The 63,918-nt window shown below is 41.2% G+C and overlaps 3 protein-coding genes and 1 non-coding gene across 4 annotated transcripts; 1 reads left to right on the forward strand and 3 right to left on the reverse strand.

Annotated features, from left to right (window-relative positions):
• Window positions 1-8,122: 8,122 nt before the first annotated feature.
• On the forward strand, window positions 8,123-8,204 carry trnas-gcu (transfer RNA serine (anticodon GCU)). The gene has a single exon. It is a non-coding gene; the product is annotated as a tRNA-Ser (tRNA).
• Window positions 8,205-12,486: 4,282 nt separating this feature from the next.
• On the reverse strand, window positions 12,487-13,715 carry LOC146616742 (uncharacterized). Its single transcript, XM_085372773.1, has 5 exons — window positions 13,567-13,715; window positions 13,214-13,375; window positions 13,072-13,126; window positions 12,864-12,958; window positions 12,487-12,768 (listed from the first exon to the last, which is right to left on the reverse strand). The coding sequence occupies exons 1-5, from the start codon at window positions 13,579-13,581 to the stop codon at window positions 12,559-12,561; spliced, it is 537 nt and encodes a 178-aa protein (XP_085228899.1). The 5' UTR covers window positions 13,582-13,715; the 3' UTR covers window positions 12,487-12,558.
• Window positions 13,716-16,692: 2,977 nt separating this feature from the next.
• On the reverse strand, window positions 16,693-30,336 carry brox (BRO1 domain and CAAX motif containing). The gene is made up of 13 exons (XM_085372767.1): window positions 30,258-30,336; window positions 29,661-29,780; window positions 28,265-28,371; window positions 26,002-26,098; window positions 24,864-24,959; window positions 24,409-24,481; window positions 23,688-23,793; window positions 23,332-23,421; window positions 22,518-22,603; window positions 22,327-22,408; window positions 20,989-21,139; window positions 18,828-18,987; window positions 16,693-18,739 (listed from the first exon to the last, which is right to left on the reverse strand). Exons 2-13 carry the CDS (start codon window positions 29,759-29,761, stop codon window positions 18,656-18,658), a joined length of 1,233 nt encoding a protein of 410 aa, XP_085228893.1. The 5' UTR covers window positions 29,762-29,780; window positions 30,258-30,336; the 3' UTR covers window positions 16,693-18,655.
• An 844-nt stretch (window positions 30,337-31,180) lies between these two features.
• LOC146616744 (alpha-1,6-mannosyl-glycoprotein 2-beta-N-acetylglucosaminyltransferase) lies at window positions 31,181-34,613 on the reverse strand. Its single transcript, XM_085372766.1, has 2 exons — window positions 34,553-34,613; window positions 31,181-34,437 (listed from the first exon to the last, which is right to left on the reverse strand). The coding sequence occupies exon 2, from the start codon at window positions 34,177-34,179 to the stop codon at window positions 32,923-32,925; it is 1,257 nt and encodes a 418-aa protein (XP_085228892.1). The 5' UTR covers window positions 34,180-34,437; window positions 34,553-34,613; the 3' UTR covers window positions 31,181-32,922.
• Window positions 34,614-63,918: the final 29,305 nt, after the last annotated feature.

Here is a 63,918-nt window from a genome sequence, read left to right on the forward strand (position 1 = left end):
TTGCAATTTTACATTGATAAACATTATCCTTAACATATTTGACCCACATAAAGTACCATGGCCATCACACTGCCATTTATAATTGTTTAAATAACTCGTGTCTTAAGTCATCCCATCACACAGAAAATAAAAAAGCCACATGGTTCACTTTTATATCACAAAATGTTAGAAATATAACTCGTTCATAACAAACTGAAAGGTTGGGAGTTTAAAATGCAAACCGGTGGAAGCAGAAGTAGAAGACTATAATGTCACAGAGCACACGGTGTCTATTATTGTGTAGACATGTATAAATATGTCACGGCGAGTGCGATGAGCCGTGTGGGAAATAAAGGAGGATCCAAAAGCAGGCACTTGTAAAGGGGTGAGGGTGGTTTATTAAATACAAAATAAATATAGACAAACAGCAAATGGAGCACGAACTAAACTAGACTGGAAACAACTAAACTACAGAGCACAAACCTGGACAAGAATGAGAACGAGCAGAGGAGAATGACGATGGACACAGTGGTTGAGCACAAGCTGCTCCCAGTGGCGTGTCTAGAAAATGTTTGTTAGGGGGGCCAGGTAGGGGCACAGATTTGGAGAAGGGTGGCAGATGTAATTGGCAGATAATGTTAAAAACAATTCTACCAACCGTTAACCATAATTCAATAACCCTGTAAACCTAACAACCGAATGCGCTTTTAACTCTTATTAGAATGAGATTTTAACCACTACGGTGCAAAGTTTTTAGATACTGCGTTGATAAAGTACAAGAGATACAATCAGTCAGTGTTTATTCAGCAGTCAAGGACATCAATATTTGCATAGTATTTTTACTGACATGTAGTGCATATGTTTTGGGCAAAAACATTTTTGAATATTAAAATACGAACATTTTTAACATACAATTGGCAAATTAGCCAATGCCAATGCAAAACCAATGCCTGTTAAAAAAAAGAAGATAATCTTCTCACAAACTGGTGTTTGATTTTGAAACAGGAAAAAAGTGGGGAAACAAATGAAAAGACTAACATTTGAATAAAACCTGAAAGCAAGTAAATACTTTCTATGCTGCCTTATGGTAAACTTTGGTAATGTTCATGTATAAAGAACAACACTGGCTGATGATGAAATACAGTCAGCTGGCATGGTGACACTGCCAGTATTAACCTGCAGGGCTGGACTGGGACAAAAAATTGGGCATTTTCACTACAGACCGGCCCACCAGGTATTAAAGCCATAAAGACTTTGAATGAAAACAAATGCTGTTGTGACAGTGATGTACAGTCTTGTTGGTATATGTATGATTTCTATACATTTTACGTCAGATAAAAACTTTGTTCGCAAGATTCAGATAATTATTTAATAAAAGCTAAATATTTTAAATGAGAATAAAAAAGAAAAGTATTTCTTTGTGCCCCCCTCTCCCTGTTAATGCCCTACCTGGCCCCCTGGCAACACTTTGCTAGACCCGCCCCTGCATAGTTACCAGCTGTCAGCTACATAGAAAAGGATCCTGGTGTTATTTGTCTCTCAGAAACAGTTCATAACTTCAACTCATTCATGTCACCTAAAAGGTAAACCTTTTTCTCCATCACAGCTCTGATGATTCAGTAAGGACATCTCCTGGTTTCATCTTCATGTTTCCCTCTCACCACATATCCAAACCGACATCATGACCAGCAGCTTTACAGCTGTGGCTCCAGCAAACATCAGCTGATACTAGAAACTAATATTAAATAAATTCTAACAACAGCTGATCAAGCTTAAACGTGCTGCTGTTGTTTAGCGTGACATCCGCTGGTTTCCTCTTTCTGGCGCAAAGTGGGCGATAAACAAGAGAGACAATCAGCTGATCATTGATCAGTTTCATGATTGAAGTAGCAATAGAAGAGGGAGGGGAGATAAGAGAAGAGGCAGCTGTAAAGACAGAATAACTCCAGCTTTGTGTCTTTTCCATTCTAGCTAAAGTCCGGGACAAACTGCGTCTCTTCTCAGCTCAATACGAAACGCGTAATATTTTCTCTGAATGGGGGGATGATTCCATTTTTTAAGGAGCTGTTGGCAACTCTACTAACTAACCTTATGAATAAAATAAAGTTCACTATCAGTAACATCATCAAAGTCAAAGTCAAAGTCAGCTTTATTGTCAATTCTGCCACATGTACAGGACATACAGAGAATAGAAACTACGTTACTCTCAATCCCTAGATAAAATAGCAAATGAACATTTAAATATAAGAGTGATTAAAAATGCAAGTAAAATAATTAAAAAGTAAAATTTAAATAAATAAATACAATACAATTTTTACATATAACAAGAAAGCTATACAATATACAATATAATGAGTAAATGACATTGAGTGCAAACCAGGCAGAGTAGTGCAAATGGGCAAATAGTGCAAATGGAGATTTGGTAATGTACGGTAAGAGATAGTGTAACAACAAAGTCTTATGAGGTAGTGGCAGTCCAATGCTCCACAAAGTGACTGGTAACTGGTGCAGGCCAGTGAGTGAGTTAGAGAGTGTGTGTGTGTGTGTGTGTGTGTGTGTGTGTGTGTGTGTGTGTGTGTGTGTGTGTGTGTGTGTGTGTGTGTGTGTGACAGAGTTCAGTAGGACCGTGGAGGAGAGAGGGGAGAGGGGGCAGAATCGGGAGGGAGTTAAGCTTCCTGACAGCCTGATGGATGAAGCTGTCCTTCAGTCTGCTGGTCCTGGCCCGGAGACTCCGCAGTCTCCTCCCCGACGGCAGCAGCTTGAAGAAGCTTTGCATTGGGTGCGTGGGATCAGCCGCTATGCAAAGGGCTTTTTTAGTGAGACGGGTGCTGTAAATGTCCTGGAGGGAGGGGAGAGAGACACCAATGATCCTCTCTGCAGCTCTCACTATGCGTTGGAGGGTTCTATGACAGGACGCATTGCAGGCTCCAAACCACACAGTGATGCAGCTCGACAGGATGCTCTCGATGGTGCCTCTGTAGAAAGTGTACATGATGGGGGCTGGTGCTCCTGCTCTTCTTAGTTTGCGGAGAAAGAAGAGACGCTGCTGTGATTTCTTGGCCAGTGCTGTGGTGTTGTACGTCCAGGAGAGATCCTCTGTGATGTGCACACCCAAGAACTTGGTGCTGCTCACTCTCTCCACAGACGCTCCGTCAATGGTCAGAGGAGCATGTTGGGTGTGCATTCTCCTGAAGTCCACAACAATCTCCTTCGTCTTCTCCACATTCAGAGAGAGATTGTTGTCAGCACACCACGTGGCCAGGCGTCTCACCTCACTTCTGTAGTCGGTCTCATCCCTGTTGCTAATGAGACCCACCACCGTTGTGTCGTCCGCAAACTTGATGAAGAGGTTGGAGCTGTATGATGGAGTGCAGTCATGGGTCAGCAGAGTGAAGAGGAGGGGGCTCAGCACACATCCCTGCGGGGCCCCCGTGTTTAAAATGATGGTGCTGGATGTATTACTGCCGACCCGTACTGCTTGAGGTCTTCCGGTGAGGAAATCCAACAGCCAGTTGCACAGTGAGGTGTTGAGCCCCAGCTGGACCAGTTTTTGAATGAGCTGTTGGGGGATTATGGTGTTGAATGCTGAACTGAAATCTATGAACAGCATTCGAACATATGAGTCTTTTTTGTCCAGGTGTGTGAGTGCCGAGTGGAGTGCAGTGGAGATGGCATCATCGGTTGAGCGGTTGGGCCGATACGCAAACTGGAAGGGATCCAGGGAGGGGGGCAGGACAGTCTTGATGTGTTGCATGACTAGTCGTTCGAAGCACTTCATCAGGATGGGAGTAAGTGCAACAGGACGGTAGTCATTAAAGCAGGAGGGAGATGACTTTTTTGGAACCGGAATGATTGTGGTGGCTTTAAAACATGTGGGGACGACAGCCTGGATGAGTGATATGTTGAAGATGTCTGTGAAGACATCAGTGAGTTCCACTGCACAGTCTCTCAGTACACGACCAGGAATGTTGTCAGGACCCGGAGCTTTACGTGCATTGATCCTGCTGAGGGATCTCCTCACGCTGTCCGGGGACAGAGTCATCACCTGGTCACCAGGAGGGGGTGGGGTCTTCTGTGCAGTGGTGCTGTTTTGGACTTCAAAGCGAGCAAAGAAAGTGTTCAGCTCGTTCAGCAGGGGGATAGTGCTATCACAGGTCTGTGGTGGGGGCTTGTAATCTGTGATGGTCTGAATGCCTCGCCACAGGCTCCGTGAGTCTCTGCTGTCTTTGAAGTGATGAGATATTTTCCTGGAGTACTGTCTCTTAGCCTCTCTGATGCCACGGGAAAGGTTGGCCCTAGCTGTCCTCAGGCTCGCCTCGTCTCCATCTCTGAAGGCAACATTCCGAGCTTTCAGCAGCCTGTAGACCTCTCCTGTCATCCATGGTTTTTCCATAGCAACAGAACAGCTGTATAGAAACTCGTCATGCTAGCTCACGCAGTATGATGTATTGTAACTGACTGTAAAAAGTCAGCACAACGAAAATAAACTCCACCTAAACTTGGTTTATATCTGACCCAGATAGACTGCAGGTCATAACTTCTTACCTGAAGTTGAATTCACCTGACACTTGGACCGGCGGCCACCTCGGGTCTCTCCTCCTGCCTCACCTTCCCTCATCCACCTGTTGCCTCTGTGGAAGCTCCGCCATAGCCACCACCGTACAACACTTGTGTCAAGCCAGCCTCCAATTCGAGACTTGCAGTCAAGCCAGCCTCCAGTTTGTTTTACGTTCCCTGTGTATTCAAAGTATTACGGGAATGGATGTGGAAACCGGATTTCAAAATAAAAGTCAACTTCGAGTGAATTAACAGATATGTTAAGAACATAATAACATATAATTTAGGCTTTTTTTTTTTTTTACAAACTCTAATGTTAGATCTATATGACACAGCCTTGTACCCTAATTGTGCCCTGTCACTATCAAGGCCATCTTATTTTGGATTTCAAAGTAAAAGCCCTGTGAATCTTCATTTTTGAACTACTCTTTCAATGACTTAATAATGCTCTTAAAAGCAAAAGTCGTATTTCCAAATACCATTTGGACTTTATATCAACACTTTCCAACCACAGTCTTTTTCACAGTGATTCCATATCAATATCAAGTCAGTCTGATTTTGCCTTTCATAGTAATGGCCCTTTGAAATTGCCAATATTTGACTTAATCCTCTAGATCAACAGTATACAGACCCACAGTGATACCATATCAATATCAAATCATTCTGATTTTGCTCTCAAAAATAAAAGCCTTTTAAAATTGTCCATAATTGACCTACCTTTCAGTGATTTCAAAATGCTCTAAAAAGGAAAATTCCTGTTTCCACAGGGTAATTCCACTTTAGATCAACAGTATACAGCCCCACAGTGATACCATATCAATATCAAGTCATTCTGATTATGCCTTCCAAAATAAAAGCCCTTTCAAATTGAGCATATACGACCTACTGTTTTAACGATTTCAAAATGTTCTTAAACAGAATTTTGCTATTTCCACAGGATGAATCCATATTAGATCAACAGTATACAGACCCACAGTGATACCATATCAATATCAAGTCATTCTGATTATGCCTTCCAAACTAAAAGCCTTTTCAAATTGTCCACAATTGACCTACCTTTCAGTGATTTCAAAATGCTCTAAAATGGCAAATTCCTGTTTCCACAGCATAATTCCACTTTAGATCAACAGTATACAGACCCACAGTGATACCATATCAATATCAAATCAGTCTGATGTTGCCTTCCAAAATAAAAGACTTTTCAAATTGCCGATATACGACCTACTCTTTTAAAGAATTCAGAACACTCTAAAAATGAAAATTGCTCTTTCCACAGGATGAATCCATGTTAGATCAAAAGTGTACAACCACACCATGGTACTATGTCAATTTCAAGTCATTCTGATTTTGCCTTCCAAAATAATGGCCTGTTGAAAATGCCCATAACTTACCTAACTTTCAGTGATTTCAGAATGCTCTAAAAAGGAAGATTTCAGTTTCCACAGGGTAATTCCACTTTAGATCAACAGTATACAACCTCACGATGTTACCATGTCAATTTCAAGTCAGTCTGATTTTGCTTTCCCGTAGACGACCTACTCTTTTAACGATTTCAAAATGCTCTTAAATTGAAAGATGCTGTTTCCACAGGATAATTCCACTTTAGATCAACAGTATTCAACCCGACAGTTGTACGGTGGTGGCTATGGCGGAGCTTCCACAGAGGCAACAGGTGGATGAGGGAAGGTGAGGCAGGAGGAGAGACCCGAGGTGGCCGCCGGTCCAAGTGTCAGGTGAATTCAACTTCAGGTAAGAAGTTATGACCTGCAGTCTATCTGGGTCAGATATAAACCAAGTTTAGGTGGAGTTTATTTTCGTTGTGCTGACTTTTTACAGTCAGTTACAATACATCATACTGCGTGAGCTAGCATGACGAGTTTCTATACAGCTGTTCTGTTGCTATGATGTTACTAATAGTGAACTTTATTTTATTCATAAGGTTAGTTAGTAGAGTTGCCAACAGCTCCTTAAAAAATGGAATCATCCCCCCATTCAGAGAAAATATTACGCGTTTCGTATTGAGCTGAGAAGAGACGCAGTTTGTCCCGGACTTTAGCTAGAATGGAAAAGACACAAAGCTGGAGTTATTCTGTCTTTACAGCTGCCTCTTCTCTTATCTCCCCTCCCTCTTCTATTGCTACTTCAATCATGAAACTGATCATCTCTCTCTAAAGATTAAGAGCCTTTCAAGTATCATCTTTGCACATACCGTGTACTTCAGGGGAAACTGGTATCTGCAAAACACACACACACACCAAGACGTGCGGGTAAACATTCAGTCTCTTCTTTTAAGTCTCCCTAGAAATGCTGAATGGATACTTACAGTGTATGAAGTGTGAAGAACCACTAATCCCAACAATAACAGCACTCTCTCCATCATGATGCAGCATGTCTCCAAGTAAATGCTGCTTCTTTGGTTTACATATAATACGACCTTTGGAAGTGGAGTAGTTTTATGCCAGCTGTAAACAGTAACTGAGGGACTTTGACTCAAATTGTTACTGATTTGTGGGTGTTTTCACATGTGCATCAGCCTGAGGTGGCGTGAATATCTCCACACTTCCTGTCTTAGGCTATTTCCTGGGTATTATTAGATTCTCTGATGGCAACCCAGAATTCAGCGCAGCAATCGTTCAGGAGCACAAATGCTGATTTTTTTTTTTTATGTGATATATTCAAAGCATAAGACCCACTCTCCCTATGCTTTTTTCTTCAGGTGTTTTCAAACGTGTAGGCAATTTGATAAAGTTGTGGGTTTTAAGTTAAAGTCTCGATTGTCTATATTTTCCTGTGGGTATTTAAAGTCAGACGTTTATTTTTTATGACCAAATCTAATCGCTAGATGGGGACAGATACCCACTTTTTACCAGTACGGCGCTCGACACTACGGCATATGCTACGTAAAGCTATACGTAACCCCGGTGGTAGAGTGGACACTTTTTATGCTAAATCCACACAAAGAGGTGAAGGAGCTAGTTAAAACCTACAGTTCAATCCAACCCTGAAAACAGTCACGCTCTTATCTTTGCTGTTGGCGATGTTACACAGAATTTTCCATTGATCATATGGTCCTCATTTCCCTACGTTTGCACAGATGGACAGATAAAAGCAGCAGTGCTGCAACTTTTACGATGTTATCTGTGTCGTATTACAGAAACGCCCCTAAACGCAGCACAGACAACGGCATGTATCAACACTCGGTACGTCACTGATTTAAACGCAGCTTTTAAAAAAGTGGCATATATCAAGGTTTATCTAAAGGGTGGGCTTTTGCTATTCTCGCCTAATCCGCTCAGATGCCAAAAACAGTCTTGGACTTGGTTGAAATACAACGAGGAGACGGAGACGATACCGACATGTGTCCACACTACGCATTTTCCGTGTTTAGGTAGTTGTAGCCACTGTCTTTTGTGTTGTCATATTGCTAATGTCAGCAAGGTGGCTAACGGCAGTGTCACATTTAGCCTAACATGCTAAAACACGATGGTGTGAAACCTTAGAAAAATAGTCTTGCCCACTGTCGGTATTTTAACTGGCAGCCATTGAATATTGATATTACTATGCGCATGTCCCGATTGTGTATTCAGACGAGGTGGCCGAGTGGTTAAGGCGATGGACTGCTAATCCATTGTGCTCTGCACGCGTGGGTTCGAATCCCATCCTCGTCGGAAACTTCTTATATTTAATGCGCGTATTAAATTTTGATATCACTTTTCATAATGTTTAAAAAGCAACAACGCTTAGTTTATGAGGATTCAACCATGCTTTAGCATCTATAATTTATAATTTAAAATTCACTTTATTCTGACAATTATATAAACAGTAATATTATTTAGTTGCTAAGCACTTTTTAAAAACAGTTACAAATTGCTTCACAGTTTGTTCTTCTAATATGTGTGTGGTTGACTCTGTTTGCATTTATAAATAGGTCCACGTATTTCTAGTGTCTTTTTTTATCCAAAGGGCCACAAATAATGGGGCAAAAGATAAGGTAAAGCCAACCTATAGAGAGAGCACCCCATAAGAACAAATCCGAAAACCAGCTGACCTGATAGGCTGAGGATACAGGTCATGGATACATACACACACATACATACACACACATCCCCCCCCCCCCCACACACACACACGCACATGTGGGACTCATGTAATGGGTGGGCACAGATGGAAAGATGGAAGTATTGTAATAGATATTGCCCCCCCTCTCCATAATTTCATGCATTCTTATCATTGTTATGTTATGCGTTCAGTTCTTTATTACTATTTCTGACACATACTGTGATAACTGGCAATCCAGCTAGGATATTCTGATCAATGATGATTGTGGGAATCATCATTGATGGCGCTCACGCAGGCATTGAATCGGGCAGCTTTGGGGTCCTGTGTGTTCTACTGCACAGATAGCCTGCAGAGTGCAGCTACGCTGAACTGAATTGCTTGTGTTTTGTATTTGCAGTTGCAAATGAGCAAGTAAAGAGAACGATTCTGAACTCATGCACGCCTGGAAGTGTCATTTGTCCAAGTGTGCAACACACACACACTTGAGAAGTAAAATTGAGCTGGGCACACATGAGCCAGGTGAGGGAACACTATCACACGGAGCCGTCTGTACCGGGAGTTGGTCACAGACCGCAGCCTCCAGGCCGGGCACACAGCTAGAGGGATGCAAAGAAGCCCCCCAGCCAGCCTGAGAAGACCCACAGAGCCACAGCAGCCATGGTCGATCACAACCCCGGTGCAGAGAGCCCCCTCCGAGATATGCCAGCCTCCTCCGGCAGGCTGTTCCACAGACGAGGACCATACCACTGAAAAGCTGCCTCTCCGTGAGTATGTGTCCTGACTTTAGGAACAATCAAAAGGCCAGTACCAGAGGACCTCAGAGTCCACGAGGGTTCATATGGTAGAAGCAGATTTGAAAGATAAGAAGGCCCGAGACCATTAAGACATTTAAAGACCAATAAAAGAACTTTAAAATCGATCCTGAAACACACGGGGAGCCAGTGCAGCGATTCTAAAACCGGTGTAATGTGGGCCCGCCCTCTGGTCTTTGTCAGCACACGGGCTGCAGAGTTTTGTAAAAGTTGTAAAGGTGAAATATTCTTTTTGGGGAGACCAGAGAGCAGGGCAGTAATCAATGCGACTGGTAATAAAAGCATGCATCAGCATCTCCGTGTTGGCCCGAGAGAGAATAGGGCGGACTCTGGCTATATTTTTTAGATGATAAAATCCAATTTTGGTTACATGTTTAATATGTGGGATAAAACCAAGCTCAGAGTCAAAAATAACACCCAGGTTTTTCACTTGTAGCGAAGGACATAGTGAAAATGCCTCTAATTTAGACAAGAGTTTCTCTCTCTGAGCCTCGGGACCGACGATTAAAACTTCAGTTTTGTCCTGGTTAAGCTGTAAAAAGTTTTCTGCCATCCAAGATCTTATATCTAAAATACAGTTAAAAAGGGCATCCATTGGTCTGGTGTCATCAGGAGACACGGAGATGTACAGCTGAGTGTCATCAGCGTAACTGTGGAAGTTCACTCCATGCCTCCTGATGACACCACCGAGAGGGAGCATATACAAATTAAAAAGTACAGGGCCTAGAACCGACCCTTGAGGCACACCACATGTCATTTTATGGATCTTAGAGAAGCATGTATCCATACTCACCATAAAAGATCTGTCAGAGAGATAGGAAGTGAACCAGTTGTGTACAGCACCAGAGAGGCCCACCATGTGTTTCAGTCTGTTTAAAAGAATAGCGTGGTCTACTGTATCAAAGGCTGCGCTTAGATCCAGCAGCACCAGGACTGAGAGCTTTTGGGCGTCCCAGTTACATCTAAGATCATTTAAAACCTTTAGGAGAGCCGTCTCTGTGCTGTGGTTCACCCTAAATCCAGACTGGAATATCTCCAGGATCTGTCTATCATTTAGAAAATCATTAATCTGAGTAAAAACAAGTTTTTCTAAGATTTTACTTAAAAATGGTAAGTTGGATACAGGTCTGTAGTTATTAAAATCATTACAGTCCAAATTGCTCTTCTTCAGAAGGGGTCTCACCACCGCCGTTTTAAAGGCAGCAGGGAAGACACCCAACTGAAGAGAGCAATTCATCATGTATAAAAGCTCAGCCTCAAAAAATCCATAAAGTGTTTTAAAAAGTGAAGAAGGGATTGGATCTAAAGGACATGTGGTGGGTCTCACTGTGGAGAAAACTTTCTGAAGGTTCTCAGCATTAACCAGGACAAAGCTGTCCAGTGTCTCCTCAGGTACAATCGAGCCATCAGATGTGTTTACAAACATATCGCGATTAGATAAAATATCAGATCTGATGGCGCTGATTTTTCCCCTGAAGTGGTCTGCAAACTGCCCACAGAGCGAGTCTGTGGGGTTCTTTGGGAGCTGTTAAAATCAGGGTTAAATAAATGATCTATGGTGGAAAAGAGGACCTTGGGAATATTTTTGTTATTACTGATTATTTTGGCGAAGTATGAATTTCTTGAGTTCCTTAGTGTATTATTGTACACTTTAAGTTGCTCGCAAAGTACTTGATGGTTGATAGTATTTTTATTTTTCCTCCATCTCCTTTCTGCTGCCCTGCAATTTCTTTTGAGTTTTTTGTCTTCTTCGTTTCTCCAGGGTGATGCATGTTTTACGTTAATCTTTTTGGTGGTGAGTGGAGCAACGGAGTCAAGGCTTTTCTTCAGTTTGCTGTTAAAATGATTAAAAATAAAATCACAGGGTGCAGGTAAAACCCTGGTAAAATTTGCAGCCACTTCAGAGGTTAGATAGCGCCTCCTCACAGTTCGCACCGAGGTCTCCCGCTGAATAAAACCGGTGATGTTAAAAAACACACAGTAGTGGTCAGAGACAGCCAAGTCAACAACAGAGGACACGCTGGTGGACAGCCCACGGGTGATGACCAGGTCCAGAGTGTGTCCTCTGTTGTGAGTCGGCTGTGTGACGTGCTGGGTAAAATCCAAACAGTGAAGAATGTTTAAGAATTCTTTTGATGCAGAGTCAGAAGGATTATCTGTGTGCAAGTTAAAATCACCGGTTAAAATTATCATGTTATATTTTGAATGTATGTTTGTTAAAAATTCAGAGAATTCCTTGATAAAAGCAGCGCTGTCTTTAGGTGGTCTATAAACTGTGACAGATAAAACTGGAGGGCTGCTGAAAACAATAGCATGGAATTCAAAAGTGGTAAAATGATTAAATAAAATGTGTTTGGTGGTGACTGTGTTGTTGGTTAAAGATGCAGTCTCACCACCTCTCTCACCACTTCTAATAGAAAAAGAGAAATTAAAATTTGGTGGGGAGGCCTCAGTGAGAACAACTGGTGCATCCGAACCCAGCCATGTTTCAGTTAAAAATAAACAATCAAGTTTATTATCTAAAATTAAATCATTAATAATAAAAGACTTGTTCAGCAGAGAGCGAACATTTAGAAGTGCCATACTGATCAAGACTGGTGGATATTTGACAGTAGAGTTCAATGGATGTTGACATTTTTGAAGAGGCCGGAGGTTATTAATGTTTTTGGAGTTATATGCTGTTAATAACATTTTTTTTAATTAAATCAAATCACATGCAGGCTAGTTCTTGATAGCAGTCTAGCTGTTGCTTTGTTGACCAACTGAAGATGGATTAAGGAGGAATAAGATGTAGAGAGTTACAATAATCAAGACAGGAGAAAATGAAAGTGTTTACTAGAGATTCCACCTTACTGGGAATCAAAGAAGGTCTGATTTTTGCATTATTTCTTAAGTAAAGGTAATAAGACTGGATGAGCTCAATCTCATCTTAATTTTTGGTCAGAAATAAGACAGTGATATTGTTGGCAAAGGGGCTGAAGTAAGAATCTCAGTTTTGCCAGGATTGGGAAGAATAAACGGTGAAAAAAGCTTGCACTGGTAGTTAGACACAGAAAATGTTTTAGTTTGTTTTGTTAGCTTTTTATTCTTCACGTTGTTGTAACATTCCATCCTGGGGACTTCACATTCTTTTGCTTTTCTTCTCTGAGATTCATTTCAAGTGCTCCTCGTCCGCTTGATAGCCCTTGTTGTGACATCCTTCTTTTCCAGCCATTTGTTTCTCATCAGAGCTCTCCTGGGGATTGGGAGGACAGCTTACATCTCCTGTGGCCCCATAATGACTCCAATCAGACCTGGGAGAGAGTGTCACGGTCTCTGCCTGTCCCTTCTTGAGGTCATCTGAAGCTCGACTGTTTGTTGTCTGAAGAGGGTTAAACAGTGAACTTATTTTCCTTTTATAAGATAGACGATAGAGTAAGTTCTATTTTTTTGCTTGAATGTTTGTGAACACATTACCTTGTGATCATGTTGATAACGATCTATCGCGTACTGGTATTTGGCTGCACTGAGTCCAAGAGCACCAGCCAATCTTTCCCCAAGGAAGTCACAGGCTGAATTTGGAAACAGAAAATGTGGAGACTCAGTGAAGCCTGCACAAAAAGCTAAAGTCAGGGCCTTCTCTACAGTCACTTGGCTTCTGTATTGATTATGTAACATGGCATACCCAGCAGTGAAAACCTCCCAACTAGAATGGCCACATTCTTGAACGATAGCCGAGTCTGAGAAGAAAAAAGACAGAAGCAATCACATGAACTGACTGTTGCTAAATATTCACCACAAGTCTCCCCCCCCAAACAGATACCCACCTTCTGTTTAGGTTCTTCAAAGGGAGTTTTGTTTGACGTCTCCACCTCTTCCTCCTCGCTGTCTTCAACTACAAGAGTTTCACCGCTGGAGAAGTGGATCACCTTCCTCTCTTTGGCCGAAGCAGGACCCTCAAAGTTTGTTTCAGTGGTGTTTGCTGATGTCTGACGCATCAGAAAACTTTTATTTATTCACAGCATATCATCTAAGTACTGTGTGTTATACTCACTGCATTTACAATACTATTACAAATTGCACCGGAGCGACAGAGTCATGGCAGACAACTGGATAAAGTTCATTTTGTGAATACAAACTAAGCTAACAGCTATGTTTGCTTCATTATCACAGCACTTACTTCCTGGTTGTTCATTCTTCGGGTTACATTAGTGTTTCTGTATTGCTCCAAAGGACAAGTATCCAGTCATTGTTCTGTGTCACTGCTGTCCCAGACATCCATCCATGCTGACTCTGCGTTGTGGAGAAAAACAACTACAGGATACAGGATCTGACTTGAAACCTGAGACGCCAAATACAGAAGTGCACAAACCTTATCAGAGGCAAGTCGCTCCAACACAATCAGTTTCACTCTTGAATTCAAGGGGCTGGGCTTGGGAGGCAGGTTTGGTGGCGTGTTGAATATCACAGCTTAGCCATGCTAAGCCACTCTGCTGTTAAAGTTAGATTTTCTTTCAGTAAAGTCTGACTGCACATACTGGCAATCACGCCATTCTTAGATAACCAGGTTAGCCTTACTAGCTCAGACAAGCAGCAGAGAAATGACAGAGCACAAATTCTATACCAGATTATCTGGTAGCACCAGACTGTAGGGTTATTAGAGTATAGGGCAGTGGTGTCAAACTCAAATACACAGTGGGCCAAAATTCCAAACTGGAACAAAGTCGTGGGCTAACATTAATATTTATTGAAAAAAATCTTCCTCCAGATATATAATAAGGAACCTTTTCTTATAGACTCAAACAAGTTTTGCTGAAAAACTGAATATGGGACAAGCTTTGCTTAAACGATATATAACTTATATAAAAGTATATATAACTTAATATTGCACACATGCAAAATTGAAATTCCAATTAAATAACATATCAGTGGAATTTATTTCTTAAATAAAAATTGTATTTTCAGCCTTCTGAATTAAATTTTAACAGTAAACCTTTTCCCCAGGCTAATAATAAATAGAAAAATAACAATAATAAACCACTTATCTAATAAAAATATCATTGAACGTGAAACCATTCAAGCCCATGTCTGGGAGTAGCAAGAAAAAGTGCACAAAGAAAATGCTAATTATAGCTCAGTTTGCTACACACTGATCTGATGTGTCCAAGCCAGATACCTGGCATCTCTTCTTGGATGCTAGTTCCTCAATGTCTAGGCTCAGGCTCTGAGCTGAGGAAATCCTCAGGATTGAGTGAAGGTGTTCATCGGTTAGACGTCTCCCGTGAGATGTTTTGGCCATCTTCATTGAGGAGAATAGTTGGTCACATAGGTAAGTGCTGTCGAACATGGAGAGCATCTGAGCAGCGTGGGTGCGGAGCCCAGGCATTGTGTCAGGGATGAAATGTGGAAATTGTGAAGTGCCCACAGCATCATACTTTGACTTCAGCGTGTCACTACACTGGAGTTCAATCAGCTCCATTTGGAGGTTTGTTGGTGCGTTTGCAACGTCAACTGCAAAAGGATTACTGAGCAGTTCAAATCGACATTTCTGGGCATCAAAGTTGGCAAATCGCCGGGTAAACTCAGCACTGAGTACACAGAGTTTTTCAGCAAACTGTGCACATGGGAACACAGCAGTAGAGATCTGTTCATTGGTTGGCAGCAGGGAAAATGGCCCAGGTTTCCTTGTAGCATCTGATTCTGCCACAGGCACAATTTAGTTTTAAAAGCCCTCACTGCAGCATACATGTCTGTGATGATACGCCCCCACCCCTGAAGCTTCGAGATCGCTCATGATCTCACACATAAAGGCATTGCCACAAAGTGATTCTTGATGTATGATGCAGTCAGTTGGACATTTGGAAACCTCATCAAATATTTCCTTCCCTGTGGTTGTGCCATGCATTGATTTTAATCCTAAAAGTTCCTCCGTAACACAGAGATTTGAGTCCACACCACGGATGAAGACTGAAAGCTGGGCAGTATCAGAGGCATCACTGCTCTTATCAACAGAGATGGAGAATGCAACACAATTGTTTTCCTTCTCCATCAGCTGGTTATATAGATTGGTGGCAACTTCAGGTGTGTGATCAGCTACTGTGTTTCTGCTCAGGCTGACATTTGAAAATGCTTGCTTTTTCTCTGGGCACACAACGTCGCAAACTTTCATCATACACCTTTTTTAAAGATCCAAACGGGACAGGCAAAAAAAAAAAAAAAAGAAAGGACACACCCGACCCATCCTTCAAATTCGGGGAAAAGGAGGACACATTTGTCGGCTGCATTCGGAGGAGTCTACGACAGCCTTCGGCGCGTCGCTGTGACGTAATCGGCCTACAAATGCATCCTCAGGAGGATGCAGCCCATGAATTTGGACACGACCAGGGTGTTAATGGGTCCTGTCGTGACTGATGCGCCAGAACACCAACAGAGTATTCTGGGATTTGTAGTATTAGCAGGAAATGCACTGTATAATACCAGCAGGCCAGCTCTAATAGTAATTTGGTATGGCTTTGCGGTCCAAATGTAATTAGGCTGCAGGCTAAATTTGGCCCGGGGGCCAGAGTTTGACACCTATGGTACAGGGTATTATAGGTTTGTATTATTGTAGGGTCTTTACCTTACATTATAAAAATTATGCCTTCCAAACCTTAGCGCCAAAACAGTTTCTCTCTCTCGCTCCGCACCCGTAGGTCTATGGCGTCTTTTTTTTAAAAAACAGTTGAAAACTGGACAGCTTACATCTATTCAGCCAGTCATTTGGATAATCTTTTGTTTATTATGTTGCTTTTGTGTAATTAAGATTTTTTTCTTCATTCTGTACTTTTGTTATCTTTACAATATTATAATGTTCCTATCTTACATAAATAAATTTTACTTACCAACTTTGAGGGAATAGAACTGAACTGTAGTAACAATCTGTTTACCACTGAGGTAGCTTAGTCTGGTTTACACATTGGAGGCAGATGCTGTGCAGGTAAGCTATGCTAACTGTTTAGCTTTAGCTGTTGCGTTTATAAACCGAGTCTTCTTGGCTACACAGGCATGGCCGATGACAAACCTTGTCTTTGCTGTCCGCCACCTAGATAATGGCTCTCGCCAGACTTGCATGCAACACCAGCCTCGCCATTTATGTTTATCAATCTGACTATATCGGCCACCAAGTATAAATTTTTACTTTGTTGATTTCGTGTGCTAGGGTGAGGAAGGAGAAATAGAAAAATTCTCACAGTTTGCCTGCCACAGTTTTTCAAATCCATTCAGTTCAGTTTTATTTATATGGCAAAAAACTTCAAAATAATAGTCACTACAATGAGCTTTGTATTGCAAGGACCTTACAATGACAGAGAGGAAACCTCAATCAGACAACGCCGATGAGCTAGCACTTGGCAACAGTGGGAAGGAAAAACTCCCTTTCAATAGGAAGGAACCTCTGGCAGATTGGTGTGTAGATTTGTTGTAGAGATAAAATTACAAGTCGTATGTTGTTCAAACACACATGGACCTAAGAGGAAAAGCTTTGTGTTTTGCATGTACCTGATGGTTCTTGTCCCATTTGCTATGCAGATAAAACAACTTGTTCTGTACATCGTAACCAAATTATTTGGGTATGAAAATAATGACTCTTCTTTCACAAAACATTTCTGTGTTGAAAAAATTTTTATCATAGTCTTTAGACCAGTTGTGTCAGTTTGACCTCTTGCGGACATGATGTGACAGTCTTGTTTTTACATCTACAAAAAGCCAAGAAGAAAAAAGTGAGTTTTAAGGGAATATTTAATACCATTTGAAATACCTTTTACATGAAAGACACCATCAGAGGAGGGGAGAGCTGCAAGAGTGCACAATGTAAAACCGGTGATGTGGCACACCCTAATGACAAACAGCTGTCTTAAAAAAGGATGTGGAACATATCAGAGTCCTGCCACACCTCCTGGATAAATTCACTGCTTTAAGTGTAATGACATCCAGTCTAATCAAAGCAAAGAAAAGCACAAGGATGAAAACAGGTGCACAACTCAATAAAAAGTCCAATGGTGAGATCAGGGAAGCAAATATACACCAAGGTTAAATGAGTTGGAGAATATTACAGTTTTGTTTCTCCAGTAATTAGTAACTTAACTTTTGTTTTTTATTAGACCTTTTATTTTGAAGTTGTTAGAGTCTGATGGATATAAGAAACTTCCTTGAAGCAGCTCTTCAAAAGCAAGTCACACACAAAGGTACAAATGTCGATGATAGGGCCTGCTTTCTGCACACTGTCAACTATTGACAACAGCACGTGAACATCTAACGAAAGTAAGCTGTTCGTGCATCAGTTCACACACTGAAACAGTACGATTGACTCCAACACCAGCAAAAACGTGATTGGACTTTATACCCTCTGAAGTGTTTTGGATTGTCTTGATAAATTACCACAAACACAAATAAATTAAAATTTTAGTTTTAAGGGATAACAGACACAAATTCACAACCTGATAAAGAATGATTCAGCCACAGGTAATAATAATAATAATAATATAGTTCCTTTAAATGAACAGTCAAAGTAGAAAACAGCTATGTCATGTACAAAAACTATAATACATAAGTCGTGATGTAAATATTGATTGTAAACTGCTACTACAGCTAAAAGAAAACCAAACTCAACGGCAAAATCATGTGCCGTCCTTTCTGTCTGTCCAGTATTGATTGGGATTCCTATTGATCAGTGTAAATATTTAAATGACGATGTTCTGGACACGTAAAATGCAATTTAAAAACTTACAGTTTCAATTATCTTATTCCCAGATATACAGGCAGAGTGACGGAGTGCAGTTTCCCACATTTACTCTTTTGGATTAATTACATTGCATTTATATGTAGTGCTAACTATTCAATATCAAAGTTTAAATATCTACTGCATTTTTATGTTTTAGGCCACTTTAAGCCTCTTTAATAAGTCAGTTTCCATTATCTGAGTTATCTATAATCAGTGCGACCAGTTTACAATGCAGCTGAAGGCACCACTGACACAACCATGGGACCCATAAGGCTTGTTTATTTTCATGTCCTAATTAAAAGTGATTCTCACAGAGTGAGACATTTTGAGTATCTGGTCACATAACTGGCTCTGACTTAGACAGTTATAACTGCTAAATGTAATATACATGTCTAGGATGAATGTACAACATGAGGACTAAATATTGCAAGAAAAGAAAGCATCTCTGGAGTTATGTGAGGAAAGTAAATGGATGTCGTGAAACAGGCTGAAAATGTACTGAATGGAAAGTTTAGGAGAGGATGCAGCCTGTGTCCTTCTGAGGCTTCAAGTCAGGTTCCTTCACTGGCTTCACCTCCTCCTCCTTGGGTTTGGCCTGCACATCAAGTAATATTTATAATACCACCAACAACTATAACATTGTTATGAAATAATCTAGAATAAATAACTGATTTGGTGTGTACCTTGTCGTTTTTGGCTCCCTTTGTCAGATCGAAGGTGGCGTAGACCTCAGGAGTGCACTGCTCACTGAGAGGTGGCAGCTCAAATGGGACGGGCTCAGCCAGGCCGTAGCTCGCCTTCATGTCCAGCTGCGGCGGCTCAGCCGGGACTTTATGGAAGTATCTGTCCAAAGAAACAAGTAGAAGGAAGAATTTCAGGTTTTCATGTTTGAATGCTTTCCCTGTTGTTACAAAGACCCTTTCTAAGGGTAACTTAAATATGTACAAGACTTAACCGTGCAAATGGGAATCCTCTGTTGTGGTTCTCACTTAATCATTGTCAGCTGGGTCTTTAAATGGTTTGTGATCAACTTAACTCACAACTCAAAAGTTTTTTGCAAAACTGCCAGATGTTATTGTCACACTGTTATCAGCCTGTGTCAGTTAAGGGTCATAGTCTGTGAAGGTTCTCAGTCATCCAGGTCATCGTAGTCAAAGGAGCTTGCAAAGAAAAACATCTGGACTTCTTTAAGTTGCTTGAAGACGTTTCACCTCTCATCCGAGAAGCTTCTTCAGTTCTAAGGTCAAATGGTGGAGAGTCCCAGATATAAACCTAGTGGGAGTGACCCCCCACAGAGGGACAAAAGGACCCCCTGATGATCCTCTAATCGCCTGAGCCAAGGTGTGAAACTGGGTGTGGGTCCCAAACAGCCAGAGTTTCGGGTGTGTTCATTGTGAACATAGATGGCAAGAGGAGTGAAAGAAGCCATCTATGTCCACTGTGAGCGACCATCTTTGAACAGAGGCGGGGCTTACGACACCAACTCTCTGCCATCTATAATCCAGTTTTGAGATCCCTTCCCAGACGCCTTAACGCCCACTCACATCCCGGGCCATCTGACCTCAGGAATTCGCATGATAAGGTGGGGCCAGGTTTCACAATGAACACACCCGAAACTCTGGCTGTTTGGGACCCACACCCAGTTTCACACCTTGGCTCAGGCGATTAGAGGATCATCAGGGGGTCCTTTTGTCCCTCTGTGGGGGGTCACTCCCACTAGGTTTATATCTGGGACTCTCCACCATTTGACCTTAGAACTGAAGAAGCTTCTCGGATGAGAGGTGAAACGTCTTCAAGCAACTTAAAGAAGTCCAGACGTTTTTCTTTGCAAGCTCCTTTGACTAAGGGTCATAGTAATTTACACATAGACTTGGTTCTAGTATCTCTTGTCTTAAATTCAATGTTTTCCCTGCTTTTACCTGTGCCTGACACAGGAAAGGTACCTCTAGCCACCAGCACGTGGCATTTATGCATCTACAGAGTGACTGGCATTAAAGCGCAAAGTAGAAGAAGAAAACAACAATCACCAAACTGCTGACCAATGAAATGTGTGCTATACTGAAATTAGATGCTACTGTACAAACAGGAACAGGCATCAACAACTGTTTACATAAGGATGGCTATAAACTAGGAGGTAGAGTGGGCTGTCCAGTTTTATTTACATAGCTCGAAATCACACCAACGCTTTAAACTGTAAAAGACCCTACATTAATCCTCATGTTGAGGTGTTTCTATGTGATAAGAGTAAAAGCATGAATGTGTGTGAATGGGACAAATGTAGCTTGTAGTGTAAAAATGCTCTTTGGTTTATTCGATTCATTTGCAGTTAGAAGCAGGCGGGTTTTGTGGCGATACAGCAGGCAGGGCCAGTGCTGTGGAAAAATGAACAATACTCCGCTCACCTCCAACATGCAAATATATTTAACTTTTCAGGCGACAGCTGGGCACTATAGTGAGGTCACGCGTTAGTTTCAGGTGAAAAAAAATGAGAGAAAATAATATTTTGACAATGACGCCCAACAGAGCTATCTCTATGATGAACACATGCAAATTCACAGGAACATAAACCCGAAGCTGAGCGTTTGTGCAGGTGAAGCTCAGGGCAGCCAGCTGACTGTTTAATCTGACGACACACAAATGTGCCTTTGTGTGAGTGGAAAATGTGTTGTTAATGATTGAAAACATGTCCTCAGAGTTTGACTCCTGAGCGCCACGGGAACCACGACGTAAACATTGCATCATCTCGTCACATGTGTGACGGGGAAAGTGTAGAATCTGAGCCACAACTCTGTGTGTGTGTGTGTGTGTGTGTGTGTGTGTGTGTTTGGGGTCTGGCTGACTCACATGAAGCCATTTTCTCTCTGGCACTTCTCCAGCGTCATTTTAATGAGGCCACCCAGCTTGAGGAAGAACAGCTGCTCCGATGGTTTGGCCGTTGTACCCGGGCCTTTGGTCTGACGGTACTCTTTACATAGTGACTCAGCGCGGGAGTAACCTACACGCAGATGTTGTTGTGTTAACACAAAATATATCCAGGGAACAAAGAAGGGGAAACAATTCAAACACAACTCTAAGATCTGCTGCAGCAATCACACAGGAAGCTCCTGTTTGGTAACCTACATCAGCGGTCCCCAACCGTTTGTGCGCCACGGACCGGTTTATGCCCGACAATATTTTCACGGACCGGCCTTTAAGGTGTCGCGGATAAATACAACAAAATAAAACTAGTACCGGTACCGAAAAAAAGAAGATTTATTCATAACACACGTGAAAAGACCCAGGAAAACAGAGTTAACGATAAAAACGATGACAAAATAACGCTGAAAACCGATAAAACCCCTGAAAAACATACATTTCAGACCTGAGCCTCAACTCTCGCGGCCCGGTACCAAACGGCTCACGGACCGGTACCGGTCGGAGGCCCGGGGGTTGGGGACCGCTGACCTACATGACTGAAGCCAAGTGAGCAGGTAACACTGAGTAAGCACTGCAGTCTGCAAAGAACAGAAGTAACAGTCTTCTGTAAGGCATGGACTTCCGTTTTCTGATTAACACAATTAATGAAGTACTTTATTACAAAATTTAGTAATTACAAAATTACTAAATTTACAAAAGAATAACGCAAAAAAAAAAGTTTTTAAAACGCACACAACACTAAACGACGGACGGTTCTTTTAGAAGCAAAGACGGAAGAAATAGGAGCTTTACAAATTTATCAGACCACAGCCTAACATAAGACTTGTGCTGTAATGAGCAAAGTCACATTTACCTCTGCAGAGGAGGGAATGTGTTTGTGTGCGTGTGTGTTGTTTTGTCTGAATTCTAATCAAACTTAGGAGTGCAGAGTTGGTTAGCAATTCATTCAAGCTTGCCTTACAGTCTTCAAGGTCAAATCAATGATTTATTAGTGCAAAAGTCTTATACCTTATAAACTGTGATTTGTGTATTTTCAACATAGAAACATACAGAGCTATTTAAGACTGTTTTAACAGGTTTAAGGCACGTAGGGAATGATATATGGGGATTCTTAGTATGACGTTGCTCGTATATATTAAATACAATAGTATTCCCTTTAAAGTAAATACTGCACAGAGAGTGAGCTGCCTGGGTGAAAGTTTGCGCTCTCGACGTGCTTGTTTACGTCTCTGTAATTGCTTTACACATTACAACATGCATACATACATTTCTCTGCTTCCTGGAGAGATCTGATAGCTTCTCCACATTTGTCACTTGCCAGCAGTGTCTGTCCATGATAGCAGTACGCCTGCAAACACAAACTCAATGACAACAATCTTAACACTTTGTTTGTTTGAATTCTGTAAACAGAATAGTTGTTTTATTAACCTATAGCTGTGCTGCAAACTTTAGCTTACATAAGCCATGTAGAAGAGCTGCTTCAGTTGGAGATACTTCCTCCACTTGCTGCTGCACTCTGGCTCCAAGGTGTTCAGTGTGTGGTCTGCAGAGACAGAAAACTGACCTTCATATCTTTTCAGTAACCATCATTTTATTTTCTAGGCTCTTGGTCAACAAACCAGAAAGCTTCCCATTGTGCCTGGTCATCCAGAAAGCACAGTTGCCTCAGTGACTTCATTTGTTGGAAGGCATACATTATAACTTGATACCTCAAAGTCAGAAATGCTGACTGAGAGTTCTCCTGAGTTTCAGCTCTTAGCTTTGAACAGTTCATTTCATTCAATTCAATTTTATTTACATAGTCCCAAATCACCAAAACAGTTGCCTCAAGGTGCTGTATTTATAAAGCGAAGACCCTCCGACAAGATGTCCAGTCTTGCTTCTTTCAACCATCTTGAAAATAAAACCACTACATTTCATTTATTTTCTCAAGCCTCGACTGCTACATCTTCCTCCTCTATGGCTCAAACAAAAAGTCACTTTCTCATTTCCAGCCGGTTCAGAAAGCAGCAGCTCAGCTTCCTGTTGGTTTCATTCGTTGCCAGCATGTAAAAGCAAGTCCGACTGGCATTACACCTTGTCTAATTTTATTCATAGTTGTTTTTCTTTTCTTTTTAATGTTTCCCACCTAAATGTAAAGACTGGTGCTCTGTTTAAATCGTCGATCCTGCTTCTCCCTGTCTGTCAAAATACTTAATAAACTGTTTCTAAAGGTGCCATACCAATAAGGTTGATAAAAAGCTTTATTTTACTTGTGTCAAAAGTACAGACCAGCTTTTTGATAGAAGTTTGCAGTCTCAAATGCCAAAGCTGCGATGATTGTCGCATTGTGTTTCAGTTCAATTGCTCTGGCAATGGTCACTGTAAAAACAAACGAGAGGAAAGAACCAAACGTTGGCACACTGTGTCAGTGATGATTGATGATTAATGATTATCAGTGTAACATGGATTCTGACTCAGGCCATTAACTGTCAGATTATTTGCAGAGTAAGCCTTTTTATTTTTATAATATATAACATATATTTTATAATATAACAGATTTTAATGACCATCTTAAACATCAGAGATGAGAGGAACAATATCATCAGCGATCTGCACGATCACTGCACAGTGATCACTGTCGTTACCTTCCTGTGCTTCTGCCTGACACTGGATGATGTATGCATCAATGACTCGGGGCTCCAGGTCTCTGCCCTTTTCAGCTGGAGTGATGAGGCGAGGGATGTGGACATCCTGTAAAGAAGATATCAGAATAAATAAATAAATAAATAAATAAATAAATAAAACCTATAGCTTATATGTCTTAAATCCCTCAATCTATTTGCTTGTAGCTAAAAATAAGAAGAAGAAAAAAAAGAAAGAAAAACTGTAGTACCGTATTTTCCGCACTATAAGGCGCGGGTAAATCCTTTAATTTCCTCAAAAATCGACAATGCGCCTTATGTATGAATTCTGGTTGTGCTTAATGACCTCAAACCGATTTTATGTGGTGCACGGCGCTCAAAAATCTGTCAAAAATGTTTTAGTATGACTTTGGTAAGCTACGAAGCCACACCGCCAGATGGATTGTCAGAGCAATACGGCTACGGTAGTCAGGAGCCTCGGGGAGTAATCCGGGTCCTAAACTCCGTCCGTTTCAGGTCCCAAAGTCAAACGAACACTGCGGCATCAATGAGAGTTAAAAACTGTCTAAATTATTTCATCTGTAATAAAAGGAGGTAAAGTGTGTCATTAATGTTTTCTGCAGGGGAACTGCACTGATCGGCATCCACTTTTTGTCCTAAGCGTCAGTTTGTATAATAAAACCTTTCCAGTTTCCACTGAGGAAAGAATTGACATCTCCCTCACCTTAAGATTTTTGAAGATTCCAGCAGCAACCTTTAAGCTTCGGTGAACGTCTTTCGCTTCTGTCTCTGATACACTGTGTAACAGGTAAACATGAGCAGAAATAAAGTAACAACAACAAATAATAGCAATGATTTCAAGGTCATTTAAACCAATTAAAACCTTTCAATGAGCATTAGTGGCATTAGGTTAAGTGGTGATTCTCTATGTGTTAGACCTGTGATAGAGAATGTATGCATGTATAGATGGACCAATTAAATAGTGTCAGATATTGCACCTTAAAAATCTAACATTGTTTTTGTAATACTTTATGTTCAAAAGTCATGATATTCTGTGCATATTCACATTAGTCACAGCGTCCTTTGTTTTTGATGAGGTATTAAAGTATGAAACTAAAGTAATTTGTAAAATGCATTTATGCAGAATAGTTTCACAGAAGAAGCCAAAAAGGCTCTTACTTTTCCTTTCCTGCCATTCTTGAGGCAAACTTTGTGTACCAGATGGCAACATTAAAGGCCATGGAGATCAGTTCAAAGACTGCATCCTGCTGGGCACTGGAAGGAGAGTAGGGAGAGACGGTGAGTTAAGAGAGAAGAAAAAAAAAAAAAAAAAAAGCCAGCGAGCTGCTAATCCACTTTTCTATGCAAGCAACCTTTACGTGGTCATTTGAGATAATATTTTATGTTGCTGGACAGACCATAACACAGGATTAGACTCAGCAAGACACCGCCTAGATTAGATGGGTACATTCAGTTCATTCAGTTTGATTATTGTTATGAAATTTAATTTATTTGTATTTACTTAGCTAAGGAGGAAGGGTTTTTTTGTTTTGTTTTACTCTTTTGCTTTGAGCCCCATGTACATGAGCTGCATGCTAAATGATCTTTTGTTAAAAGGGTTGGCATAATAAGCATGTGCTTCAGCCAGTACCTTTTGATTAGCCTTGTCTCGTGCTTTCTTGCAGATCTTTATTCTGTATTCATTGAGATATTTGAATGCTAATCAATAAATAAATAAATTCTTCCACTCATGACAACAAATACTGAAAATAACTCAATTGGGTATTATAATGTATTTTTCCCAATTTAAGAAGTCATCAGCTCTGCCCAGAGGTCTTCATATCAGAAGTCTTTCTGTAATGTTTCATTTATGGTAAATGGCCTGTATTTATATAGCGCTTTACTAGTCCCCAAGGACCCCAAAGCGCTTTACATATCCAGTCATCCACCCATTCACACACACATTCACACACTGGTGATGGCAAGCTACATTGTAGCCACAGCCACCCTGGGGCGCACTGACAGAGGCGAGGCTGCCGGACAGTGGCGCCACCGGGCCCTCTGACCACCACCAGTAGGCAACGGGTGAAGTGTCTTGCCCAAGGACACGACGACCGAGACTGTCCAAGCCGGGGCTCGAACTGGCAACCTTCCGATTACAAGGCAAACTCCCAACTCTTGAGCCACGATCGCCCCATATGTTTAAAAAAATGTTTAAAGCTGCTAGCTCTTAGATAATTCATCACTGTATCATTAAACATGAACGAGATTTCTTCCACTTACTCTTAGACTAGAAGTACTCCCTCTGTGTCCTTACCTTGGCGTGTTTCCTTGTAAGGTATCGGTCCACTTAAAGTTCTGGATGAACCTCATCTTGTTCTCCTGTGTAGTTCCATCCAAGGGCATGATAAAGCCTAATGCATCATAAAGATTTTTTAAAGACGGGCAAAGAGACTGCTGGTTAGATGCAGAGCAAAATAAGTGAGACACAATTCACAACCATTGAACTGGGTAATAGAAAACAAAACATTCTCATTTACAATTTATTTATTACATTATTTAACCTCCTAGGACCTGACGTCCACATGTGGACAGCACATTTTGGGTTGACTAAAATACCAAATTTTGCTCTACAAGGGTCTGATATCCACTTACGAGGACGTTATACTGCCACTGTTCTATCGAAATTCAAAACCAATGTCCTCATATGTCGATCTCATTTTTCTCAGAAACAAAAATCAGGTTAAAATAATAATAATAATAATAATAAAAATCAGGTAATTCTTTGTTTTTACATTCATCAGGTCCCAATCAGCTTAAATGTCAAAGAGAAATTAAAAATGCATGCCATGAAAGAGTTTGGATCTTAGGAGGTTAAATACAGGCAATTACTAGACAAGAGCAGGATCTGTGTATATGCAAGTGATGATGAGAAGGGAACTCTTAGAAATACACAGTTGCGACTGAAGCAGCAGCCTCGATTGCATAAATTCCCAAGTCTTACACACAATCTTGTCACTGGGTCCTTTTTTTTAATTTTTTTTTATTAACACCAGTTTACGCTGATGCAGTTCATAAATCTGGTCCATCATCTCCATGTTGCACTTGTTACATTTGCTACATTACCAGTTGGTGACAGCGTGACAGGTTTGTGCTATGGTGTCAAAATAACCACACACGGAGACTTTTCTAAAACATTACAGTAACGTAACAGAACAACATAAAATACAAATATAAAAAATATGATATTCTATTAAAGTCACTGTAATGTTGGTATAGTTTTAAACATAGTGGTTCTCAGACTTTAATGTATTTTAAACACTGCATTGTAGTATTGATGCGGTGGAAACCCAGTCTTACATTTTTATGTTAGTATTAGATCATGTGAAACATTAAGCAGATATAGGATTAGTAGATTAATACAGGATGTTAACCACTACGCGGTCAGACCCAAATTTTATCAATAGGGTTCTGCACGTTTGTGGAAGATCAGTGTCGTTTTTACAGGGAGTAAAATGCTGAAAACCTGTTGTTATGGCCACACTAGTCCATCAACATACAACAGTATTTATACATTTTGTGCATTCTCCTATTCATTCCTCAGTTGGTAGAAACCAAAGAGCCACTCCATAAACACAGAAGAGTCGCTTCAACAGGACAAGACTCAGCTGTACATCTGCTCCTAAAGGATAGCAGTCACTCTTTTGAGGATGCCAGCGTTCACATTTTGGACAGAGAAGACAGATTATTTGAAAGAGGAGTGAAAGGAGGTCATCTACGTCCAGAACAGGAGGCTTATGACACCAACTGTCAGCCACCTAGAATGTAGTTTTCAGATCCCTTCCGAGCCCCCCCCCCCTACATCCCAATAAGTCACATGGTGAGGCAATGGTTTCACCTGAAACCTCTGCTGGTAATGATGCACACCTTTTTTCACACCTTGGCTCATGATGACAACACACGATATTAACAGTGCGTCAATGACTCTCCAAAGGAAAATCCCCCACTAGGTTTTAAATATCAGGGAGCTGAAGAAGCCTCTTGAATGAGAGGTAAGAATATCTTGAAAAATCTTATAGAAGTCCAGTCGCCTTCTGTTCAAGCTCCTTACATTAGCCATCTTCTCTGGATATAAAAAGTGAGTTCTGTCTCAGTTTGTCCTCACTACTGACAAACAGGGATGTCCAAATTCAGAGATGACACCAGTTTCAAAGGGCCACACTCAGTTAGATGCAAATACAATGTTGTTTTTGAAGTCTTTGAAAATCAAGACTGTTTCATGGCAAACATTAAGATGGGAAGGAAGGAGTTATTTCTCTCTTGAATCTGTCTTCCTTTATCGACTTTGCTGTCTACACCAAAAAGTTGCAGGTGCGATCTGGGTATGCATTTCTGTACAGACTACAGATGAAGCTAAGCAGGCAAGAATGTATAGAGAACCTAAACTGTTATGGAGACCAAATTAAAATTTGTTTATAGCCAGAGCTGTGGCCCCTAGGCCATAACTTTGATATCCTATCTGTATCTAAAGTTATCTTGGAAAAAGATAAAAAGATACCCTGAAATGCTGGTGAACAAACCTTGAAGAAGGGAGAAGTATGCATCTGTGGCATTCTTCATGATCTCAGGATTGCAGGTGATATCAGTGAACATCTCCAGCAGCCTCGCTCTGGTTGTCCTCAGGTCACTGAACATATCACAAATAGTACTGTTGCTTTGTGGACAGCCATATTCAGTGAGACTAAATTTGAACAAAACTCCACCATTGCCTGGTCCCAAGTCCAGGATGAGAAAGGAGGAGGGTTGAGCATGGGCTAGCAACCCCACCCTCTAAAAAAATAAATAAAACAATCATGCTACAGAAACGGCCCTATGCTCCACCAGGAGTCTACAGGAAAATTGATTGACATTTGAACAAATCATTGCCATTGTTGTTTAGCAGTGAGGCGACTGAGATTAGGTGATCAAATAATGGTACCAGTAGCATAGTAATGGTCAAATGCTATCCGATTGTTCAGTGATGACGCGACGAATCCTACTTCCGGGCCTAAAGTAGTCTGAGTTTAATATGGCTTGTGTGTTGTTAACATGTTTAATGTTTTGTATTTTCTTCTATTTAATCTCAAAAAGCTCCTAAAACAGTCAGTGATCCCTGTTGACCTCCCTCGGCTTTTATTACCACTAATCATTTATTTAAGCTCAGTTTTTAAAACCTTAGGATGTAACTACAGCCCAGCCCATGCTGCAGTATATGAATGACTAACCTCGTATTGTGGATGGATTATCTCAGTTGTTCTCCTGACTGAAGTTTGGTCCTTTTACAGCATCCTGCCATGCGATTACATTTGTTCCTGACCACCGAGAACACTCACGTAACTTTTATCGAGTGGAAAAAAAGTTAGCTTGTTTATATTATGCTAACATAGCTGTGTCGCTAGCGGTCACGTAGCACATCATTATATACCAGCTAGCCCAACTTCAGTAACCCTACAAACGTCACTGCTGTTTAGTTTTCTGTCTTCATTTATGCTGGAAGTGATAACAGAGCTGTACGTTTTAATTTGTTTCCAAAACCCCGCAGTCAGGACAAGCTATATTGTATTTAGATAGAAGCTAGCGAGCTAACTCCCTGCTAACTTCTAACTCCGTTAAATGTCATAAATTCCGTTTTCATGGATGCCTGGATGTTAAACTCAATTGTTACACCTGGTAGAGCAGAACGCTGATCATTTTATTAAAGATGAAAGACTTAAGACAGTTTTTCAACTCTCAGTAATGCCATAGTGATCGTTTGATATATGGACCTGCAGCGGACTTTAGGTCCAGACACGGCTAGTGACGTCAGACTGAACAACCGGATTGATAGAGGGTAAGAAACTATACATAGCAGTTTATTAACCAACTGTGGTCATGGTGACGAACACAGTCCATTGTGATATCCCTGCTCACGGTGTATCAGGTGGAGATAAGACATACTTGCATATCTTATTGGCTGCTGGGCTCCCTGCCACCCCATAGAAGTTAAAGGACACAGGAGCTGTCGCCTTCAGTGGGTTTCTGTGAAACCAGTGTGCCATCCTGTGAATGAATACACACCTACAAGACAGAGGAACAGTGTGACAAACAGTTAACAATTGAGATAAAGGCGATTTAGATGACTGACACGCTAAAATGCCACAAGTTACGTGGATGACAACCTTAGTTGTTTAAATATCAAGCAGCGCTAGCTAACAAATCTGTGACGTTGGCTAGCGTTATTTCACCATCACGGTGGCTACAAGTATCCGTGTCAGCACTCCAAAAAAAGCGCTTTTAAGTACTAACCAAACTTACTGTGAGAAACCAATAAATCGTTAACATTACTTTAAGATGCCGTGTACACCGTTTCGTTTAGTATTTTTCTTGTCTGTTCTTGACTAAAGTGCATTACGTAAGCTTCTAACAACAGCCGCTAACGGCTAACACTATGTACAGTTCCAAACGTACGGGATTCGTTAAAAAGACATTACGGCTGCCTTCTAAACAGACAAGTGAACTGAACATATTCAAATACAATAGAAACTGTTCTGTTACCTGTCGGAGCTTGTTATAGAGCTGACGTTTAATAGCCTTATTGGAAAGTCTCTCAGACTACAAAACTTACTTCCGGAAATAAATACGGCATAGTAAATAGCCAATGACAAAGCCCGATTCAGTCACCTGACATGCATCCCAGACAACGAGCTTCTGTTTTGTCGAGGGTTCCGAGTGGCCGGTGTCGTCCCAAAAAAGCCATCATAAGCCAAAATAGTGACTGCCGATGTTTCTGTGCGGATTTAATGTGTATGCTGGTAAATAAGCTGCAGGCACCTGGATTTACAAGTGGGTTATATTTAAAACTAAGAAAACCTGCTTTGCAAGTATCCGAATGACTCTGCAGTTTGGACCCCTGTGCTGTACACCGTAATTAATCAAGTCTTTTTTTGGCCACTTAACATATCTGTTATATTTGTCGAATTTCTGATGTCCTTTTGACCAGATCTCTCTTGAAAAATCTATTTTATATCAATGCCGCTTTTAATTTATTGCCAAAATGAAGTTATTTGGCAATAGCAGACTAGCCACAAATAACCTTGTGACAAGAATATACTTTCTGGCTCAAAACGATGTATATAATGCAAATTATAGAGGAATCTGTGAATTACAATAGTTTAAATAACAGCAATCCGTTGTTTGGCAAATCCCCAAAATCACTTTTTAGCATGACACTACAAAGGCTATAAAGATGCAACAATAAGCTTCTTTTTAAGATGTGACCTTCCACCTGGGGTTATTTCATCTGCCGAGGTGCCTTGTTAATGGTTTCAAGGTGTTACATTATATTCCAACAATTTCCTGGAAATACCTTTCCAGTATATGCAAAGCATCACTTTCCCAAGAATAACCTTTAAAAAAACAAAAACAAAAACAGACACCCATGGCATACACACTGATCTTTGATTGTCTGAAACGCTGCCATTTTTATTTGATGACCAGTACAAAAACACATTCAATATGTATAAATGCCCACTGACCAGTAGGACATACTTCTATGTAGCGCTAAATTCTTAGGAATGTTTCCCGGAAGAACCAATTACAATAACTGGTTGTAACTGAAGCATTATTTAGTGAATACATTAATGGCAGTATGTTTAGAAGTGTAAAAGAAAAGTGTCACAAGGGATAACATTTATTTTATTTTCCCATCATCCTTCAAAAGTGAGCAATGAGCTAGATCATTAATATCAACATAATAAAAACAATGACAAAAAAAATAGTTTGTCTCATTCTCAGCAAGTCAGGAATCAGCAAAACAACAGGTACACACACATACACCAGATAAAGTGTTGTGTATAAAGTACTTGTGTGTACTGTAGGAATCATTTCATTATCACATTCATTTCAGTTGTTAGAGAGCACACAGAGGTGCACCAAAACCAGATCACACCAGGTATTACACCTATAGTATACACAATGCCAGTGTAAAAATATTCTTTACAAACTACAGACTGAACATTTTGGTAAAAAGCAACATTCACATTTCACTTTCCCTAAATATCGAATGGACAAAGACCATAAACTATCAAAACAAATGTTATTCTGCATTACTGGAATTTCTGGTCAAAAACAATGTTAACAATACAGCTTTAAAATCTATTCTAAAAGAAGGCCAGGCAGAAAAGGCATATTAGGTCAGCTTAAAGGCACTAAATGTATCATTACACCTAGTTTTATTCACCCAACATTTGCACTTGAAAAAGATTTTTTCTATAGAACCATAACAGATAATTACATTATCATTTAGTCCATTTTGTCAACAATAAAAAAGTGCTAATGTAGAAATGCAGCATTACAAGACCCTGATCCTGCTTCCAAATAGTTCACTTTTGCATATCAGAAAGAGAATAAGCCACCTCCTGCTTTTACAACTGGGAATCAATAAGTCAGGGAGTTGGAAACTGATTAAATTGTCATTTTCACCCCAAAAGAGAGATCCCCATTTATATCAGACAGACACTGAATGTTACAAAGAAAATTCCATTTACAAAGTCATTCATTCCAACAGCTAGCTTACAAACATCTGCTGTAAGATGATGCTGCAACGTTCCTCATGTACTGTCTTTCACACTTTGATTAAAGCTGTAAGTCTGAATTATACGCGTCTTTACTTTAAAACGTACCAAAGACGCACATGAGTAAAAACATTTAATTTCAAACGTTTGATAATAACAGTGTAAAAATCATGTTGCAACAAACTGAAATGTAAATGTAAATAAATGAGTGCAGTGCTCCAAGTTACAGAATTCGCAAATAAATTCAGAAATGACAGTGCGTATGTGCACACTCTGGATATGGTTTACTCTCAGTTTACAACAAAGTGCAATATATATATAGTCTAATTTTGTGGCTTGTAGGAAACCCAGAGAGCTGCTGACATTCAGTTGAACTGAGCTTGCAGGCAGCATACAGAACAAATTTCAACAAAAGGTGTTGGCACCCATACATCTTTGGTAATTTAAGAAAAAAAATATTGTCTTTACTGTGCTGAACAATGCAGTATGTTTAGATGTGATTTGGTCCAATTTTGGGGGGTGATCATTTAAAAAGAAAACAAACAAAAACAAAACACTGAAAGCGAAGACAACCCAATGCAGCCCCTAAAAAGCCTGAAAAAGTCTTTTTCAGATGGCACACCTGTAGAATGTTAAAAAGTCGCAGTTCAGAGTCGTTTGGCGTAGTTATTACATAGGATGTGATCGCGAATGTCTCCCCATCCTCCGTTCTTCATGTGCGCTTTGTGCGCCACCGGTTCTGCACCATCGAGGACAAGTGATGGAGGAAAGAGGCCGGCCTTAGCTTTCTGAAGTCCTTCGTCAACCTTCTGCGCGGCCCACTCTGGTCTGCAGTTCTCCTTCTGGTGAAGTCCACAGTCTCCTGTGTGAAGAACCCTGGAGCCCAGTGCTGCCGCCACTTTGAGGGGCTTCGATATGCAGGTTCCAGAGATGTGCTGCAAAGTCCAGTCCCAGTTGTAGTCGTCGTACGTGCAGAATTCATTGTTGCACCCCATCAGCTTGTAGTACACCTCCCTGGAGATGGCCATGCCTATGTTGTGTTTGGTGGACATCCAGCCTGTGGTCAACACCTTGTTGGATAGTGCGGTGAAACCATCCAGGCCATTATGGTTACCCAAAGCCAGCAAGTCACAGTCTGGGCAGTTGTTTTTTCTGAACTCGATCATTGATTTATAAAAATGGAAAAAGTCTGGTAAGATGTAGTTGTCTTCCTCTAGAAATACTGCATAGCCACTGTAGCCCTGCATCGCCTGCACTCGCTCCCACACGAAGTGCAGCTTCCACCACCAGTGGTGTTTGGTTTGAGTGATGAAGGCTTCTCTGTAATGACCGTAGGAGTCAGGGTGTTCTGCATTGAGGCATTCTGTTTCCAGAGCCCTGTCCTTGGATATGTCTCGGGGGCAGTCTCGTGGATCCTGCCCAGGAAACTCTCTGGGATACAGCTGAGTGCTGAAGGGGAAATAAATCTGCAGTACCTTGCAGAAAGTTATCCCTTGAACAATTGTGTTGATTTCCTCTGAAAAATAGTCATGGCTAAAGATGAGGAGGAAACTGTGGACCTCAGCAGCTTTGGCCAAAGATTTGATAAGCAGGCTGAGGTATTCTGGTCTGTTGTGGACTTGCACAACCAGCACCAGCCGAGGGTCCCCTGGAAATCTGTCTGCATTGTAAACAGACTGCTTTAAGTTGGCACTGTAAACGGACTGAGTTAGCTCTGACAGCGACCTGAAGTTCAACTTTACCGGGTCACTAGAGCTCACGCCCGGGTTCTTTTTTACGGTGTTACCGGGTCCGCTTGTGTCATCAGAAACTAATAACACGCGTGTTGAAAACAAAAGAGTAACAACTACGAATGAAATGCCGAGAAGCGCGAGCAGATTCCTCTTGAGCAGCCGAAACCTCATTTTCTTTAAGTAAAAACACACTCCGGAGTTAAATAGCAGTGGCGTTCATTCACCTTGTCGCGCGCCTCTTCGCCACAAACTTCCGTGCAACATTGCGTCCTCGCGCTCCTCCTCATGAACGCTCCATTGTCGCGTGACAGTTCTTGAACTGTGTGTCAAACGCTTCCTGACGGTTGCTCTAAAAAAGATGTCGAGGGCTTTCCAGAGGAGAGCCGTGTCATTTGTTACACAGTCGCTCCTGCCGCTTGTTTTTAACACCTGTGTGTGGAAAAGTAGAAGCAAGCGGTTTGACCAACTTCATAAAACTTACGTGTACATTTAGCGGTTAAGAAAAAGGGAAGTTAACTGTCCGTTGTTAGCTTGTTTTACTTACCCGAAGTAGTTGTACTGTGTCAACACGATACTACCAGGAAGAGGATGATAGGACTGTGATACATGTTGGGTTCAACTTGTTGACTGCTGACGTGTACAATCCAACCAACTGGGGGAGAGCGCGACGTCCTGCTCAGCGAATCATGATCCTGCGTATAGCTCCGTAACATGAGAAGGAAATGTAGATCAGAGCCCATTTGATTGGTAAATGATAGCGAATGTTTTATAGAAGGGTGCTGCTTTCACTGCAAAGACTTTGGAATTAGATATTTGCTTATTACGTGGTGTATGAAATTAGACTGTTGTATGTAGGTACTAAAGCCATTGAGTGAAATAAGAGTGACTGGGACTGTTTGTTTTTTGCTCTCCTTTTTTCTCCCTTTTTACTTCTCATTCGAGTAAGCGTTCTGCCCCTAAATTGAAAAAACAAATCTATTTGGGGTGGAATCAAGGTTAGGGATGCTAAAGGAGGCATGGCACTCTGGTTACATTCAGGTGATGAGGGAAGTTATTTTGGGTGGTTTGGAGAGCACCCTATTAATCTGTGATGTAAGCTAGAATAAGGACTGTACATCATTTGAAATGTCCCATTCTAAACTGAACCTTTAAGAATCCACCCACGCTATAAAGCTGCCTTTTGTTGCTGTCACATCATCTCCCAGTGGAAGTAGCTGGGAACTGTGATGGCACACCCTCCCTGGGCGAGGCCTGGGATTTCAAAGTAGGAGTATTTGTTAAGTGTGTTACCTTCGGCATGTCACAACCCTCCATGTTTACCATATTAGCTACAACCACCTGGGAAGTTCTGCAGTCTGACCTGTAGAAACACCAAACATGTGGGTCACTGGTCAATACTAACGAAAGAAAGTTGAGATTAGATTGATCTCGGTCACAAATATTTGTTATTATTTATTTTTTGGCTGACTGTAAGTCTGAAAACATAAAGGTGATCAGTTCTGTATATAATATGCAAACTGTTTCTTTTTTGCATTATTTATAGCTTTTTTTGTTATCAGCTAAGCTGGTTAGCATTGTTTCCATTGATAAATGTAACAAACTAAAAACAGCCTGGTAACAAATCGAGGACCACATTACAACACTTTATACCGGTTGTGTTGCAGTAGTGAATTATATTTGTGTTTCAGTCAACTGCCTATCTGGTATACTCTTAATCTATTGACCTTACAATAAAAAAAATTGTTTTAGGTTATTTCAGTTTCCTCAACCTATGCTTTACACCCTGCTGGATTCTTGCCCCAATCAACGATGTCATGTCACACCAGCACATGCAATTCTGATTTTCTTTGCAGATAGGGATTGCGGAAAAAAAACACCAGGGAAAAAATGAATGCTGTAAATGTTGTATAGTTATACTGTTCCATACTGTTGTGACCCAGTCACTGTTCATGCCTCCTTCTACACGTAAATGTTTCTGTGGCCTTACTGACTTTGGGCTAGTTCTACATCGTTCATGAAAGGAAACACAATGGACCCCCCCCCCGATCTGTTCAGGTCTGACTGGTTCAACACATAACAAAAGCATGAGGTGTAACTCCTGAAACTCTAAGGCTGGAAAGCTTGATCCTCCTGATAGGAAGAAACCTAACAAAAGGAGATGGAACTAAAGATGTTATGGCTTAGTATTAACAATAAATTCTTTCCATCCAGGAGCGACGGTTGGAAATGACCTTTTAGCTATGTCTGGTACAGTATATGTGTGTTTTGTATTATCTCTGCTATATAATATAAATAAATAAGTAGAATAAACACAAATACCAGATTTTCAGTTTCATGGTTTGTGGTCAAATGATGAGAGAGGTCAGCATTGTTTTATTCCTTGATTTTGGATGTTTCCTTTGTTTCTCAAGGTGCTACTGAGATTACATGACTTTACAAAAGAAAAGAATAGAGAGAGTTAAACACAATAGAGATAGTTAAATGTGCAAATGCAAAACACATATCACCATCATGGAAATGCAGCATACTTGTTTACTGTCAGTGGCACAGGTTGCTAATAGGAAACGTGTGACACACATTTGCATCTACTGTTTCCTTTTCCTTTCTTTTTGTTTTTAGTAGAATGAACATTTTGTCTTTAAAGCCCACTATTCTCAAAGGAAGATCTTCTGTAGGCAGTGCCACTTTCTCCACATCATACAAATGAGCAGGCCAGTGTGCTCCACTGAGATCATTTTCATGGAAATCACTTAACTTGAAATCCATTTCAGCGAGCATCTCTAGTATCTGTTGAGTGACAGTTATCAGTCTGTAATCAGGAGGTTGTCTTTTTTTAGGACTGATAGTTTATGCCAGACTGTCAAAAAAACATATCTAAAGATGACTACGTTTAGCTGCCCAATACAGCAGAAGCATATCTTGACAAAAGCTTTATTTGAATTGCAAATGTTGAGGAACGCCTGTCAGAGGCTTTAGTCAATTGAAACTGTGCTGTGGTTTACCAGCAGACACGCGCATGATAAAGCCTGTTTTTAACTAAAAACTTTATTTCTAATAAACTATAGTACAGCCTGATTTAAAGCAGTCTGACAGGTGTTTTTCCAGTGTGATTATAGTGGATGTGTACTTTCATCACAGTTCACTTTATTTAACTGTTAGCACTGATGCTTTCAGAAACACGACAAAAACATAGCCTTCCGTTTTTAAGACTTCGTGTGTTTTTCGTTTTTGCTAACTGAAAGCCAGTGAAGGAGTCAGAATGTGGTCATTTTTACGGCAGAACAGGACAACGCGCAGAGAGGTCGTTACATTTTCAGGCCATTAGGGGTCGCAGTTTAATACATTATAGTCTGGCAGTGCATTAAACTGAAAAGCCTTATTTCTGATCTGTAGACTTACTAATCTAAGTAGAGTTGTTGTTTTTACTATTTTAATATTAAAACAGTTCGTATACACCAATGTCTGCTGTATTTTAATAGGAATCAATTCTGTTTCCATGTAATAACTATTCTATTTTCTTTAGTGATTTAGTTTCAGATGCCACCAGAAGTGGAACAGACCGTCTGCTCCACTTCTGGAACACACAGTCCTTCAGGCATTATTTACAATAAACATAGTTTTGTGTTTTTTTGTTGTTTGTTTGTTTAAAAAAAAAGAAAAGAAAAAAAAGAAAGAAAGAAAGAAAAGAAAAGAAATTAGCACAGAAAAAAATCAAAGCAAATACAAGATAGAGAACAAAAATGAATATTATAAAGAAATATAATAATGATAAAAGAAACAGAAAATAATCCACAAACGTCACTGTCCATAAAATAAAAAAAAAACCCATTTCATATTATTGTTTGAACAGTATAGAAGTTTGTAAATGATTATTATAACATAATATTTTAAAGTATTGGCATAGTTGTATTGTAACAGTGTAAGGGTTTGGCCACTGTGTGGCTCTGTTGAGAGAAGCAACTTTAAGGCTCCTCAAGGCTTGATATATTACTTCCCAGGTGTGGAAAATGGAAGAGTAAAAATACATGACACCTGTATTTTATTTGACCAAACGCAGGAAATAACCATATTACTATAAGGAATGTAAATTTAAGTCAGGGTGTGGATGTGTTGTTTCTGGATGTTTATTTCCCAGACTTCAGTGAGTCCCGTCCCAGTGCAGCCAGGGGTTCTCATGCCTTGAAGCCCCTTGTGTAGCATCAACAGTTATCTGAACCTCAGCCAGGAAAAAGCCCCACGCTTCTTCCCCTTCTTCACAGAAGATTTGGAAATCCTAAACACCCCGAGGAGCGCTCAGCCACACTGTTAAAGAGCTCCCCGATGAGGCTTGATCAGCTGCAGGTAAGTGATCATTTGCGTCATGTGTGGCCAGCCTCCAGACGGGAGGTTTAAAACAAGATGTTTTCTACCAGTTCATCCACAAAGCAGGCGTCACAGCCATTTATAAGAAATTCATGCTCTTAATGATCTAACAAAGGGAAACTATAGAAAGCCCAGCCAGATGAATGCCATGAACTCGTAATCCAAGCGTGAGTCAGTCACCCAGAAACGTATGACTCACATGACCTGTGCCATTTTTTTAATTGTAGCCACTGGATGGTGCCAGTGAGCAACATAGCACTATGAGCTTTTCTCCCCAACTTTGATCACAGGTAAAGAAAAAAAATGTGAAATGTGTTGAAGCTTAGCTGTACACCCAACATACCAGTTCTGCATTGTTGTAATTCTGAAACAACTGAGGTCTCAGGGACCCTGAGTCAGGGTATCTGAGATTACTAAGGAAATACCAAGTAAAACTTTGAGTTGTAGCAGGCAATGTACTGACTTTTAAACAGGACATGTGCTTCTAATAAGTATCCACACTGCAGCTTTTTCCAGTCGATCTTTGGATCAAACTCTCATAAAGCAGTCCCTGAACAGATTTCACTTTTGTGAGCTGTAAGAACCACTCTATTTTCACCCCCCACCCACAACAGGCATTGCACATGTGCACAGATGAGGAACATATAGAAGATTCATCCTCAACATTTACTTCTTTGAGAAGTACACTGTGTCCTGAGCCTCCAAATAACAGGAATGTGGAACTAATCAATAGATGGCATCAGCTCCGTTCCTCTGCACTTACGTCAGAGACTAAAGGTTTTGTCCCACTTAGACTTGCTGTTTAAGGGAAACACCCACCGGGGAGACAGAGAGATTCAATGTGAACTCCAAATATTAAGTTCCTTTCTTATAAATTGAATTTATGTGTTTATCTCATTATCATCTTTGCACTGTGGTGAATTTATTCCTAGCAGCACAGTCCCCTGACATTAGTTTGTATGTAGTTTGTGATGTAGAGAGCATTTGGGTTTAGACATGGGTGAACTCTGGGTTGTTGGTTCTTTAAAAAAACCAAAACAAACATTCATTATTAATTGTTATTATTATTTTCTCCCACAAACTGAGACTGTTTTATGGACATGTGTTAAGAGGGGCTTTCTCACATTTAGATCAGAGGGTAAGAAAAACTGCATATGTGCCTATATATTTATTTATGCCATAAAGGAACATGTGTTTACAAAAAGTTGATGTGTGGATTCATGGTTGCACTAAGCACCATCTATTGCACTGAGGTAACAGTTATTCTTTATTCAAATCATTTGATATTCTATTCTGTGTTAAGATGATGATGATGATCCCACATTGCTTCAATAATGTTGAGGTCCAGATTCTGGGGAGGCCAATCTGTAACTGATAGTGCTCTGCAGTGTTGGATCAATATCATGCTGAAAAATGGAGCTGTTGCTAATCAGACACTCTCAAGATGGTATTCAATTCTCCTAATGCGTGTGTGTCAGTTTCCTGGGTCTGTTGCCCCAGTGTTTTAAGTTTTAGTTTATTTGGATGTTGTTTATGTTTAAGTTCATTAGATTAGCGAAGTTCATTTGGTCATTAGACTCCTTGTGTTTTCTTCCCCCGTATTTAAGTTTCCCTCACCCTTTTTGTTTCATCCTGTCTTATGTTGTCAGGTTTATATTGTCTTGTCTGCATCTCATGTTCCTGTTTTATTTTGAAGGTCTGTGTCCTATGTCAGTGTAGTCAGCTTTGCTTCCTTTGTCTCATTATGTCAGACTAGTGTCAGCTGTTTCCCCATGTGTTTCCACTTCCCCTAATCACCCTTGTGTGTATTTAGTCTGTGTGTTTCTGGTCATTCTTTGTCAGGTTGTCTGTTGTTCACGTCATGTTTTCCATGCCATGTTTCTAGAGTTCATGTCCAAGTTTTTCCTGTTGTTTGGTTAGTTCTTTCAGTTTAGGTTAATGTTAGTTTTACTTCAGTTTGCCTTGCCCTTTGTTGTACCTTTTTTTTTTTTTTTTACCAGCTTCATTAAACGGCTCACTTTTTATTAACATTCAAGTTTTGTTCCCTGTTCCTTGGAGTCTGTGTTTTGGGTCCTTCTCATCAATTCATACAGTCTGCCCTCGCCAGATTGTGACAGTGTGCTTCCTTCTGGTGCAGAAGAAGCATTGCTAGTCTCCTCCCAGTCGTCTGGCATGAAAATGGTGCAAAAGATTTGAGCAAGCATGGAGCAAGGCCAAGCTTCATAAATACCCAAGAGAATCCTGTGTCTGCTAACAATGATCATTAGTGATGAAGATATTCTTATAACGTTAGCAGGTTGTGTTGAAAGCAAAGACTGTAAATAAAGGATGAACACAGCCATCATGTCAGTTGTTGATTAGTGAAATAGGGCTTTGGAGTTGACGTCACGCCGCAATCTATTGTGGGAGCGCGGCGCCATCTTCCAGGGCCACGAATCAAAACAAACACTGTGTTGGAACGACGACTACAAGAAACATGCTTAAAAGGAGGTCAAAAGAAAATGGACGGTATACAGACCGATTGCATCCAGAGGCGAAGTGGTGGTACTTGCAAAAAAATAGAGTGCATCGCAAATGTGGACCCATATGAAATACGGCAGTGGAGTAAAGACCCCGATGACTTGACGCCATTGTCTTACCCCGATATCTTTACGTATCTTGTTTGTGGAGTAAGCGTTTACACTGCGAACCAGTTTCGTAATTACACCCCCCACAACAATTAATGTTATACATTTATCAATGAACTGCTAAAATCTCGTTGTCATATTATGTGTCCATAATTGTAAAATTGATGCAAACTACCTCACTGGTAATCGAGCAAGATATTACATACATTTCATAGGCAGGCTTCCCTACAGTTGTGCGAAAGAATTAGCGAATCGTTACATAGCATGTATGTCTCCAGTCGATGTTTGTTCGCAATTTCTATAACCTCCGAGACCACAAACAATAATATTATTAAGCTATAAAGAGTGATATGAACATATATAGAACTTACTGGAATGAAAATGTCTGGAGCACACCAACAGATATCTGGAGATGGAAGAGAACTGCATATCAGCTCGTCTCACGGCTGCTAATCAGGCTAGACGCCTTCGTTTGGTAAGGTCCGCTATATGAGCTCCCTCATGTTGCTTCCAGGTTGGGAAAGAATAAAAAGACAAACCATTCTCAAGCTTATTCTTTTGCCAGTCGTGCGATCAAACATTACAGCCGACCACACAGCAAGTACGAACCATGGCTGTCGTGTGTGCTTTCGCTTCTTTTTCGCTTGCGCTTTGTTTGGCCCCAGAAAATGGCGCATCAGGCCAAAATCCTTTCCATGCCCATCCCCGTGACATCACGCTCCAAAGCCCCATTCCATTCTGAAGTCTTATGCTGGGCATTTTCTGCTGGAAAAACTCAGGCACACAGGTAGCTCATAGGCTGGTGAGTTGTCACATAATCAGAAACCCATAATTGTCTTTGTTCTCTATTTTGATCACAATTTCAAATCTAAACATCACGTTTTATTCACCAGTAATCTACATCAGTGAATGAGACAGTAAATTCATCAGGAAAGAGTCTACTGAAGCACTAAGCAAGAAGTTTCTAGTAGTTGTTTCTTCGGCCAAATGTCTGTTTGCCAGGAGAGGAGTCCCCCCCTGCTGGCCATTAGAAAGAATGCAGATTTAAGTCTTTCACACTTCCTTCAACTTTTAGAACAAGAAGGTTCATCCATTTTTTATATACAGCCTGTGTTTGAAGTCACAAATACAGATCTTATCAGAGATATGTGGGATTATAACAGCCCCGACAGGAAAAAAGTTTAATTTTATATCGTTGACCAGATGTCATCATCTACTGCTACAAAATTAAGCCAGCTTCATGGTAAATGGCCTGTATTTGTATAGCGCTTCTAAGGACCCCAAAGCGCTTTACACAACCAGTCATCCACCCACTCACACACACATTCACACACTGGTGATGGCAAGCTACATTGTAGCCACAGCTACTCTGGGGCGCACTGACAGAGGCGAGGCTGCCGGACAGTGGCGCCACCGGGCCCTCTGACCACCACCAGTAGGCAACGGGTGAAGTGTCTTGTCCAAGGACACAAGGACCGAGACTGTCCAAGCCGGGGCTCGAACCGGTTACAAGGCGAACCCCCAACTCTTGAGCCACGATCGCCTACAAGCTTCAGCACGTTTTAATTCTTAAATTTACAGCCCAATTCAATAAATAACTACATATTAACTGTATCCCTATAGATAATTCCCTGGTTCATAACTGTACAGGGTGAATTGTAGTATAAACCCCAGCTTTATGGTGATTTCCAATATCCATTATTATAGAAGGTTGTAGAATGGGTTTCACAATAGTGACCCAGTCCATCTTTTATATAGAGTATGTGGTTGCAACATAGTACAGTGCCTGTATATTTACATGTTAGCAATAACACCGTCTTGTGGCCTTATTAATTATGACAGGAGCAAAGGAGAACATAAGATGATGTATTTATGTTTCCCCAAAGTCTGTAGGCCAGGTCACAGTGAACAAAAGCGTCACCACATTACTCCACGTCAACATGGGAAATCCATGTAACCATAACATTCCTGAGCCTTCACTGTTTTTTGTTTTTTTTAACCATGAAAACAGAAGTCCTGGAGGGTTAATATGTACTACTTCTTTTAATCCAAACCATAAACACTTCATTAACCGTATCAAGTCCTTGCTTGTGCCTAAACCTAACCAAACTATTCCACACCAGTGCCAAATTATAACGGTGTTTTTAACATGTGTTTTCTGCAGCTGCTGGTTCATTACTGTCTGTATCTGTCTGGATAAACAAACACCTGTAAGTCAAATTAATAATACAACATAATTTTATAGTACAAACAACTTTGAGCCAAGGCGTAATGCTGTTTTCATCATATCTACAAGTTCACACAATGCAATCACTATTGTCTTTATTAACTTTTAGGTTACTCATGTCACAAAAGTTTCCACACTGGTAAATTTTCCAATGAAGAGTGTTTTTTAAAGTGAACTTCGTGTTCCTATACGCAGCCTTTGCACAAACAAAACATTATGCCAAACTCATCCGAGCTGTTGTGAGTCTCATCATCCATCATTTGCCACTGATTAGTGCTGCTCCAGCAGCAGACACATGTGCAGCTATTTTCTGAGTTTTCCATTTGAATGGAACAACAAGCCAGCACACTGTGTGTTCTTCAGTCTTGCCAGTAGAAATAACAGAAAATGTTCAGTGTCTTACACAACACCAGAGGCAATGCAAAGCAAAATGTAAAAATGTGACCAAAGCCTTCAGCCCTGAGGCAGTCATTTTTTATTTATGCAGCCAAGAACTTTTTTCAAGCGTAGTGTTCAAGTGTCTCCATATACACAGTACGTACACAGATTCCTCTCGCCTCTCATTCCCTGTGAGTGAGGATGACATCATACATCACCATGCAAAACTTTGGATCCTTTGCTTGGGTGGCTGTGGCTCAGGTGGCAGAGCAGGTCAGCCACTCGGTCAGTGGTTTGATCCCAGGCTGCCTCCTGGCTGCATGCCAAATATCCTTGGGCAAGATACTAACCCCCTGTTTGCCTACTGGTGGTGGTCAGAGGGCCCGGTGGCGCCAGTGTCTGGCAGCCTTGCCTCTGTCAGTGCGCCCCAGGCCAGCTGTGGCTACAATGTAGCTTCCCATTGCCAGTGTGTGAATGTGTGTGTGTGAATGGGTGAATGACTGAATGTAGTGTGAAGCGCTTTGGGGTCCTTAGGGACTAGAAAAGTGCTATACAAATGCAGGCCATTTACCTTTCTGTCAGGGTCCTGGATCTCCTGACACAGCGTTTTCAGTTTTTGATTTTTGTATTATGTCAAGTTCATTTGTAATTTATTCTATGGTTCCTAGGTATTGATCCCTTGCCTCTCATGTTTCTCTGTGCCCCTTCTATTCTGTGCTTAGTCTTCTCTGCCTGTGTGTTCCCTCTGTGTAAAGTCCATGTTTCTTGGTCTGTATCTTTGCATGTGTGAGTTTCCTGTTTTATTTTGAAGGTCTGTGTCCTAGGTGAATGTATTGAGTTTTGCTTCCTTTGGTCTCATCATGTCTGATTTCTCCCAGCTGTGCCCTCCTCCTGTGTCTCATTCCCCTCGTTATTCCCCAGTGTATTTAAGCCCTGTGTTTCTCTGTTTCAGTGTTGCATTGTCTCTCATGGCTGTGTTCCCCGTGAGCTTAGGTTAGTCTTTCCCAGTTTAGTTGTGTGAATGTCTCACAGGCATTCAAACTATTGAGTTCCTGTTTCTCTTTATCCGGTCGTTAAGTCTGACGTCACTAGCCGTGTCTGGGCCTAAACTCCGCTGCAGGTCCATATATCAAACGATCACTATGGCATTACTGAGAGTTGAAAAACTGTCTAAAGTCTTTCATCTTTAATAAAATGATCAGCGTTCTGCTCTACCAGGTGTAACAATTGAGTTTAACATCCAGGCATCCATGAAAACGGAATTTATGACATTTAACGGAATTAGAAGTTAGCAGGAAGTTAGCTCGCTAGCTTCTATCTAAATACAATATAGCATGTCCTGACTGCGGGGTTTTGGAAACAAATTAAAATGTACACCTCTGTTATCACTTCCAGCATAAATGAAGACAGAAGACTAAACAGCAGTGACGTTTGTAGGGTTACTGAAGTTTGGCTAGCTGGTATATAATGATGTGCTACGTGACCGCTAGCGACACAGCTATGTTAGCATAATATAAACAAGCTAACTTTTTTTTCCACTCGATAAAAGTTAATGTGAGTGTTCTCGGTGGTCAGGAACAAATGTAATCGCATGGCAGGATGCTGTCAAACTTCAGCCAGGAGAACAACTGAGATAATCCATCCACAATACGAGGTTAGTCATTCATATACTGCTGTGTGGGCTGGGCTGTATTTACATCCTAAGGTTTTATGCAATCCATTATTTTAAAAACTGAGCTTAAATAAATGATTAGCGGTAATAAAAGCCGAGGGAGGTCAACAGTGATCACTGACTGTTTTAGGAGCTTTTTGAGATTAAATAGAAGAAAATACAAAACATTAAACATGTTAACAACACGAAAGCCATATTAAACTCAGACTACTTTAGTCCCGGAAGTAGGATTCATCACGTCATCACTTAATGACCGGATTCTTTATTCCACTATATTCTAGTTGCTTCTGTACGTTTTTTTTTTTTACGCTTAACTACTTCCTCAGTTTTTGTGCTATTTTCACTGTTCAAATTTTACAATATTCTGCTATTTCTGCTCTTTCCTGCTATGACTTTTTGTGCTCAAAACTTCTATACTTTTTGAGATATTACATTTTGTATGCAATTTTTTTGGTGCAATTGAAATGAACGGACCACATTATCAGTGTGGTCACTGATTTTGCTTGCCGGGGTGAGCTGTGTTTTAGCTCAGTAGGATGAGCAGCCGTTCTCAGAGTGGGAGGCCCGGGTTCGAATCTGACTTATGGCAACATTTGTCTCAGATAACATTTAAACTTTTTAAACTGTTTTTAACACAAATTTCAGCTTCTTCAACCCTTTTCTGCAGAATTTTCAGTTTTTTCACCCCCTTTTCAGCAAAAAAATTCCAGCTTCATTACCTCTTTTCAGCCCAACATTCTGCTTCTTTACACCTTTTCAGTTTAAAGATCTGCTTCTTCACCTCTTTTCAGTAGGATTTTCAGCTTCTTGGCCTGTTTTCAGTAGAATTTTCAGCTTTTTCTTTTCTTTTCAGCAGACAGTTCAACTTTTTCACCTCTGTTCAGTACAAATTTCAGCTTCTTCATCCCGTTCCAGCAGAATTTTTGGCTTTTCACCTCTTTTCAGCAAAAATTTCTACTGCTTCACCTTTTTTCAGCAGAATTTTCAGTTTCTTCACATCCTTTCAGCACAGTTTAACTTCTTCAGCTGTTTTCAGCAGATTGTTTCTCCTATATTCTCCTTTAATATAGTAGTTTTGCAAACTTATTATGTTTCTTCTAAGTAACTCCATTTCTGCAAAGTTATTATATTTTTTGCTACGTTGTTATTCGTCTGCGAAGATATTGCAATTTCAACAACTTTTCAGATACTGACTTTAGCTTCTTCAGCTATTTTCAGCAGTTTTTAGCGGACAGCTTCAGCTTTACAGTATCCACACAGCATTTTCGCAGGAAATGCAAATTTTTCTAGTTCTAGTTGCTTCCGTACGTTTTTTGGCCTTTAACTATTTCCCCACTTTTTGTGCTATTTTCACCATTCAAATTTTACAGTATTCTGCTATTTCTGCTCTTTACAGCTAGAACTTTTGGTATTTATTACTATTACTGTAGCATCCAGTCGAACTGAGAAGGCCAGAACTGATGGCTGTTGAATGACCTTTATTATTCCTTGCCGTGTATCAGACAACGAACCAACGTAAGAGCTAGACAAACAAATAAAACAATTACCATGTTATTTATGTAACACCATCTTAACCGCTCATTACAGTGGTCTAACCGTTTTCTATTAAACTATATAATACATATTATGCATTTCAGATTGCTCAAATTAAATCATATACATTACAAACCTTGTTTCCCTGTCGACTGTAGCTAGAACCATTCGTTTTTGTACAATTTAACCATATTCTTCTCTCCCTTTTCTCCGTTAGCATTAGTTTTCCGTTTTCTTCCGTCTTTTTTGTACATCAAGTTGTTTACTGTTACACCATTCACTTCCAGTCGCACAGGAAGTTACCAAAATAAAAGCACAAACATTATATTACGTGTATATGAGCTAGCTTTACATATCCGCCGTTACACTTCCACCAAATTATTTGCTGTTACAAACAATATAAAACACAAATAATTTCTAAACAGGTAATTTAACAATGATAATACCTTTGTATATGCAACAACTAATTTTCATTGCATTTTAACTTCTTAGTGCATCTTGCTTTTCACAACTTTCTAACAGTAGAACCAACTTATGAACTGGGCGTTCCACTGTAGACATCTTATGCAAACGTTCACCCTTTTTACTAAGGTTTCTGTCTGCAAAGGTTACTTTGACCTTTCTCACAAGTCCGTCTTTATCTATTATGGTGTCCACAACTCTACCAAGTCTCCATTGGGATCGTGGCAGTATTTCTTCCTTGTCCATCACTATGTCACCTACTTACATATTCATTTTAGCAGCATGCCATCTCTGCCGAACCCTGATGTTGTGAAGATATTCTCTCTTCCATCTGCTCCAAAATTGCTCTGTTAGGTATTGTACCTGGAGTGCTCACAGACATATTCAATCTGTCCTTGGCCCACGCTGTGGTACCGGCCTGCTTCAAATCCACCTCCATCGTCCCGATACCCAAAAACTCCAACCCATCTTGCCTCAATGATTACCGCCCAGTAGCACTCACCCCCATCATCACTAAGTGCTTAGAGCGACTGGTCCTAGCACACTTCAAATCCTGTCTCCCCCCCACCCTGGACCCCCACCAATTCGCATACCGCCGGAACAGGAGCACAGAGGATGCAGTCTCCATCGCAATGCACTCTGTCCTCTCACACCTGGACAACAACAACACCTACGCCAGAATGCTGTTTATAGACTTCAGTTCAGCATTCAATACAATCCACCCCTCACAACTCATCAGGAAACTGACAGACCTGGGTATCAGTTCCCTCATCTGCAAATGGTTACTGGACTTCCTGACCAACCGCCCCCAACATGTCCGGCTGGATAACCGCTGCTCATCTACCATCACAATGAACACCGGTGTACCACAAGGCTGTGTGATGAGCCCTTTCCTCTACTCCCTCTTCACCCACGACTGCAGACCTGCTGATGGTTCCAACACCATCATTAAGTTTGCAGATGACACCACGGTGATTGGCCTCATCAGTGACAACGATGAGGCCGCCTACAGGGAGGAGGTGGATCGTCTGGCTGAGTGGTGCGACAGAAACAACCTGCTGCTTAACACCGAGAAGACCAAGGAGCTCATCGTGGACTACAGGAGGAATGCTGACCCACATCCACCCATCCACATTAAGGGGACGGCTGTGGAGCGTGTGAGCAGCTTCAAGTTCCTGGGAGTCCACATCTCCGAGGATCTCACCTGGACGACCAACTGCTCCAAGCTGGTCAAGAAGGCTCACCAGCGCCTCTTCTTCTTGAGGACTCTGAGGAAGAACCACCTGTCCTCAGACATCCTGGTGAACTTCTATCGCTGCACCATCGAGAGCATCCTGACCAACTGTATAACAGTCTGGTACGGGAACTGCTCTGCCTCGGACCGGAAGGCGTTGCAGAGGGTCGTGAAAACTGCCCAGCGCATCGCCGGAGCACCACTTCCTGCCATAAAAGACATCTACAGGAAGCGGTGTCTGAAAAGGGCTGGGAAAATCATCAAAGACCCCAGTCACCCATCACATGGACTCTTCACCCTCCTGCCCTCTGGGAGGCGCCACAGGAGCCTCCGGACTAAGACCACCAGGTACCGGAACAGCTTCTTCCCCACAGCTGTCAGACTCCTGAACTCTGCCTCCTGACATCTGACCCACGTTAAACTCATGGACTGAACATACACACACCCACAATGGACAACTGTACCCTCAAACACAATAATAACATGGACTGAACCACCACTCACAACCACTAGCACTTTATATAGCCTCTGTAGAAACTATCTACACCCTCACTTATCTTAACTGCACTACTGTATAGCTCTGTGTAAATAATCATTCTGTACATTCGATAATCTTTAATCCTACAACTGTTTACAACTTGCATAGTTCCCATTTCTGTATAGCTGTATATCCCAGATTCTGTAAAGTTATTTATTTCATATTCTGTATAGTTTTTCATATTTATATCCTGTTCATATCCTGTACATAGCTTGTACTCACTACAGCCTGTACATACTTATAGTTATAGAATATTCACAACATACTTCATACCGTGTACATTATAACATACCATAATAGACCCATTTCTGTAATATACTCACATATCTATATTATTGCTAATATATATTGTAATATATCTATATCACTAAAGCACTTCTGGATGGATGCAAACTGCATTTCGTTGCCCTGTACCTGTGCATGTGCAATGACAATAAAGTTGAATTCTATTCTATTCTATTCTACCTGACGCCATTGCTTCCGAGCATACAGATCCTCTTTAACAAACTGTCCTGGAGGAGGCAAAGCTGTTGTGGTTTTTATAGTTAGGAGATGATTTGGAGTTATTGGTTTCAAACTGTTAGGATCATTGAGATTGCCTGTCGTCAACGGGCGGCTGTTTACTATTGCAGCTGCTTCATAGAGAAAGGTTCTGAGCGATGAATCGGTGAGTCGTCTCTTTGCGAGAGCAAGTGTGGCGTTGAGGACGTTTCTCACAGTCCGAATTTGTCGTTCCCATACTCCACCTGCGTGACTTTTCTTTTCTTGCGTGTTTGGTTAGGAACGGGCCGAAAACATCCATACCACAGTATGTGAAAGGCGGAGAGTGTTCGACTCTTTCTGTGGGGAGATCTTTCATTTTTTGTCCTTCCACTGCTCTCCTTAGTCTCCGACATGTCACACACAATGACGGATGTAGTCTGATACTGTTTGACTTAGCTTGGGAATCCAATAACCACTGGACTGTATTTCGTTCATTGTGAAGCAAACAAACATTATATTACGTGTATATGAGCTAGCTTTACATATCCGCCATTACCATTACCATTACCATTAAAATATTAAGCTTTTTTCCTTTTTTTGTCCCATTGAAATGAATGGGAAATTTCCACAGTTCTGCTAAAACTTGCTTGTTTTTGAAACTTAACTACATCCTCATACTTTCACGTAGAAACTCCATTCAAACTTTAAAATGTTCTCAAATTATTTGGCTATTCATGTATCATTCAGTTTTTTCATATCTGTTACCGTTTTAATTTAATGCCACTTTCAGTCTTCAGTTGCATCATTGTGATTTTTTTCAGAAAATACATGTGTTGTTATGGTTGCTATGCAGCTGGCTAACAGTGGCCACTGGACGTTTCTGAACTTCCTCCTCATGTCTGAACAACTTCTTGCTACTCGCTCAATTTTCACTCAACCTCCACAAATTATACATCAAAATGTAGGTATTTTTGCTGGCTTTCAGACAATGTCACTATCATTGTTGTGGGAGTTACAGATTTTTATCAAATCGCTTCAGAGCAACACGAAGTCTGAAAACTCTCCATAGAAACTCAATGGGGAGTTTGTTCAAAATCACCGCTGGAATTCTCTAATGAGAGGCATTTTCAAATCGTCATATCATCTAAACCAGGGGTTGGCAACCTGCTGCTCCGGAGCCGCATGCGGCTCTTTAGTCGTTATAGTGCGGCTCCGCGTGGTTTGGGAAAATAAATTAGAAGTATTTAGCTGAAGTGTATTTTATTTATGTTAGGGTTTTTTTTTAAACTTGTAGTTCTAAATTGGATTATTGTGATATTGAAATATAAAAATAGAATTATATTCTATTATTTTTTTCATCGCTCAAAATAAGCGTCACATTCGCGGAAGCCGGTATACCCGCTGAAACGCCGTGCATTTATCAAGACTTTCAACCCCAGGTAGGCCAATTATGGATCTTTGGATCCACATTATGTCAGCAGCTATTCTCCACCGTGAACTATGTTAAAAACAAACACCGCTCACGCCTCACAGATGACAGCTTACAGTCCTGCGTAAAGATGAAAGTCACTTCGTACAGCCCCGATTTGCAGACGCTGTGCACAGAGGTTCGGGATCATAAGTCTTATTGTAAACATATCACGGCAGACCCGACTATGTTTCCATGAACAAACTTTTCAGCATCTCTTTATTGACCACTTTTCACACACGGTTGCTGTACGCATACAGTCGGCTGTAGCTTTTCAGCTCACAGCCCGACACACACCAACATAACAGCATAGAGAGCACAGACGTTAAGGCGGCGAGGCGTGATTGCGGGTGCTGCTCAGGTGCGTCGCCTCCCCTGCAGTGGCGCTGCAGACCATGCCCCGCCACACACATTAACCAGGTAAAATACATATTTAGGCAGAATTTGCAAATATCTATTTTTCTTTTTTTTTTTAGCAGCATTGTGCTTTTTTCCCAATTATTTTAAAGTCAGGTCAAGGCTCCAAAAGCCCACAGGCGATATAAGGGTGGCGGCTCACAACAGTTTTTGTTTGCTACATGGATAATTTTAGTTCAGCTGGGTGTCTTTCCTTTGGTTATATTTCTTTAAGAGTTCAAAATGTGTTAATTGCATAAATAGAATGTAATTTTCTCTGTAGCACTTAAAGGATTACATAAGCAACACACCTTAGTTGTTAACACAAAGCATAAAGGTAAAAAACAATATATGCAGTGTTATCTTCATTTTAGATGTCAAAAATTATTTGTGGCTCCCAGTGTTTTCTTTTGCGTGGAAACCGGGTCCAAATGGCTCTTTCACTGTTAAAGGTTGCAGACCCCTGACCTAAACTATTCAATGAAGACGCACGAGGCTTGTGCCAATTCATCTTCAGACACTGCTGACACTCATGGTGGAAGCAGTTTTTACAATTATCATACCGTTGACTCATAGATTACATTTGTTTGAGGGGTGGAAATCTGTCCTTCTCTCAGTTTTGAACTCTGAAAATGAAGCCGTTTTTTCTCTTGTCATATCTCTGTCATATGGAGTTTCAGAGAGCCCTGAATATCGCCTTGAAAGTTCACCAAAGTCTGCTGATTCACCCAGTACAAAAATTATGCTTCTATTCCACCCACTACTACTACTACTTTTTGATTTACACGACGTTTTGTAACACCAAAAATGGAGGTTTTCGCCTCTCACTGCGATCTAATTCTGACTGCTCATTACTCTGTAATGAGTTACATGTAGCTTCTTTACCTGTAGCTAGCAGAAACACAGTGTGGCAACCTGCACATCAAAAAGTTTGCTGAGCTGAAATGTTGCATTTGAAACCACCTGCTATGACACGTTACTCCCTTTATGATCACTAGCTACATTCGACGTGAAATATTAATTTCCGTCAGTTGCATTAAACCTAAAATAGCAAGCCTGTTTTGAGAATGTAAGGAGTAGAACATGTGGATTGTTGGGATAAAATGTAAACGTAAGACAAAGTAGAGATACCCAATTGATATCACCGCTGAATGGCATCCTATCCGGTGTCATTCAGTGGTGCATTCAGACTCAGTCTCTCACTGAACGTGTCCATGTGACTAGCCAGCACATCATAAGTGGGTGGGAAGTGTTGTCCAGTATTGTCCTCATCTTGGACAACATCCACCTTTCCGACACCAACTTAAGAGATTACAGCTCCATCTGCACAACATTACTGGCCTTGTTTCAATTTCAGTTTCTTGAGTGTGTTGGCATCTGTAACCCTCAACCTCCTGCTGCAGTATGCAACAGCATAGAGGATGGAACTGGCCGCAACAGACACATAAAAAATCTTAAGCATTGTCCAACAGATGTTAAAAGACCTCAGATGTCTGAGAAAGTAGAGACAACTCTTTGTCCCCTTCCTGATTTCTTAGGTTTTGTTTGCATATTTTCAGACCAAAAAACAATTACGTTTACAAAAACATACATAAAGTAAATACAGAATGGAGTTTCTAAATGATGAGATCATTTATTAAGGGGGGGGGGGGGGGCTGTCCAAATCTACATGGAAACCTAAGTACAATTTCTCTCCTCACCCCAACCAGTCACAGGGGATGGATGCCCCTCCCTGAGCCTGGTTCTGTCAGAGGTTTCTTCCTGTTAAAAAGGTTTTTTCTTCCTACTGTCACCAAAGCTCTTGGTCAAAGGTGGTCATATGATTGATAGGGGTTTCTGTGTTTTCTTTGTATTATTGTACAGGCTTTACCTTACAATGTAAAGTGTGTTGATGCAAATGTTGTTGTGATTTAATGCTAAATAAGTAAAATTGAAATTCACCAGCCACACAACATAAATACTGGCAGAACTGTTGAGTCAAGAAATCACTTAAACAGAATCTGTCAAAGTGAAAGAACTTAAAAGCAACACATAAAGCCATGATCTGAGGAAACTCAGGATCAGATGATGGAACAGATGAAACTAAGTCATGGACATCTAGCAGTCTGGATAGTGTTACAAAGCCATTTCTAAGACTTTGGAACACCAGAGAACCATAGTGAGAGCCATTATCCAAGAATGGAGAATAATTGGAAGAGTGGAGACCCTTCCCAGGAGTGACTGGACTACTCCAAGAACACATCAACAAGTCATTCAGGAGGTCAAAAAAGAACCCAAATGGGCTTCCTCTGAAGGGTGGCTGACCTCTCTCTTAGAGATAGGGTGAGAAGTTCAGGCATCTGGTAGGGGCTCAGAGTAGAGCTGCTGCTCCTCCACATTGAAAGGAGCCAGTTGAGGTGGTTCAGGTATCTGAAAGGATGCCTCCTGGGCGCCTCCTGGTGAAGTGTTCTGGGCATGTCCCACTGGGAGGAGGCCCGCTGGATAGATTATATCACTCAGCTGGCCTGGGAACGCCTTGGTGCTCCCCTGGACAAACTGGTGGAGGTGGCCTGGCCCTGGATAAGTGGAAGAAGGTGGATGGATGGATGGATGGATGGATGGATCAGTTTTGCCACTTCTTTTAAAACTTTGTTCAAGATTCTTGATTTGTCTTTATTGTTGATCATTGTGCCCATCCACACGAAAAAATTGCACAGAAAATTAATTTCTGGTGACTTTTTGTCACACTGCTATAAGGACAGCCTGGTATAAAACTGCTGATCTGTCAGCTTAACAGTTTTAGCAGCTCTGTTAGACTTTTTGTAAATCACCCCAGGCCACTGATAAAACTAATGGTTTAAACCAGGGCTGCCCAATCCCAGTCCTCGAGAGCTACTATCCTGCAGCTTTTAGATGCATCCCTACTCCAACACAGCTGAATCAAATGGTTTGATTACCTCTTCAGCATGCCATCATGTTTGGCAAAGGCCTGATAACAAGCCATTCATTTGATTCGGGTGTGTGGGAACAAGGATGCATCTAAAAGCTGCAGGACGGTAGCTCTCGAGGACTGGGATTGGGCACCCCTGGTTTAAACCATTTTGTGATCTTCAAATCTGCTACTAAATACTTCCAAACCTTAGTTTATGGTTTACTCTTAATAGTTCAATTACTTAATCACATTTTTGGCTTTTTTTTTTTTAAGTTAAAATGGATTTTATGATGAGTCACTTCCACATTTTTCCAAGTTTTTGTGGTTGACTTAATTATAAACACCTGGTTTTGGTGTTTAAGAGGATTTTGTTACCGTAGAAACTGCATAAAAGTAGAGACTGAAGACAGTTCTGCAGATACACTGGGAGTTGACATAACAACCAGGGGAATAAAAAACGGCTGTAACATGTTTTCAGATTCTCATTGATTGAAATCTCCCATTGTTACAATCATGAAAACATTCTTTGCACGAAGGCTTGATGATAAAATAAATGACCTCATTGTGCTCAAAACCACAACAGTGCCTCTCATTCCTGCTGGGCTTAAAGGCAACTGGTTTAGGTCGGAGAGAAACCATGAACTAATTCCTAACACACAGAAAATATGTGCATGCATGAATTTCCAAACTTACAAGGATCCTGTATTACTGCTCAGTACAAAGTTAAATAAGTGTCTTTGTGGGCTTGTGGTCGCAGTGTAGATGTTAAACAAACCAAAAAAGGTGCCATTTGATGACTTTACAAAAACTGAAAATAAAAGAGATACTGTGTTTCGAACCAGGAAGCACTGCATTGTTAGTTTTCAGTGTGGATCACATCATAAAAGCGGCTGCCTTAAATTATTCCTAGCTAGAGGTCTGAATCATTGTGAGTTTTACAGCCTTTTTACTGACAAAGACATTACCAATGACCTGCTCTACCACAACAAAATAACATGTTTATACTTAGGAGCCATGCTGGGGCATTCCTTTAGACAGTAATGCTTCTGTAATGTCAGTACACTGAGTGAATATGGAAAAACAGTTTTTCTCAAAACATCTTTGCTTGAATAATTTAAGGACATAACACAACACAAAGCCAAACATTTGGAGATATTTTCACAGTTGTTTTTGTGTAAAGTTTTTCCTGATCACTGGATACAAGTGAAGTTCATCTGGTGCCTCTTGTTCAGTGGTAAAAACAAGGTGAAACAACACTGCTGAAGGTCTGAAAACCTCATTCAAATGCACCCAAAACAAGGAACGACATCTGCAGAAGTGTCTGTGGTTACACAGTTGTCAACATTTTCATGCAAGGGTGTGGCCATAAAAAAGTTACTCATCTGCAACCGGTTGCAGCACATGGCTACACCTCCCTGAGCCTGGTCCTACTGGAGGTTTCTTCTTGTTTAAAGGGAGTTTTTCCTTCCCACTGTCACCAAGTGTTTGCTTGCTCATAGGGGGCCGTCTGATTGTCTAGGTTTTTCTCTGTATTGTTGTAGGCAATGTTCCCTCTAAGCTGTGCGCGTGCACAATTGTGCACTGTTGGCACAGTCTCGGCGCAGAAAAAATCTGCGTTGCGCACACACACAAAAAATCTAACCTGAAATGAAATTAAAGTAAAACTTTAACAATTCTGTTTTGCAGTGTTAGTCAGTAAGTGACTGGCTGCTCCCATTTGGGATTAGAACGATGCCACCTTATCGCATAGTCCAGCCAATGATGCGATTCACATTTGTGTATACGCAGCTAATCAACATCGTTGACAGGCTATGACAGCGTCCTTATGTGCCGACAATGGTGTTTTAGCTAGCAAAGCGGCATGGCTGATGAGGAGTGAAGTCACGTTAATGACAACGTACACATCTCACATCTCCAACCATTGGAGCAGGACAGACGGAACAATTGATGGAAAAAGTGTGGACTTTATAGCAGTTTTTAAATTGTGTTGAGTTATGATCAAAAAATATGCAATGTTTGGTTTTCCTCCTGAATACTATTGCTCTTCATATTTACTGCGGGAAGAAATGGTAAAAACTGCGTTTTATAAGGAAAACCCTCAAAGGTACTCTAAACTCTCTGAACACCCCCCACCCCTTCCCATTGGTAGAAAAATGTACCATGTCGACCAATCAAAACATGGCATTTAGTTGTTAAGAAACGAGAGGAAGTTTTAGGAGTGGCGGCGGTGTTTTGAGATGTGAGAGATTTGCAACGTTTAGTGCAAATCTTGTGTAGTTAGTGTGTAGTTGTAAGTGTCACAGAAATGGCTTATGTATAAAGAAGTTTAATAGATGGTTCCAGCAGTTAAAATGTTCTTGCTTGTACGTTTCTGCGGTCAATATTGTAAGGGTGTGTTTATCTTGTCACAAAGAACAAGTTTTGTTACACCGCTATTATCGCGAGGTTTGGGCGTGATAGTATAGGCTGTGAGCCCACGTTTAATAATCACGCTAAGGAGTTCAGCGAGCTATCTGCAAAGGCCTGGTTAGTCTACCAGCGGTACAAGGTATTTGTCATTTGCCATAACTGTATTGTAATATTGTGAAAATTTGTAATGTATGGTGTTCTAATTATTTTATGTTTTAATTTAGAATGCACAAGACTGTAAAGCTATTCTTCTAAGACCTCCGAAGTGGCAGGCGGCCACGAGGTAATTTTTGTTGTTAAAGCACAAGTGTTACTTTTGATAGACTGAAGCGCTTAAAGCCTTTGTGTTTTATGTTTGTAGTTTTCACGGCGTTCAATAAATGCAGCGAAGCGCCCGTCTTGAAGAAGCCGTGCCTGTGTTGTCATTTCGGAGTTAAAGTAGTCAAGTCAATAATTTTGTTGTATGTCAGAACAATGAGGCGACTGCTAAATGTTACAGGTGTTACAGGAGTGATACATCGTATGGTTACAGTGTAACCTTGGTTCTCTTAGTGAGAGACTATCGACTATCTCTCCATATGTACGGGTGCCACAACCAAGGGGGGTCGTACCCCGTACATATGGAATATGTTATGGTGTGGAGAGATAGTCTCGATATGCTAGAGAACGCCTGTTGTCAGGCCTGCCGGTATCAGGCTTTTGATGTTCTCCTTTACAGGGCTCGCAAAATCGCTAGCCCGACGTCCCGGGGCTAGCGATTTTTCCAGTCGGGCTACCAAAATCTATCTCAGCCCTGCCCGTCGGGCTATCATAGGAAGGAAAAATATATGTCAATGCTTTTGCATTCTTTCGAAAATGTAGCTGAGTAATTATGCCATTGGCATCGATGAGCCACTGTCGATATGTTACGGTTTGGAGGAGGACTCAAGCGCAGGACTCCGGTTCTGATGCTCACAAGAAGGGTTTATTTACAAGTCACCAGGTGTATATACAAGAATGTGCGGGGGGGTGTTATATACAGCTGAGTGGGGGGAGAAGGGGTCTCCAGGGAAGTCCAAGGGAAAGCACGCGTTCTTCAGAATATCCACTCACACGATCACAGGCTCACACTCCGACACTGCCACACGGGAATCACACGGGGAAAAATCCAGGAAGCTCTGTAGACAGGGAGACAGGGTTAAGAACGACGCACAGAGGAAAACACTCTTAACTAAACTTGCTGTAGCTTGACTTCACTAACGCGTGGTAGACAACGATCCAGCGACGAACAGCAGTCACCTCCTGGCTTAAATGCTGCTCCCCTTAATGAGACAAGGTTACACCCTCGGCCCATGAGGGCGTGGGCCGAGGGCGTGAACCCACAGTGAGTTCCGCCCCGGTGAGAGAGAAGAGAAACAGAGAGGGCTGATCAGCGTGCAGCTGATCCGCCTGGCCGTGACACAATATGTGACATATTAAAATTGCGTTTGAATTTCTGCTTGTTTTTTTGCTTTCACTGTCAGTTTGCGATCGCGCGAACGGTGTGTAGAGAGCAGAAGCACTGATTGGTGAGTGACGATTAATTGCGCACCAATTCCTCTGACATCGTCTTATCATTCATCACCCCACCCCCGAAGTGGCCCGAGCGAGCCCCAGGCTCCAGGCCCCGATAAGCAGCCACCAAGGAGTGAGCTGGTGTGTACCTGGACACCCAACTAAGATGCTAGGATATTTGCACTTGTTGGGGTTAAAAGACACTGTTCTGAAGGAACCGAACAGTGAGGCTGAAGTAGCGGCAGACGGTAAGAAGAACGCTGATGCTTACGCCGAGGTAATCCCAATTTTTGGACGATAAAAGCCTCTCACTGATTATGAGAGATGCCCCTGATAATGGGAGAAGAGCATTAGAAATATTGAGGGACTACTACGCTGGAAAGGGGAAGCCTGTACACCACGCTGACATCGCCTCAGAAAAAGAGGAAAGAGACTGTCACAGACTATGTCATCAGAGCAGAGGCTGCCATTACAGGACTGCAATGCAGGTGAAACTTTAGGTGATAGATTATTGATTGCTATGGTTTTAAAAGGACTACCTGAAAGATTTAAACCATTTGCAATACACGTTACCCACGATAAAGACGATATGACATTTGCTGAGTTCAAAACAAAGCTACGGAGTTTTGAAGACACTGAAGAAGTCAAGCGCTTCGGAGTGCAGTGACAACGTAATGAAAACAGGAGGAAGAACCGGGCGTGAGCACATGAGATCCAGCGCACAATGCAGACACAAGAGCGATGTGGACATTATGTGTTTCAAGTGTGGACTAAAAGGCCAAAAGTATGTAGACGGAGGACGTGGTGTCATTGCAAAAGCAACACACACAGTGATACCACCTGTAGACATAAAGACAAACAAGATGGCACGCGGAAGGTCGCAGATGAGACTGGCAACGGATCCAAAGCAGAAACGCCAGATTATGCCTTCAGGATTAAGGGCATAGACATCAAAGTCCAGCAGTCAGCATATAGCATTGAGGAGAAAGGCCTATTGGTGGACAATGGGGCTACCTCACACATCATTAACAACATCGCCAAGTTCAAAAGCTTCGACAACGCGTTCAGACCGGAGTCACACAGCGTGGAACTGGCAGACGGTACCCAGGGCAGAGGCATCGCCCAACAGAGAGGGGGACGCAGAGGTGTTCCTGATTAACAATACAGGCCAGCGACGCAAAGCAACGCTGAAAGATGCGCTGTTTATTCCATCATACCCCCAGAACATATTCTCCGTAAAGTCAGCCACTGCATTAGGAGCAACAGTCACCTTTAAACAAGGGCAGGACATGTTGACCCACAAAGACGGTACTAAATGGTATATGGTAAATGGCCTGCATTTGTATAGCGCTTTTCTAGTCCCTAAGGACCCCAAAGCGCTTCACACTACATTCAGTCATTCACCCATTCACACACTGGCGATGGTAAGCTACATTGTAGCCACAGCTGCCCTGGGGCGCACTGACAGAGGGGAGGCTGCCGGACACTGGCGCCACCGGGCCCTCTGACCACCACCAGTAGGCAAACACAGGGTTAGTATCTTGCCCAAGGATATTTGGCATGCAGCCAGGAGGATCCAGCCTGGGATCGAACCACCAACCTTCTGATTAGTGGCTGACCTGCTCTGCCACCTGAGCTACAGCCACCCCAACTTTAACATTCATGTGTATGGCAAGTTGTACTATTTGCAGACTGAAGTTGAGGGTAATGATAAGTGTAACACCTGTCATAACATACAGGCATGGCATGAGATATTAGGTCATTGCAACTATGAAGATGTAGTAAGATTGCAAGGTGTGGTTAATGGTATGCAGATTAAGGGGAGAAGCGATAGACCTGACCAGGAATGTGAAGTGTGTATCCAGGGAAAGTTTGCACAAACCCGAAACAGAGATCCTGATACAAGAGCAAAGGCTCCTTTACAAATGGTACACACAGATTTAGCGGGTCCGATAGCCACTGAATCTATTGATGGGTACAAATATGTACAGTCATTCACTGATGATTATTCAAACTCAGTGTTTGTATATTTCCTGAAGACGAAAATTGATACAGTGCAGGCAACAGAGAAATTTCTAGCGGATGTTGCACCATATGGCAATGTAAAATGCATTAGATCAGACAATGGCACAGAGTTCACATGCAGAGATTTCCAAACCCTGTTAAGAAAAAATGGCATTAAGCATGAGACATCAGCCCCGTACTCACCCCATCAGAACGGTACAGCCGAGAGGGGATGGCGTACTCTTTTCGAGATGAGCAAGTGCGTGCTAATTGAGAATCAGCTACCGAAATGCCTATGGAACTATGCCATTCAAACTGCTGCTGTAACACGGAACAGATGCTTTAATAAGCAAACAGGGAAAACACCCTACCAAATGCTGACAGGTAAAAAGCCAGACTTGTCAAAGATGCAGAAATTTGGGTCTGTGTGCTATGCATACAAACAGGACAAGGGGAAACTTGATTCAAAATGTGACCAAGGTTTCTTTATAGGTTATGATAAGAACAGTCCCGCCTACTTAGTTTACCACCCTGAAACTGAGAAAGTTCAGAAACATAGACTTGTTAAGTTTGTGAGCAAAGTAAATGTAGAAAGACAAACACAGACAGATGAGGGAGAACTAAATGATGACTGTAGCAGAGTAAGACAGGCTATGGCTAACAGACCTTCAGAGAAAGGTGACAAAGACAATGAAGAGGTTTCAGAACCCATTGTGACGGACAAAAGTCCACAAAGTGGTATACCTGATGAGCGTGAACGAAAAGGGTCAAGTGTGGCAAGTGATGGATCTGTCAACAAAAGGTATCCTATTAGGGAGAGAAGAAAACCAATAATTAAATGGCTTTGTAGCTGCCAACAGTGGCAGCAATGGGATCCACACTACCATAGACTACTGCTACAGAGCAGTGTGTGGTGTCCCAAACACATTTAAGGAAGCCATAGAATCAGCTAACTCAAAGAACTGGATCAAAGCCATGGATGAAGAAATTCACTTGTTATGGGAAAATGACACTTTCACCCTAACCACTTTGCCAAAGGGAAAGAAAACAGTGGAGGGGGGGGGTTATTCCGTTAAGAGTGACATTGAGGGGAAACAACAAATACAGGGGGTGCAGAATTATTAGGCAAATGAGTATTTTGTCCACATCATCCTCTTCATGCATGTTGTCTTATTCCAAGCTGTATAGGCTCGAAAGCCTACTACCAATTAAGCATATTAGGCGATGTGCATCTCTGTAATGAGAAGGGGTGTGGTCTAATGACATCAACACCCTATATCAGGTGTGCATAATTATTAGGCAACTTCCTTTCCTTTGGCAAAATGGGTCAAAAGAAGTACTTGACAGGCTCAGAAAAGTCAAAAATAGTGAGATATCTTGCAGAGGGATGCAGCAGTCTCAAAATTGCAAAGCTTCTGAAGCGTGATCATCGAACAATCAAGCGTTTCATTCAAAATAGTCAACAGGGTCGCAAGAAGCGTGTGGAAAAACCAAGGCGCAAAATAACTGCCCATGAACTGAGAAAAGTCAAGCGTGCAGCTGCCAAGATGCCACTTGCCACCAGTTTGGCCATATTTCAGAGCTGCAACATCACTGGAGTGCCCAAAAGCACAAGGTGTGCAATACTCAGAGACATGGCCAAGGTAAGAAAGGCTGAAAGACGACCACCACTGAACAAGACACACAAGCTGAAACGTCAAGACTGGGCCAAGAAATATCTCAAGACTGGTTTTTCTAAGGTTTTATGGACTGATGAAATGAGAGTGAGTTTTGATGGGCCAGATGGATGGGCCCGTGGCTGGATTGGTAAAGGGCAGAGAGCTCCAGTCCCACTCAGACGCCAGCAAGGTGGAGGTGGAGTACTGGTTTGGGCTGGTATCATCAAAGATGAGCTTGTGGGGCCTTTTCGGGTTGAGGATGGAGTCAAGCTCAACTCCCAGTCCTACTGCCAGTTTCTGGAAGACACCTTCTTCAAGCAGTGGTACAGGAAGAAGTCTGCATCCTTCAAGAAAAACATGATTTTCATGCAGGACAATGCTCCATCACACGCGTCCAAGCACTCCACAGTGTGGCTGGCAAGAAAGGGTATAAAAGAAGAAAAACTAATGACATGGCCACCTTGTTCACCTGATCTGAACCCCATTGAGAACCTGTGGTCCATCATCAAATGTGAGATTTACAAGGAGGGAAAACAGTACACCTCTCTGAACAGTGTCTGGGAGGCTGTGGTTGCTGCTGCACGCAATGTTGATGGTGAACAGATCAAAACACTGACAGAATCCATGGATGGCAGGCTTTTGAGTGTCCTTGCAAAGAAAGGTGGCTATATTGGTCGCTGTTTTGTTTTTGAATGTCAGAAATGTATATTTGTGAATGTGGAGATGTTATATTGGTGTCACTGGTAAAAATAAATAATTGAAATGGGTATATATTTGTTTTTTGTTAAGTTGCCTAATAATTATGCACAGTAATAGTCACCTGCACACACAGATATCCCCCTAAAATAGCTAAAACTAAAAACAAACTAAAAACTACTTCCAAAAACATTCAGCTTTGATATTAATGAGTTTTTTGGGTTCATTGAGAACATGGTTGTTGTTCAATAATAACATTATTCCTCAAAAATACAACTTGCCTAATAATTCTGCACTCCCTGTACACTCAAAAAAATCAACTAGGGCATGTGTTTGATTAACAAAGTAGTAATATGTTTACATCACATGAAGAAATCATTTTTATGCTCATTAAATGATTCATTCTTTTTTGTTGAATATAAATCAAAGAAAACTTTGATGAGTTAAATTCGTTCATGGCAATCCAATGAGAATGAGGTCCATCAAACCAAAGGCTCTGATAGCGTCATGTATTGCGCATGCTCCACGCCCACCGGATGCGGAAAGGTCCGTTGAGAAGTTAACGAGCGCACGTGGAGTTACTTCTTTGGCATACCTGATAGTGAGGTAAGTAATATTTCTTGATATATTTATTTAGGTTAGTGGAGTGAGAGATAAATACTATTAGTTAAAATTTTTTACCTGTGTAGTGTGGAGATATAGAGGAGTTTTATATATAGCAGGCAGGTTGTAGACCCAAACATTTTTCAAATGTAAGTCGGTGAATTTAATGTTTTTTTTTAAAACTTAACCGGAGTCGCTAATTGTTGCAACAGAGCAAAAACTGATGAGGTTATTTTGGTAAGTTCGTTTTTTTGTTTTTGTTTCTGTCGACTTTGAATGAGGTGTGTTTCATGGTTATCTGCGTTGGTAGGACTGTTTTTCTTCTCTGGAGTTAGCTAACTTTGAAGAGCGGGAAAGCCGCGTAGAGCCGTAATGTCTTCGCATATAGCTCCATGAATGAAGGGTTACTTTCTGCTTAACCGGAGTTGGTGATTGTTGGTAGTAGTGGTAAGACTGACCGACATGGTTTTGGTGATTTTATGAGTGTTTTATGATGCTCTATCTAAAATTCCTGTTTTTGTCAGTGGAGTTTAGTCGCGGCAACCGCATTAACTGGATTGATGAAAGGTTTAATTCAACTAAACCAGCGTTTAGGGGAGTTAATAACAAGGAGTAAGATAAAATCTGTCACAATAATTGCATGTGCATTTTCTTTTTTTGTAATATATTCACTTAGTTTTCGAATTCAGAATGATTTAGGTGGATAATTGTTCGGG

The sequence above is a fragment of the Diplotaxodon limnothrissa genome, linkage group LG15 (assembly GCF_057381915.1).
Source record: "Diplotaxodon limnothrissa isolate DT_005_m linkage group LG15, D_limnothrissa_male_GT1.1, whole genome shotgun sequence".
Lineage (NCBI taxonomy): Eukaryota > Metazoa > Chordata > Actinopteri > Cichliformes > Cichlidae > Diplotaxodon > Diplotaxodon limnothrissa.

What these genes read in the sequence shown, in the direction of transcription:
- LOC146616742 (XM_085372773.1), bottom strand. An exon ending in TTGAAGAACCTAAACAGAAG is followed by an intron (nt 13,127 to 13,213) that starts GTGGGTATCTGT and finishes TTTTCTTCTCAG; the next exon opens with ACTCGGCTATCGTTCAAGAA. An exon ending in GTTATCAACATGATCACAAG is followed by an intron (nt 12,769 to 12,863) that starts GTAATGTGTTCA and finishes AACCCTCTTCAG; the next exon opens with ACAACAAACAGTCGAGCTTC.
- LOC146616744 (XM_085372766.1), bottom strand. Translation starts at nt 34,179, where the DNA reads ATGAGGTTTCGGCTGCTCAAGAGGAATCTGCTCGCGCTTCTCGGCATT.
- brox (XM_085372767.1), bottom strand. Translation starts at nt 29,761, where the DNA reads ATGGCACACTGGTTTCACAGAAACCCACTGAAGGCGACAGCTCCTGTG. An exon ending in GCAGCCAATAAGATATGCAA is followed by an intron (nt 28,372 to 29,660) that starts GTATGTCTTATC and finishes TGATATGTTCAG; the next exon opens with TGACCTGAGGACAACCAGAG. An exon ending in ATACTTCTCCCTTCTTCAAG is followed by an intron (nt 26,099 to 28,264) that starts GTTTGTTCACCA and finishes ATGATGCATTAG; the next exon opens with GCTTTATCATGCCCTTGGAT.